Genomic DNA, 60,147 nt, shown 5'->3' with positions numbered 1-60,147 from the left:
GCCATTGATCTTTGTCTTTTAATATGCAGTGTTGGCATCTTAGCCTGTTCAAGCACTGTTCATATGAAGTTGGATGGTCTTCGTACACAAACCTTAGTGCTCTTTCTTGCACTTTTTCTGTTTTATTTTTTATTTTTTCTCGATACAAAAGTGCCATGCCGAAGGGCAAAAATTGAAATTTGACAAAATAAAAGTATGGAAAATAGTTACTTAGCTTGTTCAAATAGGCTCCCAAACGTTTTAAAATATTTAGTTGCTGAGATGCCTTCCTGCACATTTTACCAATTTGAATATCAAAATTTAGCTGATAATCTATGTAAATGCCAAGTAATTTGACAGTTGACTCACACGAAAGATCAGCACTTTGGTTACGTATAGATGGATTTTGTTGTATGTCTTTTTCCCAACTGTTAAGACCTGTTAGTCAGGGTTTGAAACCCTGACTAACAGGTCTTAACAGTTGGGAAAAAGACATACAACTTTGTCTTCATTTTATTTATTTTGTGAACCACACAATAAGTTTGAGTGATTCAGATTCCAAAGTAGAAATCAAAACATCATAATCAGGACTACAGTAAGATAAAGTATTGTCGTCTGCATAATTGTACAGAGTTCCATTTTTTATAAATAAGACTATATCATTGATAAAAACATTGAATAGTAGGGGGCCAGGATAGAACCCTGTGTTGGAGTTCCTTCAGATACTTGTCAAAAAGATCAAATATGCAAGATAATTTAATTTTACATTCAGATATATTGATGCTTTTTTTTTCATTAACAATCGAAACTTTTCTGATCGTATTCGATTAATATATTCACCAGAAAACAAACTAGACGATAGTAATTTTGATGTTATCAATTTCCCCCACATTTATAGCAAGATACCAACTGCATTTCTAACTTATTCAGTATTCAAGAGCTTGCAGCTCCAACTGAGACTTTGTACAACATCGACAGTGTTTGAGCAGAAAGATGATGATCCAGGAGTGTGCCAAATAACGTCTCGACTCGTCCTTTTTCTAAAAAAAAGTTCATCGGAAGATACCAAGATCTTGTTGATAAATACTTCTTACTTCACAAATAATACACGATGGTCTTGAAGTATAGATTATAGGTACTGACGTTGGTTATCTTCTTAATAAGGTGTTCTGGTATTCTTTTATTTGTTTTTGTAAATTATAACTTTTACTGTTTATTCTATTTTGACGATATCCGTTTGACGTGGCTCGGTACTTGTACATCCGTCATTATCACTGGTATTAAAGAGATAATAGTAACTGCAATTACGATTATCCCAATATGGCGACGGTAGATACAGGTAAAATCTTTACACTCATTTTTCTTAAATGTAGCATGCTTTTGTCAATAGTTACTCAGCTGCAAGGTTTATCTATACCATTACATCATATTTGAATCGTAAAGGTGCACTGGAATTGTCTAAGCGCTTTGAAAATTGCCGTCGAAAAATTCGGGATGATAATCGTAACTCGGAAAAAAAGATAATCGTAATTATGGTATTTAAAAATGAAAAGATAATCGTAACTGGAAAGTCTTTTATTGATATTGACACTTAAAACATATATCTGATAGCATATAATGAAATTATGGCGATGAATTATTTACGAAACGTTCCAACAGCTTATGACATTTCTTTTTATGCATATATTATTAACAGTTCTTAGGAAAACAGCTACATACTAGTATATCATAAAATTGGAAGGGTGAACAAGCATCAAGAAGTTTGAAATTAGGGAAAACACGAACTATGTTAATATACAGAAACTTCAAAGAACTAAGAATTTCACAAAATAAGTGAATGAGCGATTGAAATTATGATACATGACAATAATTGTCAGGCGACCCGCATGTGTCACCCTACATCAGATTTCTGATTAAGACAGTAATCAAAAACTAATTTATCCTGAAGTAAATAGTAAATATAGTTATAAATATTGTTTAAATTCATTTATTGCAGGTGGCTATATGTGCTATTTCTGCCCCCGGGAAGCCACTGCTGATTTAATTTTAGAACATACCCTATTATGCCATAACGAAGGAGGAAAGACATTTAGTATTCGTCAAAAACAGTTTGACGAGAAATTAGGGGCTACAGTTTTCATGTCACTTCATTTTTCATGGATGATATCACAACTTAAAAGTTATGAAGAACAGGGGATAACTTTGAAAATAAACACAAGCGACAAAAAGATAACTTTCAAACGAAAACAGGTTGACGCTCACACTCAAGAATGTAACAAAATAAGTGGTTTAACGCAAACAAGAATGAAAGATGAATCCAGTCAGACAGCTATCCTTGATACTGACCTATACAGTTTATTACAAGATGCTGCACTTCCGTTTTGAAAAAAAGGGGTCGTTATGACGATTTTCTCACTGTTTTGAGGTGTATTGCAGATAGAACTTTGATAGATAATATATCATTGCATCTTCTCCTTGATGTAGGAAACTTTTATGCCACAAACTGCATACAGGGATTACGCTACAGCGAAGAAACTATTACTTTTTGGGTTACAGTTAAAAAGTTGTTTAAAGGGAAAGGAGTAAACTTTTTCCGTGGTTTTAAAGCGCAGGGGTTAGAGAAAGATAAAGAGTGCATCAGCCCAAAAGACTGTCGAATAAATTTTGCTGTCCCATCAAATCCCACGTTAGCTTCAGAATCCACTAAATATACTGTTGGACTAGAAAATCCTGGAATTTTAGAAACATCATTAGATGCTTTTGCCGAAAAAAATATAGACAAAGATATCAAAATTGCAATAGATGGAAAGAAACTTTTTTGGCAAAACTGGGGACGAAAATTTGTGTGGATTTGAGAACTCTCCTACTCTAAAAGACCGTCAAGAAAGATTAGCAAATGAACAAAAAACTGCAAGAAACACTACAGAACTATTCGAAAAAGAGGATTTAGATAGACCTATGGCTAAGCAGAGCTTGTTACTTACAATTTCAAATATGAGTAAACGTATACAAGAGCTTCGGGAATTCAATGTAAAAAGGAAGCGGCATGTAGAAAATCTATTGAAAAGCGTAGACGGAAATTGGCAACAAAGTAAGTTCGCTCATGCTATCAGTTACTGGCAGACAAAGCTTGTTCAGGCCAACAACTGTGTATCAGAGTTAATAGATTGTATGGATAAATTAGGTTACGCTGTATCTTGCTTGAATGGCACCTCAAACAACTATATTCAAGGAAGTAAATCAACCATATTTTTAAACAGACAAGGGAATTAAAAATGCTTAAAAGACGGAATACACTTGAGTGAACCGATGGACCAAGATTCAATTATCATGAAACAAAGAAGCAATGCTTGGCCTGAACTTCGAAATGGAAGTAGGATTACAGGTAGTACAATATTTAGAGCGCTTGGTCTTGACACGCTAAAAGAACAGCAGAATCATTATGATAAAGTTTACAAGGGAGTTGAAAAACCAATATCTGATAATTTATCGTCACTCTTCGAATATGGAACAGCTCAAGAAATCAATGCTTTGGGTTCATTTGTTGGAAAAGTTATGCCGGTGTATTTCCCAGACCTGATTTACAAAGAGGACGGTTGTATTATTCTTCCTTTCGGAGACACACAAGCTGTTATAAGTGGAGATGGGACTGGTGTCAATACCAACAATGATGTAGTTGCTTTCGAGTTCAAATGTCCTATGCCAGGAAAGAAGTATAAAACTGATGCATTATACGAAATTCCTGTTTATTATACAACCCAGGTACTAAGCCAAATGGCCGCTAAAAATTTACAAGAATTGGCTTTTATTTGTTACACACCAGACAGTATCACATACATCCGTGGACATTTTGATGCCCAACTTTGGTCACGGATCTGGACATTTGTAGAAAAATGCTACGGAAGTAAGGATGCAGCAAGACCAACTAGAAGGGATCCTGAAATTCAAACTTTACTCGCCGATCTTAAACCATACAGCAAACAATGCGAGTTCATTGCCGAGTTTCCCTCTCTTAGAAGTGTACCTTGTGAATGTTTGCCAACCAGCAATGCCTCCGATATGTACGGAAATCATGTTGACTTGGAACACTTATCTGATAAGTCTTTTGAAGACGTACCCAGTTTTATCCAAAAATCTATGGAAGCTACTAATACAGCATACAACATTCTTAGAAAGCCTGCAAAAGAAGTGTTGGTCACTGTGATCTCAGATTTAGACAGACAGTCACGCGGAGACGATTCAGTTGTTCACGCTGTTCCCATCCACTATGGACTCAGCGGATTCAGTTTGTTTATGTCGTCTGTACGAAAACTTCTTCATCAAGTTGTGTGTGCCATCCATGCAAGGAGATTAAACACCAAAGCTATAGCTTTCGATGGACAGTTCTTGGAAATAGCCATTGCAGATGACAATGGGAAAGCTTTGACTGTATCAAAATTCACCAAATAGTTCTGGGAAGACGTAAAATCCACCGATAAAAAGGTGAAGCGTGAAACGTTAATGAAACTTAATGATATGCCAAACATCAAGAATATGGAAGACTTGTATCATGTTTTCGATTGCCTACGTGATAGGAATGGATTCAGTATTTCTGTTAAAGATTCCACAAAAATCCAACAAGTAGGATCGCCTGAAAATATAAGTAAAATTTTCTACAAGAAGCAAGAAAAGATTGTAGACGAAGATGAAATCGAAGAATCTATCCCTTCCCAAGATGGTGATATCCTCCAGTATCTACCCACAGAAATTATTTCAGCTCTTGATGCCGAAGCGATAGAAATTATTAAGAGCTTGGGAAATATCGATACCAGTGATTTACAAGATAAGACTGAAGACCAAAATCAGGAATCTGAAGACATTAACCTGCAAGACGACGACTACGAGAAAGCTCTGATAGCAATGTTAGTTCAAGCTGAAGGAAAATCTAAATTTGATGTATACTCTTTGCAAAAATTCAAAGAATTATTTACAGATGCCAAGACCATTAATACATCATTTACAGCCCCAGAAATGAAGATTTTGATTAACTTATTGGACAAAGCAAAGTACAAAAAATCTGCTCTAAAGCCTGAACTAGTCAATATTGTTTCCAAATGGTATGGGAATGGTGACAGCCTTGAAAAAACAGCAAAAAGTCCACTAAATTTGAAAAAAATGGTACAAAACCACATCAAGCGCTGGCCAATAGATGCCATTAATGTAGCATATGCTCAGCTAAAGTTCAGAGAATCATTTGACGTATGGTGTGACAGTAATCCATTCAATCGACCTTGGAATATAAAGACAGACAAAGGTACACTGTTTACAATTTCTACGTGGTATGCACAACCTGCTCTCGTTGATGGAAAATGGATACAGCCAATAATAGATCCCCATCACATCTTTGTAAATAACCGGAGTAGATGTTGCTCAAAGGGAATGTCCGGTATGGGTATCAACCCGAGTTCTTGGTGGAAAGTTGCAGAAGACTCTGTGAATAATAAAGCAGGGTTATCAATTGAAGTCGCAAAAGAATTGAGAGACAGACAAAAAAACAGTTTTGCTCAAGCTACTTTTAGTGAGAAGGTAGAGAAAGTTATGGAAATCAACGGAGACGTAAGAGAAGCCAACTGGTGTTCATTCATTCAAAATTGGTACAGTGCAATCGACGATGCTGGAATATCAGTAGATACAAGATTACAGAAAATGTTGGATATCAGATCTTATCTGCTTCCATTTTTAAGAACTGGCCATTTTCCACCACAGGGTGCTTACATTGCTGGATTACCCATTGCACAGTTTGAAGGGATTTTGTCCAATGTTGATCGTAGAATTCAGCTATTCTATGACAACCCTTCAGACTTATAATCAGAGAGCCATAACCAGCTTGGATTCCGAGACGTTTTGCTCTGGATTTCAGGTACTACGCAAATCAATATAAAACAGTTAAAATAAATAAATGTTAACGAAGGAATAGTTTAGTAATCTTAGTTGCTGTATGTTTTCTATTACACCTTGAAAAAATGTGGTAGGTGTAGAGGGGTGTATTTCACTCTTTTTAACATTAACAGGGTATTCTTCCTTTAAAAATGCTTATTGACAATGTTCAAAATATATTAGGTATACTATTTGAAAGGATAAAAGATTTTTCTTAATATTGCCTATATTTTCTAATTCTTAATGTTCAGGTTAATATATGATCATTCAATTGTATATATACTTCAACAATAGCAAAATAAGTAAATGTGTACATATCTCATGTATCTTTTAACTACTTTAGGATTATGACCCAAAGGGGACAGGTGTTCTGAGGGCTGATGATATCCCAACCGCACTTGGTGCTGCTGTTTACCTGTACAAACAGAGACTCGACCCCAATAGGTAAATATTTGTTTTATATAAATTTTACTAAATTACTGATAGATAAAAATAAATAGCACCATATATAAGTGATAATAACATGTAAAGAATTTTTCTACAATTCTAAAGGTTTTTTTCCTCCAAATATCAAGTCCTGGAATACCTTTTGAAATAAAGATTCAATTTACTATTTATCTGCCCAAATACACCTTTAGTTATTTATTTAATTGTTGTTTTAGAAAATTTTACATGCGAACTTCAGAGAGAGTAAGGGTGTACCAAGTACAACCCCTTGATGATGAGATGAACTTTCAACAGACTGGTGACAAAGATGCTACAGAAGATGCTACTTTACCTCGAACTATATTCTAAGGTAAATAAGTGTATGCAGCTAACCATTTCACATGCACATAATTTGATTAAGTATTGTCCATGAACCACTTTTGGTAAAAATGCATCTTCAATATATCCACCAAAGCTCGAGATAATAGATACCACATAAATAGCTTGTTCCGCATATTTTTTTAACATGTATCTCAAATTAGACAATAGTGGTCATCCCAGCACTAATATTTATGATAAAAGAGACGTCTTTAATTTTTATTTGATCAAATACTCCACAAGTTGTATTGCTCAAGTCAGGTTTATGACAAGCTAAATAAAAAAGACATAAAGCTGTTAATGATGATTATTTATACATAAAATAATTAGTTAATGGAAACCATGTATTTGTAGGTCACATCAATTTGACACAGAAAAACGAAAGACTAAAGTTCCAAAGAGAAAAAGCGGCAAAATATCTGATATTGGTCAGACAGCAAGAGGGGCAGAAGGAGCACGCTCGTTTCATAAATTCAACGAGGAAAAAATATTGGCACATATATATAGACGATCTGGCATCATGGATGATGAACTATTTGACATATAACGAAAATGTGTATTGAATTAATGTGTGGCCATACCAATTATGTACAAGTCCAGTTTCAGTTTTAAATGAAGTTCGGTGTGCAATGCTCTTAGTCTTAGTATTTATTTTAATGTGTAAGTGCATTCGTTGCATTTATACTAAAAGCTGTTTTTCAATGTGAAAAGTTATATGGATATTTGGTAAATGTGCGTGGCACAAAATCCTATAAAAACTATAAAGTATGAAGAATCAGAGTTTTGTTTCTGCTGTTTTTCAATGTGAAAAGTTATATGGATATTTGGTAAATGTGCGTGGCATAAAATCCTATAAAAACTATAAGATATGTAGAATGTGAGTTTTTATTGAATCTTTTTTATGTTCAGTCGCCAGAGAACTTCATAGATGTTTCTGCTTCAAGTGCCTTAAGTAGTTAGGCTGAAAGCTAAATGTCTTACTGCACATAAAACAGGCAAAGTGTTTTCCCACATGAACACTTTGAATATGTGCCCGGAGGCCTTGCTCATATTTGTATACTTTCTCACATTGTTCACATTTAAAATGATCATCAGTATGTTTAGCTTTTAAGTGGGCCTTCATGTCCTTCTTGTGGGCAAATCTCTTCGGGCATTTCAGACACTTATACTGCTTGTCCTGTAAATATAGAATGTGGAATAAGTATCAATTATCTCTGAGAATATACAACTATTGCTATACAACTACTCACTACTATGCCTATCTATAACTGCTATTTTGTTGTAAATAATAAAAACAATCGGCACTGATGGGTATAATTCCAATACCCAATATTTGAAATCGTCATTTGTCATCAAATATATTGAAGATAACCGATTTTACGATAGTAGACAAGTTGATTTTACATGTTCAATATATATTTGTTACATCTTGTGATCAATTTATTTGGTAATCGTCAATGGTAGTCAGCCGGGAAATATTGTTTGTACTGTATTTAGACCCTCTACAACGAAATTTTAGTTTACATGCACATGTTTAAAAATTGTATTTTTTTATACAACGCAATCATGGGTTTGAACGTTGTTTTCACTTCAGACTTGTGTGTGTGTGTGTGTGTGCATATATAAATACAACTCGTCTAAACATCAACCCAACAATGTTAGATCTGTAAATTTGCTTTCGCAAATTTTTGGTTCTTCCCTCGCCGGGATTCGAACCCATGCTACTGTGATATCGTAAGAAACATAAGAAACTGCCTGTACCAATTTGAGAATATGACAGTTGTTATTTATTCGTTTGATGTGTTTGAGTTTTTGATTTTGCCATTTGATTAAGAACTTTCCCTTTAAATTTTCCTCGGAGTTCAATATTTTTGTGATTGATTTTTTTTTTGTATACAACTATACACAAATCAATCAAACGTTTATAAAACAACAACTTTTGCATCTGAAATACTGAAAACGCTTTGCGACACTAATAGCAACCCGATATGTTGGGTTACTCACAATCCACAAATCGTTGTAACACGTCATCGTACCACCCTCTACCTTTTCAATAGGATCTAAATTATCCAATGTTTTGGCTCACTGAATAGGCAGCTGTGATTTTCTTAAACAGTTAAAATAATCCAGCCAAATCGCAAATTCAATGGTAACGTTATATATTGCATTAAAGGAACGAATTCATCGTTCTCCGAGAAGAGTAGGCAAGAGTGAGAGAGAAAAAAGTATGATATAATGATGAACAATATTTAGAACCAATCGACACTATTACTTAACATTAATATTTTGGTCATTCAATAATCACTTTATTATTAAAACTTTAACAATATTACCGTTCAATTTTATCAACTGACGGCAGAAACTTGCAGAAATCAAACCCAATAAAATGTCCCAGGCACTCACAGTCTCCGTTATTTAATCAAACAGTGGTTCCCAGTCAATAAACAAAAAGTTTTTGTCATCATATTTCAAAATCCACCCCGACTAGATATGCAACCTACATCGAAACTCGTGTACATGTAGTTCCAAACTTGGACGAAAAATCGTACCAAATAATTTGAAATGCAGATAACAAAGATATTTGTGTTAGGGACAACATCAAAAATTCAATGCAGGATAAAAAAAACTTAATACAAATAGTTTTGGTGTGTGTGTCGGGGGGGGGGGGGGGGGTCAAAATTGCTACAAGACTGAAGTTTTGTTTAATTGACATCAATTTTATATATATCCTTATTGGTCAATCAATTTTTCCCAAATTGAGATAAGAAATTTTATATATATCCTTATTGGTCAATCAATTTTTCCCAAATTGAGATAAGAAGGGGGGTAGGGGGTCAGTGAAAAAACTAAATGAATTAAGTTTTTTATCCTACATTGAACTTTTGAAGTCGTCCCTTAGGAATCAATCTAATTAAAATAGTTCTTCACACTTGCTCTGTGTTGTTTATATGTCGCGCGACATATTAACGAGGAGCAAGTGCGGAGAACTAATTTTAATTAGATTGGTTAGGGATGCTAAAACTTGTACCAATGCATCAATCAGTTAAATTGAGGTCTGGAGCTGGCATGTCAGTTAACTGCTAGTAGTCTGTTGTTATATATGTATTATTGTCATTTTATTTATTTTCGTTTGTTACATCTTTTGACATCGGACTCGGACTTCTCTTGAACTGAATTTAAATGTGAGTATTGTTATGCGTTTACTTTTCTACATTAGCTAGGGGTATAGGGGGAGGGTTGAGATCTCATAAACATGTTTAACCCCGCCGCAATTTTGCGCCTGTCCCAAGTCAGGAGCCTCTGGCCTTTGTTAGTCTTGTATGATTTTTAATTTTAGTTTCTTGTGTATAATTCGGAGTTTAGAATGACGTCCATTATCACTTTACTAGTATACATATTTTAGGGGCCAGCTGAAGGACACCTACGGGTGCGGGAATTCTCGCTACATTGCAGACCCATTGGTGGCATTCGACTGTTGTCTGCTTTATGGTCGGTTTGTTGTCGCTTTGACACATTCCCCATTTCCTTTCTCAATTTTATCCATATACAAAAATGGACAGGTGTGTGCCATTAAATGGTTCATCAATGAAATAAGATCTACATGAAGGTTTTGTACTCAAAATACAGATGCCTCATTTAAAAACTAAATATGAATGCATTACGTTCAGTAACTTTTTCTTGTATATATAAAAGTTTGATATATTTCGAATATTCTTGAACTCCTGATATTTCCAATTTCCTGTTATATCAAACATGTTTTTTCAGTCGGATCAGGGACGCATTTTATTAACATAATGTCCCATGCCATGGTCGGGTAAACTGTAAGATAACGATAGTCGACAAGATATACCAAATAATACGTGAACGCCTTTGGTGTACTAGTATATGGACCAGAAAACAATCTGTATCTTCAATATTGCAACAAATAGAGAATCTTTAATATAAAACATAAACATAAATTATTTCATTTCATTAAAAATGGCAGCTGAAGTTTCTTATAAAATGTTCATTGAAATCTGACTTCTTTAACGGTAACATCTCCAGTTATATGTAGCATATTGAATCTGGCAAGTGGCATAAGTCGATGTCGGAACTCTAGAAAATGTTGATTGTTTACTGCTACCTGTTTAAAAACATAAATATAGATAAATGTTTATATTTGCATTTAACACAGTAGTCAAGAATGCAGAACCAAACATTACACGAACAATATATTTAACATACTATATAGTAAAAAATCATTTCTGTAGATCACCGAAAGGGGAAGTGGTCTAGAACACAGTATTATTTTATTTAGGGGGTTCACTATACACGCAAATTTTTATTAGTCTTCACTTCAAGGTTAATCGAGCAAATTATATTTAATAAGGCTTTTTACAGTTTTTTTTACTTTACTACGGGCTCATAAGGATCTTAAATCTGATTTTATTGCTGTGTCCACAATAGACACAGCAATATTATTCTACGTATTTCACCTGTATCGGTTTGGACAATTCCATGGACTATTCCATACACACACTATTATGCTTAAGGGGTTTTCATATGTCATGTCAAGATGATATAGGCTATTTACCGTTGTTTGCCACAAAAAAAATCTGGTAAAGTCACTTTTCTGAAAAACCAATATAAATATAGTTAACATATTTATATATTTAATGTAACTGTGTTCATTGACCTGAATTTTTTAATGACAACGCACACCTAAAATTCGTTTTGGTCTATTCCATGACATTTGCGCGGGAAATATTCATCAGAGACTTTAATAATTTTAATGGACGTTCATTTGGAAAATTTTACTATCTATTTTATGTGAACAATTGTCATATGTTTTTGTTTTTCATACATTTAAAGGATCAACGTTATTTAAATTCCGTATATCTTCATTTGACATCAGGTTTGTACGCATTTAGTCTCTTCTCTAGTCTATAATCAAAACTGAAGGCCGGGAAGGGACACATGTCATGATGACACGTGCTGCACAATTCCACACATTTCACATTCAATCGGAACTACTCGGCCTTTCTGGTTGCACGAAGAAATAACGTTATTGTACTGCATAGCGAGAATGGCCGAGTAGTAACGATTGATTTCACATTATGTAATAAAATTCTACTGTTTGCGATAAAAATATTCACTGTTTAGGGGTGTGAAATTAGGTCTTACATAGTTGATGCGTATCCGATCCGTGATTTGTATATATTTCAATGGTGCTCTCGGTAAGGCCAAACAAATATATGTTTGATTATGGGTACCTGACCGATCCTATTTTGAGCACCCACCCTAAGCCATTTTATTGCCGTCGTAAGTAATCCAATCATTATAAATAGGGGAACTCTCGCCCCATGGACAACTCGGACCACACAATTCAAAATCATGGCACAAAAAATAAAATGGACAAAATAATAAAAAGAAAATACCGACCTACCTACCTACCCTACATATTTTGATGATGTAACCTTAAACAGACATGTTAGTTTTCTCGTTTGAATTGTTTTACATTGTCTTATCAGAGGGCCTTTTATAGCTGACTGCGGTATGGGCTTTGCTCATTGTAACATGTACAACAATCAAACATCAACCCACACTAAACTGAATGTAATTGTAACATGTACAACAATCAAACATCAACCCACACTAAACTGAATGTAATTGAAAGACATCTAGAGGTTGATATCAGAGTTGGATTTAGGGGGGGGGGGGGCCCTGCTTTTTGAGAAAAAATTTGGTTGCTTATATAGGGAATCACTGAATCGTGACTGGAGCGAGCCCCCTCTTGGGTCAGTCAGTGAGCTCCCACTTTAGAAAATTTCTGGATTCGCCACTGGATATACAGTATCGAACAGAAGATAAAAAAGGGAACAATATGGTGAATTTTAGAGATTAATATTATTTCATGTACATGCATTTGAAATATTTAAGATGTATTGTTTCCCTATTTTTTGTTCTAGGTTCCACGGTGACCTAGCTTCCATTTTCGAAAACTGTGATTTAAATGCTAGTCTATTAGAGGGATATTTCCTTTTCATTGGTTGTAGATATGGAATCTTATTTTACCATGAAGTCAGATTTGAAAATGACTTTGGGAATGAAGATATCGTAAAGACTGAATGTCAGTTTTAGTCTTATATATCTATAATACTAAAATTACGAGGTCCAATTTGTCAGCCGTCATCGCGTAAAAACGACGAATCAAAGAATTTGACTTTATATATAACTAATATAGTACAAAGGTGTAGATTAAAAATTACACCACTCCAGGCCCTTTTGTTTTCCACGTAATTAATATTGCCAATAATTAAGAAGTTCCGGATCGAGTCCGATACCGATACCAAAAATTAATAGTATATTCACCTGTTACCGATTACCTTATTTATACGTTCTGCGTCTGACAGGTGCACCACCAAACGGTGTATTCAGGATTAATATGCTATATACACGGGTCGTATCCACAGGGTTGAAACTACTAAATTGTCAAATTTTAATCAGTTTAGACTTTCTAAGATACATTGTAACAATACAAATACTAAAATCTGGACTAAAAATAAGGCGTATAGGTACAGTTTTCAATTTGTTAGCCGGCATGACGTAAAACAGCGAATCAAAGAATTCAACTTTATTTACAACTAATACATGTATGTATATGACAATGCTGTTGATTAAAAAAATACTCCATTCCAGGAACTTTTGTTTTTCAAATAATTAATATTACCAATAATTGATAAGTTCCAGTTCGACGGTTTCAATCAGAAAGATTTGAAAGCAGAGAAAACTGTGTATCGTTTAATCGGCATAACTTTATCAGATAAAAATACTAATACTAAAATAAGGCTTGCACATAGTTATATACGTTAACTCAGTCTTGGACCTGCGATACCACATGTCTGTTCTAGTGTACTTTATAATTTTAGTCTTGCATGTACATAATTATGTGTACATATATCACTGATTCAGTGGCAATGGTAAATAGACACTGACAAGTCTTAGATAATGTTTTATAGTTTTTAATGTTTTGTCCGTTGACTAAAATTAGGTGGAGGTTTGTGTGTTCTTATTTCCAACAGAGGTAAACTCAACACATATCAATATGTGCATGAAGCAAATTGATAGTTGCTAGATACGGAATGATTGTACCACAAGAAAGTTTAAACCTGTGTGTATATACTTAAAATATGATAAAAAAAATCATGTCTTTTTCAGGTCTTCTGAATCCAACCATGTAGTATGGAATGTTTTTGAGATGTGGTTTTGGTCGATGGATGTTAATGAAGGACCTGTAGTACAAAGTATATCACTGAATTTAGCTCTTTGTCTAAGTGTATTATTGAATACTTTGCTTTGAGCTCAGTTCATTGTTATGCAAATCATTCTTTGTGAAATAAAGATTTGACAGAAAACTCTCATGTACAAGGATTTGTCAAAGTAGTATCACCTCTATTTACAATGTAAGTATTAGGGAGATAAAAGCATTCTATATTGATTTGAACCAAATATATTATAAAAAAAAAAGAACAAATTTACCCGAGAATGCTACTACCACTACTAGCAATATGATGCTAGGTTGTTTTAATACATTTGTACTAGCTGCCTACTGATGACTCGGTTCTGAGTGTAAATGGTCCTTCAACTATGCAGGGAAAAATTATAAGGCATATCTAGGCTTATCAATTTCTAAAACAATATTTCATCGTACATGTTTGAAATTTTTAAACAACCACAGAAATTTTTGCAGTTGAAATACATGTATGTATCGTCGTCGTCTTCCCAAGACGGATGGTTTCCAGATAATAACTTCAGTATAAGTAAAAAGGAAGCCTTAAAATTATAACATACTGTGGATTCATTTATTTTAGTGGGTACCAATTTTCGTGGATTAAAGAAAGTTTGCATTTTCGTGGATATTTAATTTCGTGGTTTTGCTGAAGTCTGCATACAAGCCTATAGAAAATTTGTTAATCGTTGAACATTTAATTTCGTGGTAAGACTCTAGCCACAAAAGCCACGAAAATTGGTATCCAAAGAAAAATAATGCATCCACAGTAATATTTATAATCATAAAAGGAAGCCTGGGATTGTTTTGGGGGGTTATATATATAGTCCCTAAGGTTTAGGAATAAGGGTTCCAAAGGTGACCAAAACAAGCATTAATCTAGTGTCCGTACAAAAAGTTGTGTATAAGTATTTCAATTGTTCTGAAATTGTACCATAATATTGAATACCATAAGTAAAAGGTTGAGGTCTATTTTGTGGGTTATGGGTCAAACAGTCTAGGAATTAAGGGCCAAAAACAAACATTTTTGTAGATTCCAGACAATAAATTTGAGTTATTTCTTTGTCCAGAATGGTTGTTGAATTACCTAAAACCAATGCTTTATGAAAGCTTCTTTAAAAATTGGAGTTTAGATTTCTCTGTCCATAATAGTAGTTGAATCAACTAAAAATAATGCTATACATGTATATACACTATACAATGCAAAATTCACTTTACTACCAACTGATAAATTTAAGCAGTCTTTAATAGCCATTCAGTGATTACAAGCACTTTGATTATCATTCTAGGGTTATGCCCTTTCACAAATGGAAAAATTTCTCAAGTTTGTCTCAACTAAATTTAGTGAAATGTGTATATAATGCTTATTACCTCTAAACTCAGTTTAAGTTCAATTTTTGGCAGCTTCACTTTATGTACCTTTTTAACGTTATATGCTAGCGGGGGCATCATCACCATGACTGTATGACATTTATATTTTAATACTTAATGTTTTATTAAAATGAGTAGTTGAATAATTATTGTTGCAAACTCCATTAGAAATTTGATTTGAGATCATTTTTATACCACCACAAAAATTGAAAACTTTTTGGTTGTACATTTGTATCATGTTGGCGTCATCGTCTTCATCCAAAGACATTTGGTTTTAGCACTCTAACTTAAGTAAAAGTCAATAGAAATATATGAAATTTAGACACAAGGTTTATGACCATGAAAGGAAGGCTGGGATTGATTTTGGGTATTTTGGTCTCAACAGTTTAGGAAAAAGGGCCCAAATTTAGCATTGTTCTTGGTTTTTGCTCTATAACTCAAGTATTAGTAAACAGAAATCTATGATATTTTAACATAAGGTCTATGGCCACACAAGGAGGGTTGGAATAGATTTTGGTAGTTTTAGTCCCAACAGGGTAGGATTTAGGAACCAAAAACAGGTCCCAAATAAGCATTTTTCTTGGTTTTTTTAACAATACCTTTAGCATAAGTTAATAGAAATCTATAAAGGTTTATGACCACAAAAGGAAGGTTTGGATTATTTTTGGGAGTTTTGGTCCCAAGGAATAAGGGGCCAAAATTAAACTTTGTTTGCTTTCATAAAAAAAATGAATTATTGTGCTTCTTTGATATGCCAAATCTAACCGTGTTAAGATTCTTAATTTTTGGTCCTGTTTTTAAATTGATCTACATTAAGGTCCAAAGGGTCCAAATTTAAAATCAGCTTGATAATAACAAAAATTGAATTTTTGGGGTTCTTTGATATGGTGAGTCTTAACATGTACTTAGATTTTTTATTATGGGCCCAGTTTTCAAGTTGGTCCGATCAAAAATTGAATTCTTCGGGTTCTATGATATTCTGAATTTAACCATGTATTTAGATTTTGGATATTGGACCAAAATAGGTAAATGTCCAATTTAAAATTTTTAAGTTGATGTTCTTTATAGACCACATTCAATCTGTGTCAGAAACCTATGTTGTGTCAACTATTTAACCACAATCCAAATTCAAAGCTGTATCTAGCTTGAATGTTGTGTCCATACTAGCCCCAACCGTTCAGGTTTCCACCTCTGCGGAGTATCTGTTCCATTCATTTGTTTTTTCTTAATTTGTGTGAATTAACATTGTTACAGTAAATGCTAATTACTACACTTGCATACCACAACAAATACTGTATTGGTACATGTATCACATATATTTGTATCCATATAACAAAACAAAAAATGAAAAGGAATAATTTTGCAATACCTTTTGAGTACTAAATAGCTTTTTAGGTATTTAGACATATTTTAAGACTTATTAAGTAGATGTTGATGATATCTGCTTGACATGCTTCAAATTCGATCAGATTACTTTCGGAGCAGTTATGAGTCTTTGAAGCATGCTCACAAAGGTTCTTTTGGTGAAATCATTTTTATTTTGGTCAAAATTTGTCTTTGCTTCGACCAGCTTTGGAGGAGATATAAAGAATTGATATAAATCAGCACAGAGGTTTACTTCCGATCTTATTTAGCCCCAATAATCATGTCAGACTTAAGCCATTGTCATTACTTAAAACCAATAAATGTATTCTAATCTGAGGAAGAAATTCGACATTTTAAATTTTTTTTTTACTAATGATACTGACGATCCACCACAAAGTAATGTAAATAGAACCATACCAATAGTAAGCAAATACATATAAAAAAAGATGAGGTATGATTGCCAATGAGACAATTCTCCACAAGAGACCAAATCGACACAGAAATTAACAATTCCCAGCTACAAAATGTATCCAAAACCAAAGATGTAGAACATGTTCTATCATAATCATTTGGTAACTAATGTAATTACTGTCTCCCCATGTCTGTATTGAACATAAAAAAATATCAAATAAATAACACTCCTAATGCTCAGATCGGTTGTCACCGTGCAACACAGTTATTAACACCATATAGGAAAAACATAGAACTTTATTGTCATAAGACACTGTCAAACATCCAAACACACTATCCACACTCATCTGTGTCCACACTTGTATGTTAGGAATATATCTTTATATGGTGACGGTTAGCGCTTTTGATTTGTGAAATGTTTGATTCAAACTAAGCTGGAGGAATCTTTGAACAACATTGATCCGTACGGTATAGATCATATTCAAAACGTGCCATAATTTTTCATTAATACAGACTCCTATTATAATTCTGCCTGCATTCTTTAACAAACATAAAAATGCATGCAAAATATACTTTTTTAAAAGGCAAAGATGTGTTACACAGTAAGCTTACAAAGACTCATACTGGTTAACAAATATGCATTCTCAAACTTTGCAAAGCGTTTTGTGTAAGTCATTTGTGGTTGGATCAATTAAATGGTGCACTACAACTGCGTGCAGCGAGTTCCTAAATAATTGCATCTAGTAGCAAGCTTACTGAACAATTTTAACTACCCAAACTTATTATTGCAAGCAGTTGAACATTTCAAGTATGATGTAAGGTGACATTATTTTCGACAGAAATAAATCGCATCTTGTCGTGCACCAGAAGTTTTTGTTTTCAAAGTTAAAAACTCCATCTTTCTCATCTTCTCAAATCATATGGGAATATGCTGAATGTCTTAATTTACCTTTTTCATTCCAGTCAATTGTGTCTGCGTGTTAGGCTTATTGTGTTTTAATCTCGTTAATAAAAAAGAATCAGCAAAAGTACAATTATGCTTTGCACAGTTATACTTATGGTATGAAGCAGTTCTGTCCGTTGATTTTGAGTTTACCAACTAATGCGAAGAATAGGTCACAAACAAATAATCCTTTTAAAGACATCGCGTGAACAAAAACCAACTTGTATTATATAACTAACCAGTTTTGATAATTATCATTATTAATTTATTTGATAAGTAGAGATACAAACCTGTATAACTGTCATCTGATCTTACCTTGAAGCCTGTACTCTCAGAAAGGATAATAATCTCAAATGGAACATTTCTTACAAATGGGAAGTATGGAATAGTATGTTCTTCTTGTCCCCAAGTACCACGTGATCTATGATTACGAATCACTGCTTCAACACACGAACCAAAATTAAATCTGACATCGAACACCATCCCCACATCTGCATTATGTAAAGATCCTTCTTGAAGATAAAAAGTAAATCTGAAAAGAAATACTATAGTTCATACATTTATTTACAGTTGTGGGTGTTATGTCACGTTTTCGTATTACTGAAAGCTACAATTATTTCGGCACCAATAACAACTGATGAAAAAATATGTATCTAAGACTAAAGTATCAATATAGTATAATGTCTATTTGAACCAAAACTACAAGAAGACTACTTATAGGAGTAAAAGTCATAAAATGGCAATGTATCAGATAAACAAACGCTACAAATAAAGAAAGCATGGAAAAAAATCATTAATTGACTTTTTAACTGATTGAATGCCCTTTTAATCACGATTTAATCCCTTTTCATCGTCTTTGGTTATATATCAGCTATACAAGAAATAGATCAAAATAACTGAAATCATCAGTCGATTAGTTAATTTGGCCAGAAAAAAAACCCAGACGAAAGCAACAATGTTCAGCAATATAAAATCTACAACGAGTCCTTTGACCCTGTAATATTTTCACAAAACGGAAATGTTTACAACTATAATATTGTTTTTATCAAAACTCTGTGAACGGATTTTCGTGAAGATATAGTTTAAGTGAAAAAAAACTGTCTTTTTCTTATATTTGATCTCTTTTTTCTTCTTCATTCAAATACCTGTTTGTACCTGCAGGAACTCCAGATATGAAAATCATTTTACCATGATATAATCCCCCAGGTATTCCTGTTGTCAATGGTACAGCCTGCAAATAAAACACCTACTTAGTAATGGTCCTGTTCATTCTGCTTTAATCATTTAGTTCTTGGAGTTGAATAAAATTAAAGATGATCTAAACCATTGTTAAACTTCAGTTACATTTTACTTGGAAACAATATAATTGTATGTCATGTAAATTTGATAATCCACCAAAATCATCTTATTTCAGCATGAATTTGGCTGACCAAAATTACTAAAAGAAAAAAAAAGTTTTATGTACAAGGCAATATGGAATATGGCAGATTTTATCAAATACTATGTAGTTCGTTTCTATGTGTGTTGGCGTTTGTTTTTGTTGCACTTCGGTATTACTGTTATTTCTTTGTTTTCTTCTTATAGTTGATGTGTTTCTCTTGGTTATGGTTTGTAGCCCTAATTAGTTTTCTCTTAATCGCTTCTTGACTCTGGAACGGCATCTTGCACACCGGTATACTACTGTTGCATTTATTTACAATCTTAATTATCAGTAAATTTAAAAAGATCTACAAATAGGTCAGAACAGACAAAAAATAGTCAGTCCTCATAGGAATTATTGTTCTTAAATGTTGATTTTGATTCACGCGTTGTGGTATCTTTTTATAAGGAACTGTAGAAGATAGAGAGGAAGTGTACAAAACAAATATTATAAGCAATTGGTATAATCTACAATTGAGTAAAAACCAAGGACTTCTATTTTTTCATGTTTGGGTATTACCTTTCAAACTGCAATTCATTTACTTTTATACATATTGAAATGATCAAGCAAAAATCATCAATATGAAAAGATTTTGGCCCACAAAATTTCAATTCAACACAAGTATTTTTGCTGCATTGTTTCAAATTAATGCAAAAAAGTTAAGATAGCGATAATATCTCCTTAGAGACTCATTTTCATTTGAGATTTCAAAGTAACATGGAAATATAATCCTTACACAACACCACTTAGCATGCGGTCAATTCGGACGTGACATGTTTTGAAAATTATAAGGGTGTTCGGTAATGACTATTTATCTTGAGTTGTGGAAATTCATTTCTGGATAGACTGTATGCAATAATGAAAAATGTCTGAAAACTACCAGAATTCATGGAACTTATCGCTAAAAAAAGATTGATAACAAGCTTAAAAGAATCATTAATAACATTAATTTCATATCAAAATGATAGTTCTGTCTGGAAATATATTTAATAGTGATCTCATACAACAACACCAATGTAAAAAGTAAAATAACAAAGTTACAGAACTCCGAGGAAAATTCGAAATGGAAAGTCCCTTATCAAATGAAAAAATCATAAGCTCAATCACTTTAAACGAATGGATAACAACTGTCATATTCCTGACTTGGTACAGGTATTAACCTTGGTTTTATAGCTACCTAACCATATCACTTGTATAACAGTCGCATACAATTCGTTTATTTGCGAACGTAGTGAACCGATTTCAGTACAAAATATACCTGCGTCTTTGGGTTAACTGTAACCTTCATTAGGTATACGCTTGAAACTAAAAAATATGGACAAACTTACTGGATTAAATATTGGCTTTGTTGGCTGTGTAACATGGTGAGTCATCACTGCTGGATGTGCACTACAACCAGGCTGAAATGAAAATTTAGTATATTAACATTAGGTAGAGTCAAAACGAAAAAGGGGTATACAGAACAGTAAAAATCTCTCAAATCAATCTAGGTGGAGTTTTGACATTAACTCAACTTTAGTTTAATACATATAGAATAAAGGACTTTTTGTTTTTGATACTGACTTTATCACAGTAAAATATCAGGTGAGCCCGAAGGGCGAGCCTGATATTTTCTGTGATAAAGTCAGTATCAAAAACAAAAAGTCCTTTATTCTGTTTATCGGTAATTAAAAAAAAATAAAAATTACTACAATAATAGAGAAAATAACAAACGAACTTCGTTTTCGCGTCGAATCACGGCGAATCACACTTGACGTCACAGGCTGCATTACGTCATTTGAAATTTTGTCACAATGCAGTAAACATGGCGTTCTCTTGCACAAAGTATTGAAAAGGAATTATTGCATGTGTTCCATTAATATTCTGCTTTGGGCATGATTCTAACAATGGCAAATATAATGGTAGCATACCGGTAAGTCAGATTTCTTTATTTTTCACAAAGCATCAACATACAGGGGGGATAGGAGGGTCCTGATCCCGAAATCTCGGGTTTAAAAACACGAAATCACGAGGTCCCGAATTTAAATCACGGGAGTTTGAAATCCTATCAATAAGGGGTTAAAAATATACCAAAGTCGACTATCACAGTAGAGCTTCTCTAGAAGAGGATATACCAAAGTCGACTATCACATTAGAGCTTCTCTCGAAGAGGAGCTCTTCTAGAGAAGCTCTACTGTGATAGTCGACTTTGGTATATTTTTAACCCCTTATTGATAGGATTTCAAACTCCTGTGATTTAATTGTGATAGTCGACTTTGGTATATTCTCTCGAAGAGAGCTCTTCGAGAGTAGCTCCAATGTGATAGTCGAATTTGGTAATTTCAAACTCCCGTGATTTTTAAATAAAGTAAACCCCGGTATCCCGAAATCACGAGCTTAAAGACACCCGATCCCGCAGTCCCAATGAAGGTCCGCTACCCCCCTCCCCCCTTTCGAGCATAGTAAGTCAGAACATTAGAATGATACGAGTAACGATATGAATCAGCAGATTTTCACCGATCATCTTTTTTAAGTTCAACGACGTCAAGTAATATAATTATACTTAAAGCTAGCTGCGGAACCTAAGAGCTACGGTTCCGCATCTATGGTCCGCAAATAGTCAAAAATTAGCATAAGGACCTGTAAGAGCTACGGTTCCGCAGCTAACTTAAAGCTGACTGATTTGTAAATAACCTGAACAAGCTCATTTCTTGTCTACTTCATAATTATTTCAAACATTTTAATAGATGGTGCCCCGGTTACCCCGTTTTTAAAATTTATCCTAGATCCGCAGAATAAGTTCACTTTTTTGTTCTTTGTTCTATGAATATCTGTCTTTAAATTGACAATGAAACCACATCTTTTAAAATTGTATATGATGGTCCCACAAAAATGTCGAAAATGCGTAAATTTCATTTTTTTCTAGCTTCACTCATGCGATAGCGGTACCTTTTTGGTCACTATTTATGTGTTGCGTTTAAATATGAATTGTAACACTTTATAGTGACTGAACAGGTAAAACAAATACTTCTCAAGAAACAGAAAAAGAATACTACTTGGAACAGCACCAGGCTAGGGGAATGTATATTGGTATTGTATGAATAAAAACTCGGATTGGAACACCATGGACCATGTGTTAGTTGTGCTTCATATATAAATTATAGATAACGCATTTTTTTGAAGTCTGTCGGCTTTTTCATGCATTTTCTGTTCACATTTTCACAACAAAAAAGGCTAAACTAACTTTGTGAAAGTTATAATCAATGTCAAGTGTTTCATTCGCCAAAACTCTCGTGCGTTTCTGCGATAAAAATCACGCGCAATTTTGTGAATGAAAGGGGAAAGTAGATCCTTACGCGTTGCATTCGCGCATGTCATTTGCGTACTAACCCAATAATTTTTATATCACGGCCAGTCCACTGATACTGACATTATCAGCGAGTACACATCAAAGGAAAAATGTGCAAATTACCGATAAACTATGTTATCTGTTCATTTGTTTCAAGAACATGTGAAAATAACTTGTTGACAGAAACTTATTATAAACTGCCTAAAGACAAATAAATGCTTAACCTAGACTAAAACTTATGATATGGAAATCGTTTAAACTATATGTAAAAGTGATAGATATACGACTTACTTCAAAAACGCAGTTAATCAAAATATTGGAAGAGGAAACAATGAATGAACTTACTGGATTTAAAATTGGCCTGGCTGGCTGTGCGACATGGCGGTTTGTTGCTGCTGGATGAACACCACAACTAGGCTGAAATAAAAAGTTTATTATAAATATTCGGGAATTTCTCGCTACATTGAAGACCTGTTGGTGACCCTCTGCTGTTGTTTTTTATTTGGTCGGGTTGTTGTCTCTTTGACACATTCCCCATTTCCATTCTCAATTTTAATTTTACTTATGATATAATAAATGGTATGGGTATGTCTTTCATTAAACACTCATTTGTTCCATAAAACAACCGGTTATAAATGTATTTAATCATTGACATCAAGTCTATTAAGGCAACAGTAGTACGCCGATGTTCAAATCTCGGAATTTAGGAGACGGACAAAGCAAATAGAAACTGAGGAATAGAAAATAAGATCTTTTGGTTAAAATGATTGGACTAGACTTTACATCAAGGTCTAGGTGATATAATGGAGCCTATATTTTACATGTTTTGAGGACATTGTACCTTATAAGATCAATGGTCAACATACACGTAAAAAAGCATAAAAATCAAAATGAATCAATAAGGATTTGAATAAAAACAGACTATTAAAATTTAGATTAAAAAGGAACGTAAAACATTGAATAATTAATTCCAGCAAATATATAAAAAAAAAAAACTTATTGTTAACAACTTACAACGAAATCAAACTTTTTAAACTTCCATTGCTTAATGCTGAATTTCATTAACGTATAATTTTAGTTCATTGAGCGCGTCCACAAAACATATCACATTGACATTTCTTTTGTATGTATATTTGTATTTAAACAAAGAACATTGTATAATTATATTTAACTTCTCTAAGATTCGCAATGCGACACTCTTGTGTTGTGATAGAAAACTACTGTACGGTAAAAATACACAAAGCATGAACGATTGAAGAAATAGAACAGAAATTCTATGGAAATATGAGCAAAATGTCCTTATATTGCCCGATACCATTTTCATCATAAGTTTGGGAACAATGAAGATGTTTTCATTTTATCTTCAACATTTCTATATAACTTTAAAATATTATTTTCCAATAGCTTTAGCATCAATCAATCAACAATCCTCATTTTTGCATATATATAAGAAATAAACAGTAAATATACTAGTGTTGTTAACCGTTTAACCGTCGGAAGGACCGAATATCGATCACTAAAAACGCTAAACGGTTAACCGGACTTTTTTCATTTTTCATAGATTTGATATAAAATGTGTATTGAAATCATTACATAATGTTGTTCTATCTAAAAATTATCGTCGTGGTAATAAACTTGACAAAGTTAACTTTAACTGCAAAAAAAAAAAACATAAAATTATTTAGAACTTAGACAACTTTACTAAATACATCAAACATGTCTGTCTGTCTCATTTTGGTTATTCGTTTGTTGTTATAGCACATAAACCATACCGTTGCTTTTAACTTTTGATTGCTGCATATTTTGTCATTCCAGAACTTTCATAGCCTACTATACGATTTCGTTGTGCCAAATACGGCTAAGGTTATCTATAGATATAGCCGGGAAGATGTGGTATGAAAGCCAATGAGACAACTCTCCATCCAAATAACAATCTATAAAAGTAAACCGTTATAGTTCAAGGTACGGCCTAGGATAAGAAAATCCTTAGTATTTCGAATAATTCATACTTTTGAAAACAGTAAATGTACTCGTCCTCGGGGACGAAACTTCCACCAGCATTGCCATCTACCCAGTGGTGTAGATAGTTATCAAAGGTACCAGGCATATAATTTGATACGCCAGACGCGCGTTTCGTCTCCATAAAAGACTCATCAGTGACGCTCAGGTCATAATAGTTAAAAAGCCAAAACAAATACAATGTTGAAGAGCATTGAGGACCCAAAATTCCAAAAAAAAGTTGTGCCAGTAAATATGATGTTGACTTACTGGACATTTTTCAGTTATCTAACAAAGTAATACATACCGTTTGTATTTCTAAAAATTTGATGGACGTTATTTTCACAATTCCTTCAACCCAATAGGTATTAACGCCTGTCAGAGGATGTCTGTGTTTAAATCTGCAGAAGTCTCGTTTGTTAACTGAAATCTAAAGAAATTCATAATTATACATTCCTGTATCTTTAGTCTAGTTTATATTTATTGCATTTGATCAATTATACGGGGGGAAAATCGCCTCATGGGTAGTCAAGGTCGTTACGTTAAACATCCCCTATACTAGTTATATGCTACTAGAGACAAGTTTTATAACGTACGAAGGCTTCTCCTTATAAACAATGACAACAGTAATAGTATGCGACAGTTGTTTTCCATTCGTTTGATCATGTTGATGTGATTGAGCTTTTGGTTTTGCCATTTGACAAAGGACTTTAATTCTGTTTTGAAATTTCCTTGCAGTCTTGGAGCTCAGTATTTTTACTTTTTAAATTAAATTAGAATTGTTATCTTTTTTGTTTTTTTCCCTATTTAAATATTATAAGTTACCATAGTTCGTGGATAATACACACATAAAACTATATGTAGGCCCTCAACATTAATGGACCTTATTCGGTATAAATGTCGGAAACGTACCTTTTTATGGGTAAAATATGAGCATGTAATGCATTATTGTACAATACAAATCATTAATGTATACATATATGCAATCTAATCAGCAAAAAATACAACATCTCTAGAAGGATATTCCCATGGGTTATATACGCTGCTAATATTGGAAAAGCAGGAGCAGGATACTCCCATGGATTATATATGCTGCTAGAATTAGAACAACACCAGCAGCATTTTCCCATTGATTATGTACGCTGCTAGAATTAAAACAACATTAGGATGATATTTTCATGGATTATATACGCTGCTAGAATTAGAACAACCGTCTTGAAAGATATTTCCATGGATTATATACGCTGCTAGAATTATAATAACACCAGGAGGATGTTCACATGGATTATATACGCTGCTGGAATTAGAACAACACAATGATGATATTTCCGTTGATTTTATACGCTGCTAGAATTATTACAACACTAGGATGATATTTCCATGGATTATATACGCTACTAGAATTAGAACAACTCTTGCAGGATATTCCCAGGAATTATATACGCTGCTAGAATTAGAACATCACCACCAGGATTTTCCCATGGATTATATACGCTGCTAGAATTAGAACAACTCTTGCAGGATACTCCCAGGAATTATATACGCTGCTAGAATTAGAACATCACCAGCAGGATTTTCCCATGGATTATATACGCTGCTAGAATTAGAACAACTCTTGCAGGATATTCCCAGGATTTATATACGCTGCTAGAATTAGAACATCACCAGCAGGATTTTCCGATGGATTATATACGCTGCTAGAATTAGAACAACTCTTGCAGGATATTCCCAGGAATTATATACGCTGCTAGAATTAGAACATCACCAGCAAGATTTTCCTATGGATTATATACGCTGCTAGAAATAGAACAACACTAGTATGATATTTCCATTGATTATATACGCTGTTAATATAGGAAGTCCGAACAACACAAGTAGGACATTTCCATGGTTTATATATAAGACATAAATATAGAAATCTTTGGTTTAATTTGGGCATGCAATTTCAGTGGCTGAGGAGGAAAATTTTTAAAGACTCATTATACTCCTTTTTTATTGAACCTTCCTATTCAACTACTTGTATCTCTCTTCTGCTTACCAAACACCAATAGCTGGTACCATCACTGATATCAAAAATTCATTTTCCACAACTGATTTTGATAATACAATGTAACCAATATCATGACCTACTCTTTTTATTTTTGTTGCACATGTATTTTTATTTTGTGTTGGTAAATCTTTTATTCTATATGTTATAGTTGATTCTTCTTATAATTCCATTTTATATTTGCCTTTTGGGCGAATTATACAGAATGTAAGACTACATATAGATCATCATTGTTATTTTTAACGCAAGACGTTTTTTTTTTTTTAAATTTTATATACTTACGTTATAACAATATAAATCAGTTACGATAGCGATTTCAAAGGGGGCCTCTTTTCTAAACGGCATTCCATTATTTTTTTCCTCTTCAGCCCAGGCATTGTTTTTCAGCGAATTTCTAACAACACAGCGTTGATTAAACCTTGGATTAAAGTGCAGCGCTATATCACGTCGACTGTCACTAATTTTACTTGACAAATTGATTGAAAACCTAAAATGCATGAAACAAATCATAAACTGAAAAAATGCCCACAAGTGCAGGCAGCTTTCCCTTGTAGCTAAATACTAAGTACTAGTATTTACTGAGAGATAGCAGGACACATGGCTATAACAATATTGATAAGAATAAAATAAAGGTCTTATCAAAGAGGTTTCATCCACCATAAAACTATTGGCAGGGGTTATTCTGTCCCTGGCTAACTAATACATACATTGCCGATTTTTTAAGTTATGCCTCAGCAAAAAAACGTCGAGGGACACATTTTTCCCTATTCAATCGTCCATCCCACATAGAGTTGTCTAACACACATTTTGTATGTTGTCCAGCTGACTACTCCTATACCCTTTTCAAGCTAGAACATTTGTAGAATGCAGGGTGTAAGCACATTTACGAAAAGGTTTAGGATCTTTTAAAAATTTTCCACAAAATGTAGAATGTTAAACTTTGTAATTTTTTAATAAAATGCGGGTTTGGTAGTTTGTATGTGGTTTGTTCGGCGGCAAACTCCTACTTCAGTGTTCAAGCTAGAAACTTTATAATATACAGGTTGTTAGTACATAAACATGAACATACTCATTAGGGAGAAGTGGGACTTCACTTGCACCTGCTACTGCTATGATAGAGTGTTGAATATGTATACATATGCATTTGTAAATATAATTTTGGATGCCTAAACCTTTTAGTATCATCACTTGGTGAATTTTGAATTAAAGTAAAGGGAAAAAAATACTTTTGTGCACAAGTCACGAGGAGGTTAAGACGGTATCTAACATCACACTTGCTAACATGTCCAAGTGCATTTGCCCTTGGTCTCTTTTCCATTATAGTGACTTGTATTATTTATTCCTTCAACTTGCTTTTGTGGATAAGAGACAAGGTGAACCTCTGTTAGCAAACTGTATGATGGAATTATTAAATTATTAAACTATTTTTATTGCCACTCTGGCATGGCAGTAAAATCAAAGATATGAAACTTTGAAAGAACTAAAATATCTTATATAAATAATAACAATAAAAATTGTTTTATGTTGTGATATTCTATGTGAAATATATATTCTATGTGATTATATATATTCTATGATATTATCTTAGTCCTCTTTATGAGAATTATAATTTTAATTTTATCTTCATTTTATCTTTATGTTATGAATGAGAATGTAATTGTGTATTGTTGTCATTATGTTTCGTCAGGGCCCTTAATTGGAAAATAAAGAACTTTGAACTTAATACTGAGGATGTGTAATTTGTCAAAATTTGATTTAGTAATCTTTAAAATTGCCACAATATCTTGATGTTTCATGTTTTGTATTACCCCCCTACACTTTTAATTTTGCAAAATTAAGTTATGAAGTTTGAAAGGTTTTTAACAACTAAATTGTCATACATTAAGGAATAAAACAAAGCTATGGTGAAGGATATCAAAAAAATATAGACGCATCCATTTCAAATCATACTTCAGAATAACTTCTAGCTGAACTATATTCATGCATGCGGCGAAGCCAAGGCATCATATTTGTCTAGATAAAAGTTGTATTTCAAAAGATTTTATCTAGAAACAAAGATGCGGATGAAATTTCAACTGTCATGTGTTATAAATGCTTCTCCCATTCCCTTGGAAATACAAAAAAAAACACAATTTTTTGAGGCCCTTGTTTTAGCCGTCATATCTTGTACCACAACCCCATTAGCATAATTCCCGAAAAGCTTCAAGCCATACTTCAGACATTCTAAATTCTAATTAAGATAATGAAGAAGTTTGATCAGTGTATTGACTTTTGATCTAATGGCCTGGAAATCGAAAGGCTTCCGATATGACCTAGACAGCTCACCTTAAAATGGATAGTTTTTGTTATCTACTTGCATCATCCATCTATAAGGTGATATTAAACCAATGTTTAAAAATATATATATCTTTGTTATCAAACAGGTTCAACGACTTTGAACATTGTCTTTTTCATCCCAAAATAAAGTCTTTTCCTTTTCTGATAAAACACGGGAAACCAAGATTTTATCAGGAAATACACATGTTTTTAGTAAAGACGACCTATTAACTTCAAAATCGATAGGCTTCTTCCCCTTTCCTTTACCCTTCGTCTATATTAGTTTCGTTCCAATTAAGCGATGGAAAGTGAATATTTCAGTCCAGAAGATATGTTTACGGATTCATAGATGAATAAACAGATAACTATATATTTGCTTTCGAAAAATATGTAGTGGAAGTACAACTATACACAAAAATATCTAGCCTTTGACTCTGGGAATAGTTTTCTTTGGCCTGTCCTAAGTCATGAATCTGATGTTCAGTAGTTGTCATTTGTTGATGTGGTACAGGTTCGTAAGTGTTCACTGGGGTAAAGCTGATGACCGTAACTGCATTCACGGTCATCCCAAGATGTCGGATGAAAAATTAGGTCAGTTTCTGTATTGTCTGTTTAAGTGTTTCTATATCATTTTCTTTACAAATCATACATTGAAACGATGTAAATTTATAAAAGAATCACTCGAAAATCACTAATTACTTCCGAGAAATGTGCATGAAACGGGAAATTCGATTTGAAAAAATCGTTAAGATGACCGTAAATCATAATCAAAATATTTTCAAGATGACCGTAACATAAAACAAGGATGACCGTGATTGGTAAAAAGATGACCGTAACTTGCAAAGGATGACCGTAATTTGTAAAGACTGACTGTAATTTATATAGGACGACCGCAACTTATATATGGATGACCATCAATTCTAAGAAATATCCGTATTGTATTCAAAGCTTTTTTGTTGAGTTTGTCGATCTCAATAGGGGCACGGTTAGCGGATATAAATATGTTTCATAAATTTCTTTTTTTAAACTATAATATAATTGGCCATATTTAGGATTTATAACAATGACAGTAAATTGCATATTTCTCGTAAACAATGAAATATTTATTGATATCGACGTTAAAATTTTAACACAAATTGACAGCGATACGACGAAAATTTGAAGAAACATGAATGTGTCCCTAGTACACGGATGCCTCATCTACACTATCATTTTCTATGTTTAGTGGACTATGAAAATGGGATAAAACTGTAATTTGGCATTAGAATTAAAAAGATCATACTATAGGGAAAATGTGTACTAAGTTTCAATTTTATTTAACTTGAAGCTGGACAAACAAACAGACGAACGGACGAACGTACTCACAGACAAGAAAAACATAATGCCAATAAATGGAGCATTAAAAACATTAATAATACATACGAATATTTGGTAATCGAGCCCATGTGTATGGTTCCAGAGGAAGCAGATTAAAATCTTAATTTGTCTTGGTATATGCAGGCGGAAACACTTTTGAAATAGAACAAAAGAATCGAAGCTCTGTATGTATCGAGAAAGCGATAAATGTTAACTGTAATGTTTGATATAGTAACAAAATTCTAAAAAGTTAATAGAAACAAATAAAACGACAATTTTCTTATTTTAAAAACACCATTTGCATAAGTTTTCAATGTATCTATTACATAGTAATGCAAAACAATAAGATATCAAGTCGACGACATGGTTCTTATCGGGACCTTTTATAGCTGACTATGAGGTATGGGCTTTGCTCATTGTGGAAGGCCTTACTGTTACCTATAATTGTTAATGTTTGTGTCATTTTGGCCTTTTCTGGATAGTTGTCTCATTGGCAATAATACCACATCTTCTTTATTATATATAGTATCTATAAGTTGGATGTAGAAAATGCATAACCTCCGATTTTTTTTTATCACGGACGGAGAACATATCAATCTTATAGTTCAGAAATTTTAGTGTCTGCCCTTCCATTATGTGAATCAAGAAAAAATTCACCAAAACAGGTAACGATTGTATCGAAAAGAGAAAAATCGAGTGCACCTTTTTATGTTAGGGCATGTTTGGGTGTATATTTTGTCTTTAAAACGTACAAAGCAAGAGTATTTTATATAGCATCTCGCTTCAGATTCTATCATTATTATATATCAAAGCTACAGGTTGACTTTATAACGTAAAAAAATGACAGTACGAAAAGATGAAATATATGAGTCAAGTGAGATACCTATCTAATGAATCACAAAAACAGAGTAGGTGTGTTCGAATAGCTATTTTTTTTCTAAAAGTACTTGACGACAGTCTTTTAATTTGGATGATGAAAATGGATATCTTCGAAAAAATATGATTTTCTTGTGTGTGATAACTAGGGTTTATAATCTTCAACCACTAAAATTGTTTAGTCTGCCCTTCCACGAAATATTTAATTAGAATTTTTTTAAATGCTTAAGAATTTTCAAAAATTCCATCTGACATCCGAACAGACAATATTTTTAAGTTGAATCAATGCAGACAAGATCATTAACTAATGCTCATTAGCTAGTAGATACATTTGTCTTTTAAAATATAACTGACATATAACGATCGATCGTAATGGTGCTATGTGGATAAATTTATCAGTTTTCAAGAGCAAAATTGGCAGAGCGTCATCCCTACAATGGCTTCCATTTCTACGATTGTGAGCATGAACTGGCGTAATGGGGAGATAATTTTGAAGAAGTAGAATCCTGACTGTATGAATAACATTTCTGTATACATTGTATATATGTTATTGTTTATAATAATATTGTCTGTATCATATGCCCTCCTGGGGCCCTAATTTGGTAAATAAAATATTCTATTCTATTCTATTCTATACAAATTTACAACGTTTTGCCTTGTGATACGCTTTTCGTACAATACTATTTTAAGGATCTACTTTGCTGGAGCTCACCTTCACTAGTTTATTCGAATGATATTTTCAAAAAATTTCTGTTATTTTATTTGCACGACAAAATGAAAGACGATATAATATCAATGGGTGTACATGCATTTTTTTTTGGCATTTTTAAAAATGTGTATTTATTATATCTCATTAAAAGGAATCCCAGAAACAAACAAAAAACTTATGCCGAGCAGTTGAACTGTGCACCGCATTTTTTTCATTATGCTTGTAAGGTGTCATTTTATCGCGCTTTTGTAGCATGTTTTCCTTTCCTGTTCATTTGCATGTCTTTTGGCAAATTCATTTTAAAAATTAAACACTCTACTGTAAAAAAGATACATATGGTAATCTTTGCATTTGAAGCACGTCTTATTTTCTTCTACCTTTAGGATAAAACTCTCATATTAATATGTGTATACCAACACGATTAATCATTTGATACAAAAAGATAGTTATATAAATACGGATATTTCTTAGAATTGAGGGTCATCCTTTAAAAGTTACGGTCATCATTTACAAATTACGGTCATCTTAAAAGCAGTTACGGTCAGCCTTGTTATGAATCGCTGATTCTGTTACGGTCATCTCGATTGTGATTTACGGTCATCTTGGCGATTTTTTCAAATCGAATTTCCCGTTTCATGCACATTTCTCAGAAGTAATTAGTGATTTCCGAGTGATTCTTTTATAAATTTACATCGTTTCAATGTATGATTTGTAAAGAAAATGATATAGAAACACTTTAACAGACAATACAGAAACTGACCTAATTTTTCATCCGACATCTTGGGATGACCGTGAATGCAGTTACGGTCATCAGCTTTACCCCAGTGAGTGTTTCTCGTTTCTCGTTTTTTTTTTAAGATAGATTAGACTGTTGGTTTTTCCGTTTGAATGGGTTTACATTAGACAGTCATTTTTGGGGCCCTTTATAGCTTGCTGTTCGATGTGAGCCGAGGCAATGTTTTGAACGGCGTACTTTGACCTTTAGACTAACGATTTGCTATTACAAATTATGACTTGGATGGAGCGTTGTCTCGTGGCCACTCTTACGACATCTTATTATATCTATTGTCCATCTTTTGGTAACGTTTTCATTTTTTGTTCTACGAGTTTGGTGGAATTAAAAAACAAATATACCTTTAAAAATACAGCAGTGGAAAAGAGCGACCTACCCATCTTAGTTTTTTTCTTTTTTTTTTAACATATTTTTGTTCTAACTGAAACGTAACTGGTGTACAGTATAGATACACAAAACACATAGAGGGAAACAGAAACTAATGCATATTTTAGTTATAAAAGGTTTTTTCTCCAGATAATTCCTCGAATTTAGTATAAGGAAATGAAATGATCTATTACAGTACAGTTTGTAAGTATCTACCGGTTGTTATGAAAGTATACATTACATGTATTTCTCTATATTCTAATTCTTTACAAATTTAAAGAAAGACTAGTCAGTATGCGCTGTTTATAAAGTTGCTATATGAAAATGTACACAGGAAAAAACATGCTCACAAGAATTTCATATGAATTTTAATTCACGTGAAAATGTCACGTTAGATTCACCTCAAACGAGCTTTTATACTGCAACTAGTTGTGTTTATTTCCTAAATGTAGGAACATAGCTATATTTTGTATAATGTCAATTTCATCATGGAACACTTTCTCCACAATCGGGGGTCCATTAAGGGATGAAAATAAGTTTGACATTTGTGTTACGATTTAAAAAGCTATCAATGTATTAATTTAAGTTGCAGTATGAAAACAATATTAGGTCAATGTTATAAAAATATAAACTTTTGTTGTACTCGGCGCAAAACTGTGGAAGGGCTCGGTAGAACCTCGCCCTTCCCCAGTTTCTCAGCCTCATACAAAAAAGTTTATATTTTCCTGGCATTGACCTAATACTGTATATTTAGGTGAAACTCTCGTGGATATTTTCATGTTGTTCACATGAACTTTACGTGAGCTTTTACAAATTAACTAGAGGCTCGTTAGATTGTGATATATTTTGTTACAATTGATGCATGAAATAATGCAACCACTATACTTTTGCTTTAGTTTCAATGATATATGCCAAAAGTGTATTTTAACCCTATATTCTAATTTTTGTCATGTCGGCCATGTTGGTTGGCAGGAGGGGTCATCGGACACATATTTTAAACAAGATAGCCTTGACAATTCTGGCCAAGTTCGGTTAAAGGAGTAGGTCCGGTAAGGACCGATTTTGGCCTCAAATTTCAGGTTCATCTGACGAAAGATTTTGACCACTTTTTAAACACTTAAGTGTCTGTTTTTTTTTAATTAATTAGTTTATGTGAAAGATTTTAACAGATTTAGTCATTAAAAACGATCCGATTCAAGCTCAAATATGAAAAATCTACCTAATATGCCGAAAAATGTCACTTTTCAGATGGTTTTTGGTAAAAATGAAAGTGGCCGCATCCGTGTTCATCCTCAACCTTTATATATGTTATGTATTATCATAAAATACAACTTACATTTCAATATTAGGGATGAACACGAATGCGGACACTTTCGTTTTACACGAAAACCGTCTAAAATTTAACTAAAATGCTAGAATTATGAGGATTTCAGTAATTTAGCATAGCTTAATGGTGCTAGTACCGGATATATGTGCATTGTATTGTCAAAAACAGCCCATATTTATGTAGCAGAAGCATTCTACTGTCCAATGAATAACTAAAGGTTTACATTTTAACAATTTTGTAAAACTGCTATATTTTGGGGCCAAAAAAGGTCTTACTGAACCTCCTCCTTTGTTTCAGAAGTTTTAGGAATTGATATTTGTTAAAGAACACAAACATTTACGACAATAACTGGCGAAAAAGTCAATAGACTTATTTGTAGATCTTACTTTTCTTAACATATTATTGCTGTTTACAGTTTATCTCTATCTATGATAATATTCAAGATAATAACCAAAGACTGCAAAATTTCCTTAAAATTACAATTCAGGGGCAGCAACCCACAGGTTGTCTGATTAAAATTAAAATTTCAGGGAACAACGATCTCAACCTGATAAACATTTTGATCCCATGTCAGATTTACTTTAGATGCTTTTAGTTTCAGAGATAAAAGCCAAAAACTGTATTTACCCCTAGGTTCTATTTTTTTGCCATGGCGGCCATGTTGGTTGGCAGGCAGCGTCGGACACATTTTTAAAACAAGGTACATGTACTACCCTTATGATGATTGTAAAATTGGCCCAGTAGTTTCAGTTGAGAAGATTTTTGTAAAGCGGTTAACGGAAGACGACGGCGGACATGCACCAAGTGATAAGAAAAACTCGCTTGGCCCATTGGGCCAAGTGAGCTTAAAAATTAGTATTTTTTTCTGATTTTAATAAAATTTGAAATTTCATAGATTTTATTTGATTCACGCAATTTTAACAATTCACGTGAATTTCACGAGAAAAAAAAAAGAAATTCACGTGAGTTGCATATGAGATTCACACAAAACTCATATGAACTGAGTTCACTTGTATTGCACGTATAATTTAGTTTTAATGTGAATTTCACGTGAGGGACAGTGGTATATCAGAACACCACGAGAAAAAAAAACGGTAAACATTAGTTGTAAATAGTTTGACAAAAGTTAGGAACGAAGCACAAATACAAGTAGCATAAATCTTAATACACCGTACCGTTGTATGAGTACTTGCAGTTCAAACATGCGTACATGAATTGCATCATACTTTGCTACGGTTTTCTTGTTTCATTGGTACCGCTTATTTTTTTCCAAAAATGTACTTGTATTATAGAGTTAATTAGGAAAAAGAGTGACCACAACACAACAACACAAAAAGCTAAAACCACGACTCGAAATCAACATAAAGTTTCCAAAATTATGGAAGGTGTCAATACCAATATCAAAATCGCTGGTGTCCAAAAATGTTTAGGATCTGCTTTCAACACCAAACTCTTAAAGGAAAATTAACGATTTATCGAAGACAATCACAAATCCATGGTACAAGACCAGTACATGCACAGCAAAAACACAGCTTTTTTGTTCACTGTACTTAATCCGCTGAAAGTCACATTAAGACAGATAAAACAAACTCTAATATCGGTTATTATTAATGTCAAATCTAAGAGTGTTTGTTCGCATTAATATGCGTCTGCTATTTTTGTCTGTTTAAAACATCTCTTCATTGACATACACTTGTTGATCATTGTTTCATACTCACCCCTCTGAATGGGCTGGAGCAACGCCTTGTACCACAATTTGAATTCCAGGAATCAAGTTTCCTCCAGGAATACTCCCAATACTAGTGACACTCTGAAATGTAAAACTTCTGATTTTATCTGTATTCCTAGATTACATGTTAGTCAAGAATTGTTTAATGATACCATATTCACCTGTTGGAGCATAAAAGGTAATTTGTGTTTACCTTTTTAGGCGTGTGTCTGTTCACCTCTAGGTACCGGTATATGTTTGGTGTGTTTTGACTTGTGTTTTATAGAGTTTTAATTTTGTCTGGTTGTCGTTGGTAATCATTGACGTATCCAATCACCTGTTCTTAAACTTTCTTATTTTTCATATTGCTATTCTGTCTCAAAACCTGAGCGTACCCCAAATTTTTCGTGTGGTTTCATGTGTTCAATTGTAAGTGTTCGGTATTTTGAAAACTGTGTCTTTTCGTCCTTTTTTAATGGCATGAATGTCTATGTTTTTCAATGGGATATCCCCAAAATGTACTCTATTAAACAATACAAATAGAGATCCACAAATACAGTGTGTGTAGTAATGCAGTCAACAAAGATTCACACATTCAGTTTGGTTTCAATGTTTCGAAACTTAGAAATTTTCTTTTATCCAGCAGTTTTCCTCGACGCAATATTTTAAAAAGATTTGTTTAATAATTATGTATTTTGATAAAAAGAATAAAATGTCGAAATATTCCAGTCTTCGTTAATACCTAACCGTATTCATCGCAATGATTTTATATGTTTCATTGTTAACCATACCAAAACTTGATTTTTTCTTTTGTTCAACCGTATTTACATACACCATCCTTAATGCCCGCGTCTCACTGTCCCGATTTTTACGCCGATGGCAACACGATTATGGAAATTTTCAAAATCGGGACTGATCGTATCCAGATCGGGCTATTCGTAGTGCCATCTTTAACCATCGTAGAACCATCGGCCACTTTTTCTAGCCTTCGGGGACAACTTCGGGAAGGGTTCTAAATTTTTTAACATGTTAAAAAATCCCCGAAGGTGCGTCCGATGTTGAGGGTTCGTATTGAGTTCGTATCACCATCCTCACCATCGTAATGTCACCGGGAATGCATCTTTGAACATCGTATTGCATTCGTGTTTCCATCGTTTCCATCGGGCAGTTTTGACATTACGATGTCTACACGAATAAATCACGAAGCTACACGAAGGTCTTACGATGGCAACACGACTTCGTGAAGACCTCGTAATCCCGTCGTGTTGCCATCGAATAAAAGTACGAAGGCGACAAGATGGAACTACGACGGCAATAAATCCAGCTAAATGTAAGTTAATTTTCGCGCTAAAATACATTTAAAGTACCATGCGCGATATGCACTGGTCAGTCTAATGCGACAGTTAAGAAAGACGTTCACAAAACATGGAGCTCATATCATATGATTCTATGAGAACAAGAAAGGCGACAGCGTTGTTTCTATTAATTCAAATGGAACAAGAAGAGCAGCTATTACAGGCTCAGGATTTACTTTTACAAGTAAAATATTATTTTTTGTCAATTTTTCATATTAAGTAACATAATGAAAATCATAAACGCGCCTCGTACACCAACACTGCAGGTACACGTATATAGGGAAACCAACTTTTTCTTCATTATTCTGATTTTTTATGTATCGTCTGAGTTGTTGTCACACGAATGTTTACTCCATAACCATTTTGTTTTCTATATGTCATATTTTGCGATATTTGTTGCTTTCCCCACATCCTTCCGTTTGTCTATATAATTATGATATTCTCCTGGAAAGAGCTCTTTTTGAATAAAAGGGATCAATGAACCCATTACCTTACCTTTAAGATAGATCAGTAAACATGGGTGATTATTCAAACTAGTGCACACATTTTACAGTTCAAACAAGGCAATGCCGAACGTGGCATCCCCTCATATGTAACATATAGGGGACAAATATGAACACTATATTTGTATATGACACATGCAGAAAATGGTAAATTGAATATGCATATTTGATACATTAACTATTTTTTTAGAAATCAACCAAAACATTCAGTAACTGGAAAAACCTTTAATATTGTCTTTAGAACCGGCAGGTTAAAAAATGAGCAACCAATTTCCTGTGTATTATGCTATTTCAAGGAGCCCACGGTCTTCCGTCTTAAGATTAAACCAGAAATTAAATGTACAATATAATATATATTCAATATTGTTCAAACAATTTAAAACGCGTGATGCCTTCGGCATATAATTTAAATGCATCGTAAGCTGTACACGACGTCTTTTAGACATCGTATGGCCATCGCGCCAGCATCGTAATACATCGTGTAGCCTTCGTAATCCATATGAAGCTTAAATACCCGTCTTCGGTTAACTTTCGTATGTCCATCTTTTGCTATCGAATATATTTTCGGCACCATCGTATAGACTTCGTTATTCATCGTACTTGCTTCGGTCACTTTTGGGTATTTTAACGAGATCGGGACCAACTTCGTACGAACTTACAATTTTCGCATTCGGGTGTCCATCGTATATAAAAATCGGGACAGTGTGACGCGGGCATAAAACATACTAAATAAGATTTTTTCATCTACCGACTAATGGAATTCTAGCTAGTTAATAACATGGATAGGGAGCTTACAGTCTGTGTCAACACACAAAGCTAGGGCGACAGACCATAGGTAACCTACAAAGTCTTGTAAATTAATATTTAAAATGCTTAAAGAAGAGAATCTACAAAATCAAACTTGACATTCAGTACCAGAAGGTCTTAAAATAAATATCATAGATATACAGTTAGGTCTATAGATAATATACATACATTTGTATTTACATATTGTTCCAATTCTATTAATGACCACAACATAGTGTAAAACAAATAATACTTATAGATTTAAAACAAATAAGAAATTATGTTTCCAAAAATATTGGGGAAATTAAAAATATGCAGTTTAGAATACATAACTTACTGGATTTATCACATTTCCCAAAAGCGACATGGTTTTCTGTCAAATTAACTTTCTGTTTTCCATTCTGTTTGATCAATTAATATTATGGTATATATTACTTATACAGTCTAATTGTTTTTCCTTTAAAGACCTACTTTACCTTATTGTTCATTTTAGTTTATAACATACAAAATTCCTTCCTTGTGTAACCTCCAATTCCTTTTTGTAAAAATCAATGCAAAAATGTCCACAAGGAAATTGAAATGGGAATTTCATTTTTAAATATATATATTTCTACAGTATCGGATTCGAAAAATATTATAATTATCATGTGAAGGGCTGTACGAGTTTTGTTAATTTATTATGAAAAATACTTAGTCATGCATTCTAATCAATAATTGTTTCACAAGTCTAAATTTACATCGTAATTAATCTCAGTTTATAAAAGTAAGCAAATTATTAGCTTTCATTTGAATGTTTGATTTATCAAGATATTGCATTAAATGTATGTCGGTAGCTGCAGGAATTGGACGAAGTATCATAAATGTTGCTGAAATATTTGATACTATAGTATAAAAGGATTATTGTTCTATAGTATAAATATTGTCCATCGCATTTTATCGTTTCCAAAGGCCAATGCGAGTGCAAGTTGATAATGAGGAAAATCCGCGTCTTTTGGAGGTATTTCACCAGTCAAAGGGCTTGTTGCCACCGTGAATAACTTGTCTCTGAACAAAATTCCTAAGTACCCTTGGAGTATTACACTAACTAGTATTATACCTTATATTAAGGTATATAGGATATTTCAGACAGGTACCAGTGGTTATTGCACTAATATTGAAGAATATTGTTCCTCGCAGTATATCACATGGCAAAACGGTCATTGTACATATATCTAGGAATATTATAAGCTCGTGCAATTTTATATTCAGATTTTCTGCTCCCGGAATAATATGCAAAATATCAGTGCAGTAACACCAAAAGTTGTTCATTATGTGCAAAAAATACCGTGGCAATAGCTGGTAAAAATACGAGTTCGCCGGATGATACAAGTCACCCCGAATAGCTGGTTATACCAGAGACATATATGATGCTAGAGCGTCGGACCTATACCGGACCGTCAAGGCAATATACACAGAGACACAGAGACATATATACACATATATATAGGAATATTATATATTATGTGTATATATGTCTCTGGTTATACCAAAAGTCTCAGAAGTTAGGTTAAGTCAATAAAGCGTGTATTAAGGTCAGATTGGACTTCTTTTGACTTAATTCTGACATACTCCCCAAAACACATACATTGTATTCACATAAGTTCAGATGATCCTATTACAGTAATAACTGAAATAAAGTCGGGATGTTAAACTTAACCATGGCCAATGAAACGTGAAATATAGGTCACATTATCATACTTACAACTGTCTCCTAAAAATACACATATGGACACATGTGCAGTCAAATACTATTACATGGATGTTGACCAACTCTCCAAAATGCATATTCATACAAGGTAAGATCCTTTTCCTTAGGAATTTCAAGAGTTGATCTTGGGAATCTAATTTCACTAAAGAAATAAGACGCAAAGACTCTCTTTTATGTTCTTTCATACAAAATTACAAGTTACAATACTGGGATTTAGCTGAAGTGCACATTAACATTGACACCAACGGTACTCAAGTAATTTGAAAACTTAGTTTGTCCTTGTCACATCTTCATGTGATGGTCCAAAGTCAAGAAACTAAGTGTTTACATTTTATGTATTTTTATCAATTAGAGAATTCCGTGTTGAAGGCAGATCATTGACTTACTCCTTGAAAAATATTTTCAACCTCCTTATTTTTGACTTGCAGCCAATAAGACTGGAAATATTGCATAGATATATGTTTTTTTAACACAAAGACTTTGACCATTAAATGTCTTATTTTTATGTGTTTTTAGGTTACTAGTATACCCTTCATTTCCTTTAATTCATATCACCCTGGTGGTAACATGGTAGCATGCTTATCTTGAGACCAAGAGGTTGCTTGTTGATTAATTTACACAATGGGCCAAACCATAGAAGAAAAGTAGGGACTGGGAGGATGTGAATCCACATAATGTGTCCGAGTTAGATTCACATCTTTATCATTTGAACTTTGATGGTTACCTGTCTCATTAGCAATCATACAAGACATCCTTATTATAATTTTGATAAATCTTAGAACAGTCTTCCTGTGGATTTTTATCTTGGTAACCATAACATCAAAATTCTGTCTCAACAGCTTAATCAAGTAAAAGTTCATGCATACTTATTTAATATTTTATCAAATTGAATATGCTTGTGATATTTGCCACTGGTTGTTAAGCATCAATTTATCAATTATATTTCAACTTCAGTAACAAGTACACTTTAAGCTCAAATACTATATAAACAGATCTAAAACTAAGATTCTTATTTCTTCTGCAAAAATTTTAGAAAGATGTATAACACCTATGCATGACAGAAGAAAAAGATTCTCACCTTTGATGTTACTTTTCAATTAAGTTAACAATAAATTGCTTTGCAAAGCGCAGTTGGATACAACCACAGAGGTCAAACCCTGAACAGTTGGGGCAAAAATGGACACAATAATCACGCTTGATACAGGTCTGAATTTGGATTGTAATTAAATATTTGACACATAAAAGGTTTCTGATACAGAATAACTGTAGTCAAAGAACTTAGAATTGGTTATATAATTTGAATTTATATCCATTTTTTTTTCTGTTGAGCAATACACTATGCTGTTTCGAATTGACCCCCCCCCCCCCCCCCCCCCCCAAGAAAACAATAATTAATCCCTCTTTTCTTTTGCTTTTGTGCAATACACTATGCTGTTGCGTATTGAACACCCCCCTCCCCTCAATTTGTTTACCCCTGCAACAACAAAAAATTTGTTCTGAAACCAGAAATGAGAAAAAATTGTTCCCTCCCCAACAATTTCTTTTTTTTCACCCCCTCCCTTTCCACCCAAAAATAAACTTTCCCTCAAGATGTGGTCATAATCTCAATTCAAATTTCTAATGTAGTTTGCAACCATAATTACCCATTTAAATACATCATAAAAGTCTTAAAATAGAAAATGACATACATAATCATGGCTAAAATTAATATTCCCTAATCAGCATTTAATACTAGCTTCTAAAACTAATCACCTCAAGACAATACAACATTTCTTTATACATAATTTCAAAACAATGTAAGGGAGGTAATCCAAACGTGTTTGGATTACCTCCCTTACACTGCTTTTAAATTGTCTTAAGTAATTGTTCATTAACCAGGAAACCCTGTTTTCACCCTTTTTTGCCCCCTAATTCCTGAAGGTTTTGAGCCATAAAGTTATTGTCTGGAAAACAAATGTCTTCCGAAGAAGCTGACAATGAGTTGATACCAATATAGGACTGCAAATCTGTTTGCGGTCGTATAAAAACCTCTTTATTCTTCACAATATATATGTCTCAATAATAAAAATGACAACAACAATGGTATTATAACTAACAAATTTATTCGTTAATGATCAATAACAGTTAATTATAACAGGCAAGATTAAACATCTAATAAAAAGCTGACATATCGACTAGTTAGAGACAAATGCAATCAAGCATTTTAAAAGGAAGCATACTCTTTGAAACAATAATTTTAAACTGCCAATATAACATAAATGAATTAACTACAGTAGGAGCATATTTACAGTACAGAATGAACTAAAGCAGTCACATAGTAGGACTATTATAACTACTAGAACACACCCGTGATATCGCGGGTCCGTGACTGAATTAAAGTATATAACTTTGCGCAAGCCTTATTTTAGTATTAGTATTGTCATCTGATAAAGTCATGCCGATTATAAGATACACAGTTTTCTCTGTTTTCAAATCTTTCTGTTTGAACCCGTCGAACTGGAACTTATCAATTATTGGTAATATTAATTATTTGGAAAACAAAAGGTCCTGGAATGGAGTTTTTTTCAATCAACAGCATTGTCCTATATTAGTTATAAATAAAGTTGAATTCTTTGATTTGCTGTTTTACGTCATGCACCCTAACAAATTGAAAACTGTACCTCAGTATACGCCTTATTTTTAGTCCAGATGTTTAGTATTCGTATTGTTATCTTAGAAAGTCTTACTGATTAAAATACTACAATTTAGTAGTGTCAATCCTGTGATTATGACCCGTGTATATAGCATATTAATCCTGAATACACCGTTTGGTGGTGCGCCTGTCAGATGCGGAACGTACAGATAAGGAAACAGGTAACTATACTATTGGTATCGGTATCGGACTCGATCCGGAACTTCTTAATTATTGGCAATACTAATTACGTGGAAACAAAAGGGTCTGGAGTGGTGTAATTTTTAATCTACACCTTTGTACTATATTAGTTATATATAAAGTTGAATTCTTTGATTCATCGTTTTTACGTGATGACGGCTGACAAATTGGACCTCGTAATTTTAGTATTATAGATATGTACATAAACTTTAAAAAAAAAAACCAAAAAAAAACAAGAGTTGAACAAAAATTATATGAAAAAAATATTAAAAACATTTTACCTATCTATATAAAAGGATAATCATGATAGATAATTATAAATGTGGTCAAAGACATAAAATACAATAGATAATTATAAATGTGGTTAGAGACATAAAATACAAGAGATTGACAACTATGCAAAGTCACATTATTTCATACAGCCCTCTTATAAATTGTCTATGGTATTTTAAATTTTGGCTGTGTTAACCCCTTATTTCGTAAATATTAAATCTCTTTATCAGTTTTTTTTCAGTTAATTTCTATCTTGCTTCTTTTCTTGAGATTGATAACTTTGGCTTCAGCCAATGTCAGAAGCTTAACAAATGGGAATAATGCATCATATATGTTCTATAACGGAAGTGCTTAACTATGTAAACCAGCTTTAACTTCCTAGGAAATGAAGTTGTATCTATAGGTACTATGCAAAATATGTTGACACATTTCACAAGGTTCTTGTCTAGAGGAAGTTAATTATAGAAATTGTATTCATGATTGAGGGAATGAAAGTGTGATTTATTCCACCTTTGACAACTCAAAGATCAGAGCCTTAGCACTTCAATAAATCTGATTGTAGGAAGATATATTACAAAAAAGCTATTAGGAATAATAAATCCATTACAAAAGAACTACATCAAAATCCAACAATCAAATTAAGCAATGAAAGGAAAATACTGTATTCTCTTACTTTTTGATTAAAAGTAAATTGGTCTCAAAATCAATACCAATTTGGTTTGTGCCATTGGACACTATAAAGAACTTTTCAGAAGATATACAAATTGTTCTTAAATTTTTTTGAAAAAAATATTTTGTCAACAGAGGAACAAAGTAGATAACAATCACAAAATAAAAATGCATACTGGTAAATTTGTGGTTATATGAAAATTGTTTCTGTCAGTCACTTCTGATAAAATACTTAATCATCACTAAAGCTTTAAAAGTAGGTCAAATTAATATGTATTGTACTTTCCATTACAAAAACATCATCAACCAAGTTCTAGGTCTTTGGTCTAAAGGCACTCAGTGAATAATTTAACTGTATAATGAAAATTAAATCACAATGTAAAATAGAAAAAACAGTTACAATTCAAAACTGGTCATCAATATCTTTTCATAATATTTTCTACACAAAAATTAATCAAAAGAGAAAATAAGTGCTAAAATCAAGCATCAGTAAGCGCTAAATCTTTTCATAAATAACACAATAAAATTTAAGGAGTACCCCAGTAAGACCCCTTTTTGGCCCCAAAATATAGCAGTTTTACAAAATTGTTAAAAATGTAAACTTTTAGCTATTTATTGGGAAGTAGAATAGTTCTGTTACATGAATATTGGCTGTTTTTGTCAATACAATGCACATGTATCAGGTACTAGCATCATTAAGTCATGCTAAATTACTGACATCTTCGAAATTTTAGCAATTTTTGTTAATTTTTAGACAGTTTCCGTCTGAAATAGAAGTGGCCGCATTATTTGTGTTCATTCTTAATATTTAAATGTAAGTTGTATTTGATGATAATACATAACATATATGAACAGGGATGCACGGATACGCCCACTTTCGTTTTTGACAAAAACCACCTGAAAAGTGACATATTATTGCATATTTGATAAAATATAAGCTTGTATTTGATCGTCTTTAATGACCTTTCACATACACTAATTGAATGGACTAAAGTAGACACTTAAGTGTTTAAAAAGTGTCCAAATCTGTCATCAGATGAACCTGAACTTTGAGGCCAAAATCAGCCCTTACTGGACCTTCTCCTTTCAATCAATATGAAAAATCTTCATGATGACACAAAAAGCATGACAGAGCAAGCTTGGGATCTTGAATTAAAAAAAAAAAAGAGATTTCACAAATATTTCCACTTTAATTGTAAATGATGTACATGTATTTCCAAACTATTTAAAAAAAAAATAAAAAATATGATAAAAATATTATCCATTTAAAAAAATTGCAATATTCACAAATATTTCCACTCTAATTGTAAATGATGTACATGTATTTCCAAACTATTTAAAAAAAAAAAAAAAAATATGATAAAAATATTATCCATTTAAAAAAATTGCAATATTTAATATCAAAATATAAAGAATTTTAAACATTAACTTTCAAAACAGCAAATCATATTCTGATGGCAAGAATAAACATGTTCTATCTATATTTCATTAAAAAAACCAAATGAATATTTAGTAAAATTTATAATCTGATATAAGATCTGCTTACTTTGTTACAAAATATGAAATACATGATGATACTGTACACAGTTTGTTTTCTGCTGATGTTTATTTGAGATATAATTACTGGAATCTGACTTGTTGGATAGTAAGATTTCCAGTGACCGTCAGCGTGTTAAATCTGGTAAATGGAGTCATTCTGTGTCGATATTCCAGGAAATGTTGGTTATTTACTGCAACCTGTAAAATCAATCAAAAAGAGCTTTTATAATGTTGAAACAATAAAAACATAACTTGTAATGTTAGTTATATACAAATGCCACATTCTAAAGCAATTGAGACATGACAAAGCAACCAAAAGTTTGCAATTTCAAATTGGTTTCTATACATCAATTCCAAGAAGTGTTTTGAGTACTGGTAAATCAATTTAACCATACTATATGCACTATATGTGAAAGATAGTTAAAGTTAAAGTCCTATAATTCAGGAAAACAAATTGAAGAACCAAAAAGAGGCTTTCTTTTATCAATTCCAAAAGCAGTGTACACTTTTTGATAAGATTGATTAAAGTAACATCAAGTTTTTGTGAGACATACAACTAACTTCCCTTAATCTGATAGTTAAAATGTCCTGTTTACTTTGCAACAACAGGCAACAAAAGGGAGATATTTTTCTGTCGAATTTCAAAGAATTGTTTAAAGCAGCTTTGAATTGTTGAATAGATTATTTACAAAGGGACCGACATGATGTGGAGCAAAGTATACCATAATACTTCATTAACAGACATATAATGAGAAGTGATCATGAAATGAATTTTAACCTGTATCTTATTAAAATAAAGCAATAACTAAAATCAGGTTAATGTCTAGAGGCAACATGGAAATGTTCAGAAGGTATAATGTAAGTGCCTTAACAGATAAACCTCTATGCCTTATCACTTAGTGGAGGCTAACAGTTAGAGACAATCAAACTTTTTCTTATTTGTTATATGTTCATTGTCTTGTGTTGTGCTGTTGCACCACTGTCCCAGGTAAGTGGAGGGTCATACACCTGCCAAACATGTTTAACCCTGCCACATTCTGTATGTGCCTGTCTCAAGTCAGGAGTATGTAATTCAGTGGTTGTCAGTTGTTGCTGTGAAACACATTAGTTTTTTTTGTATTAGTTCATACATAAATTGGGCTGTTGGTTTTTCTCATTTGAATTGCTTTACATTTGTCATTTTGGGGCCTTTTATATCTGACTATGCAGTGTGGGCTCTGTTCATTGTTGCAGGCCATACAGTGACCTATAATTGTCAATTTCTTCGTTATTTGAACTCTTGAAAATTTGTCTTCATTATCACTGGACTAGTATATATTTGTTTAAGGGCCAGCTGAAGGACGCCTCCGGGTGCAGGAATTTCTCGCTACATTGGAGACCTGTTGGTGACACTCTGCTGATGTTTTTTATTTGGTCGGGTTGTTGTCTCTTTGACACATTCCCCATTTCCATTCTCAATTTTACTTATTGATAACTGTAATATCTGTGATTATTCCGGGGAACGTCACGCACAAACCTTCGGGACATTTACTTGTTACGTAACGTCGCTACTGCGATACCAATTGTATATTTTATAGCCATTATTAAATTACTATCTGAACCATCAAGTCTTACTCCGATCTTTCAATGGCGACGAGGATAAAAAACAAAGAAGAAAGCAGTGTTTAGCAGCGTAAATAAAGAGAAAATTTACCGGAACACAGAATTGAAAGAAGATAGTGCTAAAACAAGGAATTAAAAGAAGATACTGATAAAATAGAGATTATGGACCGAGGAGAGCTCCAGCAGATAACGGTAATTACGGAAACTAGAAATTTATGATCACAACCGTTTATACAGTCGGATGATCAGATATCTACAGGAAAACATTGGGAAGAATGGATGGAAAGTATAGAGAGGGAATTTAGATATTTCAGGATAACAGAACCTGCAGATAAAAAGGATGCATTAATCATTTATGGAGGAAAAGATATATCAAGATTGGAAAGAAGCCTAAGAGATGAAGAAGGAGAAAGATGAGTATAAAGTCTTAAAGAACAAATTGAATAAATATTACTTGCCAAAGAAGAACAAACATCATGCCAGGTATTTATTTTTAAAAATGAAGCCATTTAAAGATGAATACACAGTAACATATGTAATGAGACTGAGAGAAAAGGCACATGCGTTTGAGTTTGAAGCTACATGCGATGAAATAATATTGGAACATTGTATTCAAACCATAACCAATCAGGATTTGATAAAGAGGGCTATAAGCAAAGGATGGAATTTAGATAAATTTGTGGAAGAAGCAGGACAGATGGAAGACACATCTTTTTTATAAGTGATGGAGTCTTAAATTAAAATGCAGTTGACAATAAATCAAGTTAAAAACTGCTTTAAGGCATGGAATGAAGTTTTATCTTTTGATTGTTATATTTTAGCAATATCCTAAAAATATGTAAACTAATTCATATTATGAGAAAAAGTTCGATGTATAACTAAATATTTTTTAGTTGAATACAATCTGAATACATACCTTAAAACATCCATTCTCACATAAAATTATCATTTCAAAGGGCATATTTCCTGCAAATGGGAAGTATGGGATAGATCTTTCTTCCTGTCCCCATGCTCCACGTGACAAGCTATTACGTATGATCTGATTACAATCTGAACCACAATTAAAGCGCACATCAAAATGCATTCCAATATCACAATTTGGGTATGAACCTTCTTGTAGGTTAATTGTAAATCTGAAAATTATAAAAACTTTAATGGTTAAAACTAATATACTTCCCTGTAATCATAGCATAAACATGTACTTTATTTAAAAGATATTTGTACAGATAAAATCATAGCTTATCTCATTATATTTGTGTGTACAGATAATTGATGCCCAACCAAACTCAGTAAAAAGAGAAGTAACTAGGATCTGAGTATCTTACATGGTAAATTAACATCAAATTTACCAAATAAGCTAAGTTTTAGATGGTTATATGTTATAAATAAATCACATTTAGTTTCATGGGAGATGGTTTAATTCAATAATAGCCAATCAGAATCTAAGATTGCTTCATGTATCAATCTTTTTCATCTTTTGGCATTCAAACAAGTATTATCTTATAAGGACGTTCCTGTAATTTGAAATTACAACAGGAAAAAGTTGGGTTTTTTCTTCATAAAGTTTCAATTGTAACTATTTCCCACCAATTGTCCTCTCTAGTTGATGATAATGAATTTTATAATCAAAGTTTAAAAGTATTTAACACTTGACAACTTATATCTCAGAAAATTCAAATAAATCTGTCAGTTCTTCCAAACATTTTTGGATGTAACAATGGAAATTCAACAATCATAATAAAAAATACATTTCAAACCTATTGGGTATACATGTTATAATTTTTTGTACACATGTACTCAGATTTGCAGATACTTCAATTCCAATCAAATTGATATGTAATTTTACAATCAATATTTTAACTTTTTTACGTTTGAAATTAAAATCTTCTATAATCTTTAAAACTTCCTTACCTATTAGTGCCTACTGGTGTGGCAGATATATAGATCATTTTACCAGGATGTAGTCCGTTTGGTACCATTGTTGTTAGTGGCAATGCCTTAAACATGATAAGACGAGATGCTATTTATAACAAAGATGATGTGACAAAATAAAAGCATGCCCAGATGATTAATATCTGCAAGGTTTAAAAAAAGATTAAAAATACCCACACTGGGTTCCACAGATATGTCTCTTGCCTGATCTGACTACTGCCACAAAATTTCAGAATAAAATACATTACATATTTATTAAACTTTTTATCACATATATAATTGCAAAGCTTCAGAAAATTTATATCTAGGTGAATCAAGACTTGATTATAAACCAAGATGAAAAAGTAAATGTTGAAGTCTATATTTGTATTCATCTATATAATTAAGAACCTGTATGTTACTTTGAGGTGCTATTGCTAAAGTGACTGTAAAAGTGTTAATGTTGATTGGCAAAAATTAAGTCCATTTATCAGTAAAATCCCCTTTTTGTCTTCAGATACTATTTTTGATCTTGAAAAACCTTGAAGAATTCAAAACCATTTCATGAAGGAATATCTTCAAGTAGCAAGTGACTGCAAGTCTTATGAGTAAATAAACTTTTATCAATCACATTCAATATATCAATCTTTCAAAACTCAGTTTACTCCCTTGGAGACTAGGCATGTGTCATATATATAACAAATTATTTTTCAGATCAGGACAAAATATTAAAACAAGAATCATTTTCTTATTATAAATCCTATATTTGTGTATTTTCTATGTGTATTATATAAATACTCACTGGATTTATTAATGGCATGGGTGGCTGTGCAGGGTAATTCATGTATGGTGGAGGAGCAGGCATAGATGGCTACAATATATACAATTTTTGATAAATAACACATCATTTCATATAATCACAGATTTTGATAGAGTTAATGTCTCGTCTGCTTACAAAATCTTTGAACAGCTGTAGAACAGTACATATTCAAATCAACAAACAAAAATGGCCAAAGGTATAATGTCCTACCTGACATAGAAATCAAAGATATCATCTGAAAACCTAGTATTTAAGATAGTACAGACAAACAAAGCAGTAACTTTATATCTTTTATGTTTTCTTTCACCGGGAGGGACATGTTAGCCATTGAATTTTAAGCATCATCTTTTAATATATTTAAACAATGTTGTATTAGTCCTAACTTACCATATTTGGAGCAATAAACTGGACAGAGCTGATATTTACTGTTCCTTCACATGTAAATGTATTGACTCCATTGATGGGAAGTCTGTGTTGAAAATCACAAAAATGTCTCTTGTTTACTGAAATCTAAATAATAATGAATACATTATACTAAACATGCTAAAAGATATGTCTGTAAATTATGGATCTTAAAGTTCTTTGCAAAAAGAGTTGTTGTGTTTAATGCTTCAAAGGTCAAGTTAAATCACATGGCCAAAGTCAAGTACAGTAAAAAAAATCTAAAATTGTAACGCCATGAAGCAAAGCATATGAAATAAAGACTGTGGGTGCGGGAATTTCTCGCTACATTGAAGACCTGTTGGTGACCTTCTGCTGTTGTCTTTTCTATGGTTGGGTTGTTGTCTCTTTGACACATTCCCCATTTCCATTCTCAATTTTATTATTTTCTGAAGAATGAACTGTAAATTCATTTAATTTTGTTTGTCCAAATTTTTATAGATTTACTAGTTAATGAAAGGTATTTCCAGAGATACTTGATTTTAGGGTAATAACAGTTTCTGTTTTCATGCCTTTTGGAATTCTGTATCTGTTCATAATTTGCATGCATGTTTAAAATAAAGTTTGGGTTATTTAATTGACTGTAATGATTATTAATAACATCTGTCTGTAAAAAAATTGTGTCTAACAAATAACATTTGAACTGAAATGTTTCAAACAAAATCTAGAACTGTGCATCAAATAAAATAAAACTTACTTTGTAACAATTAACATCTGCACTGACAGTGAGTTCAAAAGGGGTGTGTTTAGTGAATGGCATTCCATTTTGTCTCTCTTCACCAGCCCAGTTGTTATTTTTGTATGAGTTTCTCACCACACAATTCTGGGTGAACCTTGGGTTGAAATGCAGAGCAGTGTCAGAGCGAGGATCACCAATAGATGATCCATATGCTAAATTGAAGGAAAAGCTGAAAAATATCAGACAGGAGTTTTTATCGTACTTGTTACATAAAATTTGAAAAGAAAAATACCAGACAAATGTATTAAAATAGCTTGAAATAACAGTTTCCATAGATTAATTTAAAGTATGCCTTGAATAAAACAATTTCAAAGAATTGCTGATATGCTGAACTTTCATAGCAACGGAATTTCACATTAAGATTTTGAGATGTATTTTCTTTTCAACATATACTGACTTATGTAACTTCTAGTTGACATTGTAGAGTAAATTCTTCTTAGTAACTGTTTAAGTATATAAATGAAATTATATCAACTGATTCTTTTTTTAATTAGAAATATAATTTTAAAGTAACTACACATTTAATCATTTTATACTATTACCCCTCAGAATGGCTAGGAGCAACACCTTGAATCACAATCTGAAACCCTGGGGTCAATTTTCCTCCAGGAATACTACCAATATAAGGAATAGGCTGTAATAAAAGCATTAAAAAGATAGAAATATTAAAAAAAAAGTCTTTGAACACATTAGGTACAACAGCATTGATTCAATTGAAACCAGTTCAGAATTTAGTCAAGATAAGTCATGGAAAACAATGATGGTATATACATTAGAATTAGAAAATAGAGAAGCTTCACACATGGTATGTTTTATGACAAAAAATATTTTGAAATTATCTTCATGCCTCCACTAATTTGTGATTTTTTACAACACCACTACATGTAAATATTTGTGGACATGTTTTACCTAACAGTAGCACCTATGCTCCATTTCTTAAAGACTTCATGTGCTTCTTTATTTGTATGAAGAAGGAGCATTATCCAATAAATTCCTGATACATTTATATGGATAATAGGCTTTCACTGAATAATTTTTGTAATAAACTTGTTAAAATCTATCCCATTAAACTTAATTGAAACAAAGGATACCTCTAAAACAGCCATAGTATGGGCAGGTTCTTAACTTCTTTCATATTGAATTCAAAATCAACACAACTGAGTTGATAGGTTTTTAACTGAAATATGTGTAGTTCTATGCAAAAATGAAATTTTAGACCATCTTTTGTCTGTATGTTGAAATTTTTTGAATGATTGATTGAAAACGAAAAGGTAGGAATTAGGGACCTTAACATTTCTTAGGCTATCTGATTTTTTTAATCAAATATTGAAATTATGTTCTATTATAATTTTCTATCATTTATGATAAAACGCAGAAAAAAGGTGAAAATTCCATTTGGCCCAGTAGATTAAGAAGACAAGATTTTTTGTAAAAGATAAGAAAGATTTAAAAAAAAATATATGTAAATATTGACATTAAAGGGCAATAACCCCTTAAGAGTTCAATTGACAATTTTGGTGGTAATGACTCCATCTTGCTTTAATGAACATTTCCTGTCAACAGTTATCTCTATCAATTATGAGTTTGGCCTAGCAGTTTCAGAGAAGATTTTTGTAAAAGATTACAACCAGATGCTCCGCAGGGCGCAGCTTTATACGACCGTATAGGTTGAACCCTGAACGGTTGGGGCAAGTATGGACACAACATTCAAGCTGGATTCAGCTCTAAATTTGGATTGTGATTAAATAGTTGACACAGCGTAGGTTTTGGACACAGAATGAATGTGGTCTAATGAACTTAAAATATTTTTTTTGTCTTTGAGCAATCACTATGCTGTTGAATATTAATCCTCTCAAAAAAATGTTTGAAGAAATTTTCTTTTTATTTATGAAATCTGAAATGAGAAAAATTAACCCCCCCCCCCCCCCCCACCCCCACCATTTTTTTTTCACATCCCCCTTTCCCTTTTTTCAAAACTGATCTCAATTCAAATTTGTAATGGAGTTTGCAACAATAACTACTCATTTAAATACATCATAAAATATTAAAATGTAACAAAAAGTGCTTGTTATCACTGAATGGTAAAGAGTGTTTTAATTTATCAGTTGGTAGTAAAAGTGAATATACATTGTGCATTGTATAAAACAATGATTTAAGTTGATTCAACTACTATTCTGGACAAAGAAAGATAAATCCAATCAATTGAAAATTTCTTGCTATTGCACAATATTGTGCAATTAGATATTTCTTGCTATTGCGCAATACTGTGCAATTGAAAATATTTGCTATTGCACAATACTGTGCAATTGAAGATTTCTTGCTATTGCACAATACTGTGCAATTGAACATTTTTTGCTATTGCACAATACTGTGCAATTGAAGATTTCTTGCTATTGCTGAATACTGTGCAATTGAAAATTTCTTGCTATTCAATTGCACAATACTAAATATAATAATTTTGGATCCTGATTTGAACCAACTTGAAAACTGGGCCCATAATCAAAAATCTAAGTACATGATTAAATTCAGCATATCAAAAAAGCCAAAGAATTCAATTTTTATTAAAATCAAACTTAGTTTAATTTTGGACCCTTTGGTATTTAATGTAGACCAATTTGAAAACGGGACTAAAAATTAAGAATCTACATACACAGTTAGATTTGGCATATCAAAGAACCCCAATTATTCAATTTTTGATGAAATCAAACAAAGTTTAATTTTGGACCCCGATTTGGACCAACTTGAAAACTGGGCCAATAATCAAAAATCTAAGTACATTTTTAGATTCACCATATCAAAGAACCCCAAGGATTCAATTTTTGTTAAAATCAAACTAAGTATAATTTTGGACCCTTTGGACCTTAATGTAGACCAATTGGAAAACGGAACCAAAAATTAAGAATCTACAGACACAGTTAGATCCGGCATATCAAAGAACCCCAATTATTCAATTTTTGATGAAATCAAACAAAGTTCAATTTCGGACCCTTTGGGCCCCTTATTCCTAAAAACCTGTTGGGACCAAAACTCCCAAAATCAAACCCAACCTTCCTTTTATGGTCATAAACCTTGTGTTTAAATTTCAAAGATTTCTATTTACTTATACTAAAGTTATGGTGCGAAAACCAAGAATAATGCTTACTTGGGCCCCTTTTTGGCCCCTAATTCCTAAACTGTTCAGACCTCAACTCCCAAAATCAATCCCAACCTTCCTTTTGTGGTCATAAACCTTGTGTTTAAATTTCATTGATTTCTATTTACTTATACTAAAGTTATTGTGCGAAAACCAAGAATAATGCTTATTTGGGCCCTTTTTTGGCCCCTAATTTCTAAACTGTTTGAACTAAAACTCCCAAAATCAATCCCAACCTTCCTTTTGTGGTTATGAACCTTGTTTTAAATTTCATAGATTTCTATCCACTTTTACTAAAGATAGAGTGTGAAAACTAAAAGTATTCAGACAACGACGACGCAGGACGACGACGCCAACGTGATAGCAATATACGACGAAAATTAAAATTTTTGCGGTCGTATAAAAATTTACGAAAAATTGAGAAAAATTGACTTAAAAGGGCAACAACTCCTGAAGTGGTCAATTGAACATTAATGCTGTTTACAGTTTATCTCTATCTCCAATAATATTCAAGATAATAACCAAACACGGCAACATTTCCTTAAATTACAAATTCAGGGGCAGCAACCCAACAATCGATTATCTGATTCATCTGAAAATTTCAGGGCAGATAGATCATGACCTGATAAACAACTTAACCCCTTGTCAGATTTGCTCTATATGCATTGGTTTCAGAGATATGAGCCAAAAACTGCATTTCAGCCTATGTTTTATTTTTAGCCATGGTGGCCATCTTGGTCGGTTTGCCGGGTAATCGAACACATATTTAAAACTAAATAATCCAATGATGATTGTGTCCAAGTTTGGTAAAATTTGGCCCAGCAGTTTCAGAGGAGAAGATTTTTGTAAAAGTTAACGACGATGGACGATGGATGACAAGTGAAGAGAAACAAGAGGCTCTAAAGAGCCTGTGTCGTTCACCTTGGTCAATGATCATGCTAAACAAAGGACATACATAAAAGGTGAGAATAGAATTCATGAGAAAATTATGTTTTGGTGATGCTGATGTGTTCGTCAATCTTACTTTACTGAACATTCTTGCTGTTTGCAATTTTCTCTATCTATAATGAACTTGGCTCAGTAGTTTTAAAGGAAAATATTTTGTAAAAGTTTACGAAAATTGTTTAAAATTAACTATAAAGAGCAATAACTTCTTAAGGAGTCAATTGACTGTTTCGGTCAAGTTGACTTATTTGAAGATCTTACTTTGCTTTACATAATTGTTGTTTACAGTTTATCTTTATCTAAGATAATATTGAAGATAATAACCAAAAACTGCAAAATTTTCTTAAAATTACAAATTCAGGGGCAGGAACCCAACAACAGGTTGCCTGTTTTGTCTGAAAATTTCAGGGCAGGTAGATATTGACTTAATGAACATATTTAAATGAATGAGATTTGCTCTAAATGCTTTAAATTCAGAGATGGTAGCCAAAAATTGCATTTTACCCCTATGTAAAATGTACTATTTTTAGCCATGTCGGCCATCTTAGTTCGTGGACAAGGTCACTGGACACATTATTGAAACAACATACCCTTCAGATGATGGTTGCCAAGTTAGGTTAAATTTGTCTTGGTAGTTTCAGAGGAGAAGATTTTTTTAAAAAGATTATTAAAATTTTAGAAAAATGGTTAAAAATAGAATACAATGGACAATAACTCCTTAATTGGTCAACTGATTATTTTGGTCATGTTGTCTTATTTGTAGATCTTACTTTGCTGAACATTATTGCTGTATACAGTTTATCTCTATATTTTATAATATTCAAGATCATAATAACTAAAAACTACAAAATTTCCTTAAAATTACTAATTTAATGGCAGCAACCCAATATTGGGTTGTCCGATTTGTCTGAAAATTTCAGGACAGATAGATCTTGACCTGATTAACAATTTTACCCTGTCAGATTTGTTCTAAATGCTTTGGTTTCACAGATATAAGCCAAAATCTACATTTTACCCCTATGTTCTATTTTTAGCCATGGTGGCCATCTTGGTAGGTTGGCCAGGTCATCAGATACATTATTGAAACAAAATACCCTTAATATGATGGTTGCCAAGTTTGGTTAAATTTGTCTAGGTAGTTTTCAGAGGAGAAGATTTTTTTTTAAAAGATAACTAAAATTTTAGAAAAATGGTTAAGGTTTATGTACCCTTCTGTAGCCATTTTTGTACGAACTTTTCAAACTTCAATTGTATCAAAACTACAGATATAATGAATAATAGAGATAGGTCATTTTGTACATATTCCAAGGGAAAACTTGATGCAAAGCATTTTTTTACTATTCCATTGCATTTAAGGTTCATGTGGACCCTATGGCTAAAATTGCCGTATTTTCACCTCAAAATTTACTTTGAGTACAGACAAACCTGCGCATCTGTAAATTTTTTCAGGCATAGCATGCCCTAGCTAAATGAATTTTAAATATGTTTTATGTTTTAGAAAAATAAAAACTTACCAGGATTTTGCCATGCATTTTTTTTCATTCCTCCAGAAGGTGCCAAAATAAACTAAGTTTGGGAAACAGGTTTGAGAACTTCCCCACAGGTAAAAATTAAAGTGAGCATTTTTAATTGACATGGACATTAGATGGACAATAGATACCTGACAATAATTGGTTATTTGAACTGTATACCTGAGTGGACCATATCAAGGTAAACTCGACTGTTTGTTAATTTTATCATCTTCTGCAGAGACGAAAAAAAGTGTACGGCAAAATCCAGTTAAGTTATGAATTTTCTAAATCATACAATGCATTTGAATTCTATTTATCTAGGGCATGCTATGCCTTAAAACTTTTCCAGATGCACAGGTTTGCCTGTACTCAGAGAAAATTTTGAGGTGAAAATACGGCCATTTTAGCCTTAGGGTCCACATGAACCTTAATAGAAAAAGAGGACTTTGTGGCAAATAAATCAAGATTTTTATAGAAAATCCACAGCCTTTATCCTTGTACTCTCATATTTGGCAATTTGATGACTGATAGATATAGGATTATTGCATGCAGTGCTAGCATTGATTTCCTTAAAACAAGTTTATAAATGTAGTTATTGGTTAAGACAAGTATAAATATGGCCAAAATCAAGTACACCTTTTAGGGTGCGCTCGAATTTAGTGACTCAGCACGAGGTGTTTTGGAATTTACAGGTTACTTAGAACTTTTTGTAAAAAATAAACACTAGCACATCATAGAAAATCAAGTGAGTAATTTATGTTTCAAATTTTATAACAAAAATCTCTGTATTAAAGGCTGTCGATTTTCTATAAAAATCTTGATTTATTTGCCACAAAGTCCTCTTTTTCTATCAAATGCAATGAAACAGTAACAAATAATGCTTTGCATCAAGTTTCCCCTTGGAACATGTACTAAATGGCCTATCTCTATTATTTATTTTATCTTTAGTTTTGATACAATTGAGGTTTGAAAAATTCGTACAAAAATGGCTACAGAAGGGTACATAAACCTTAAAAATAAAATACAATGGGCAATAACTCCTAAATTGGTCAACTGATTATTTTGGTCATGTTGACTTATTTGTAGATCTTACTTTGCTGAACATTATTGCTGCATACAGTGTATCTCTATCATTTATAATATTCAAGATTATAACCAAAAACTACCAAATTTCCTTAAAATTACTAATTCAGGGACAGCAACCTAACATTGGGTTGTCCAATTTGTCTAAAAAAAAAATTCTTCTGGCAGATAGATCTTGACCTGATAAACAATTTTTCACCATGTCAGATTTGCTCTAAATGCTTTGGTTTCAGAGATATTAGCCAAAATCTACATTTTACCCCTATGTTCTATTTTTAGCCATGGAGGCCATCTTGGTTGGATGGCCAGGTCATTGGACACATTTTATAACCTAGATACCCCAACTCATTCCCCAAGGATGAGTGTGGCCAAGTATGGTTAAATTTGGCCCAGTAGTTTCAGAGGAGAAGATTTTTGTAAAAGTTTACAGACGCCGGACGACAAGTGATGAGAAAATCTCACTTGGCTCTTTGGGCCAGGTGAGCTAAAAAGGAGGGTTCAATTCCCAAAACGCATGGTACCTTAAAAAAATCACTTGAGGAATAATTTTCATTACGAAAATTTCAATAAAACTGACACTTGTTCACCTTTAAAATCAAATACTTTCATGACTGTATACAAATACAAATACAAACAAATATTTTATTAGCACAAACTCATCAACAATAAATGGTTAAGGCTCATGGTATATCAATTACATAGTTGGTCAAACATAATAAGTATTGCAAATAATGCCGACTTTATTAATATATGTAATATTATAACTATTTAATACCGACTACGGAGATGAAAAGGGAAGTAATATTTGACTGAACGTGACATATTTCAAACTAGTCATAATTATTTGGACTAATTTCAAACCACAAGAAGCTAGCATTTACTGATTTTTTTCAGTAGGGCCACGTAAATTATCTAAATTTCTATAGTAGCACGTATGACAGTAGAAATATTCCGGCATGAACCAAAACTGAAACTAGAAAAAAATGTTTGAAGTATGATATAATGTGTTCTCAACTAAAATTTGTAATTCTCATATGCTTAAAGAGAATTTTTGACAATTTTTGAATTTTTAAGGTAAAATTATGTTGTATTCTAATAAATTTTTCAATGTCCAGAGAAAATGTTACGGCCATGTTCCATATTCAGAATATTTCTACTATATTGCATTTGTTTAAGTATCAACATATGCTCATTTTACCAAAAATCATACTGATTCATTTATTTCTATGAATAGTAGATGCTACATAATGAATTTTATTGGGTCTTAAAGATTATGGATGCTCTCTCGATTATATTAACAACTTTTGTAGTTGTGAAATTGTTTTGTATAAAAAGCACTTCTTATTTCTGTACATAGCATATTTCAAAAAAGTGTCTGCGGATAATGAAGAAAACGATTAAAATTGCATCTTCACCTTTGATAGATGCTGATGTAATACTTTTAATTTCATATTGAATACTTCAACGTTTGGATGCTGGCTTCCAATTATTTATAGATTCTGGCATCCCAACATATCCAGAAACTGACATCCCAACATATCTGGATGCTGGCATCCCAAAATATCCGGATGCTGGCATCCCAATATATCTGGATGCTGGCATCCCAAAATATCCGGATGCTGGCATCCCAATACTTTTGGATGCTGGCATCCCAAAATATCTGGATGCTGGCATCCCAAAATATTCGGATTCTGGCATCCCAATATATCTGGATCCTGGCATCCCAAAATATCTGGATGCGGGCATCCCAAAATATCGGGATGCTGGCATCTCAATATATCTGGATGCTGACATACCAAAATATCCGGAGGCTGGCTTCCCAAAATATAGGGATTCTGGCATCACAAACTTGCAGACATGTACCATTTTTCATTATGACACGAATTTAAATGCTGCTTTCTAATCAATTGGATTTTAG

At 32.8% G+C, this 60,147-nt stretch overlaps 2 protein-coding genes across 3 annotated transcripts in view; both read right to left on the bottom strand.

Moving 5' to 3' along the window:
• Positions 1-10,608: 10,608 nt before the first annotated feature.
• LOC139517620 (galectin-4-like) lies at positions 10,609-39,536 on the bottom strand. Of its 2 annotated transcripts, none has more exons than XM_071308864.1 (9): positions 39,421-39,536; positions 36,311-36,402; positions 27,132-27,336; positions 25,110-25,232; positions 23,150-23,221; positions 20,805-20,876; positions 19,202-19,287; positions 18,372-18,588; positions 10,609-10,822 (listed from the first exon to the last, which is right to left on the bottom strand). In XM_071308864.1, the coding sequence occupies exons 1-9, from the start codon at positions 39,430-39,432 to the stop codon at positions 10,706-10,708; spliced, it is 996 nt and encodes a 331-aa protein (XP_071164965.1). In that variant the 5' UTR covers positions 39,433-39,536; the 3' UTR covers positions 10,609-10,705. The 2 variants fall into 2 exon arrangements, with proteins under 2 accessions (XP_071164965.1, XP_071164964.1); XM_071308863.1 differs by having other exon boundaries at positions 39,282-39,439.
• A 6,108-nt stretch (positions 39,537-45,644) lies between these two features.
• Positions 45,645-60,147, bottom strand: part of LOC139517619 (galectin-8-like) — a 19,869-nt gene continuing 5,366 nt past the window's right edge. The window contains exons 2-8 of the mRNA XM_071308862.1: positions 52,100-52,191; positions 51,516-51,726; positions 50,765-50,887; positions 50,360-50,428; positions 49,558-49,643; positions 48,563-48,779; positions 45,645-46,242 (exon numbers count right to left, since the gene is read on the bottom strand). Coding sequence (XP_071164963.1) covers positions 46,126-46,242; positions 48,563-48,779; positions 49,558-49,643; positions 50,360-50,428; positions 50,765-50,887; positions 51,516-51,726; positions 52,100-52,191 — 915 coding nt within the window. The 3' untranslated portion in view covers positions 45,645-46,125. The remainder of the gene's footprint in view (positions 46,243-48,562; positions 48,780-49,557; positions 49,644-50,359; positions 50,429-50,764; positions 50,888-51,515; positions 51,727-52,099; positions 52,192-60,147) is intronic.

This window comes from Mytilus edulis, chromosome 3, assembly GCF_963676685.1.
Source record: "Mytilus edulis chromosome 3, xbMytEdul2.2, whole genome shotgun sequence".
In the NCBI taxonomy this organism is placed as follows: Eukaryota; Metazoa; Mollusca; class Bivalvia; order Mytilida; family Mytilidae; genus Mytilus; species Mytilus edulis.
Note: the sequence above shows the minus strand (reverse complement) of the source record. Positions and strands in the feature narration are given on the sequence as shown.

What these genes read in the sequence shown, in the direction of transcription:
- LOC139517620 (XM_071308863.1), bottom strand. Translation starts at nt 39,311, where the DNA reads ATGTCGCTTTTGGGAAATGTGATAAATCCA. An exon ending in CCAGGCCAATTTTAAATCCA is followed by an intron (nt 20,877 to 23,149) that starts GTAAGTTCATTC and finishes TTTTCATTTCAG; the next exon opens with CCTGGTTGTAGTGCACATCC. An exon ending in CTGAGAGTACAGGCTTCAAG is followed by an intron (nt 10,823 to 18,371) that starts GTAAGATCAGAT and finishes GTTTTTAAACAG; the next exon opens with GTAGCAGTAAACAATCAACA.